The 72,089-nt window shown below is 38.4% G+C and overlaps 1 protein-coding gene across 1 annotated transcript; it reads right to left on the bottom strand.

The window, feature by feature from the left end:
* Nucleotides 1-13,116: 13,116 nt before the first annotated feature.
* ITM2B (integral membrane protein 2B) lies at nt 13,117-39,389 on the bottom strand. Its single transcript, XM_012465153.3, has 6 exons — nt 39,254-39,389; nt 20,093-20,221; nt 18,021-18,227; nt 16,191-16,301; nt 15,486-15,636; nt 13,117-13,835 (listed from the first exon to the last, which is right to left on the bottom strand). The coding sequence occupies exons 1-6, from the start codon at nt 39,368-39,370 to the stop codon at nt 13,750-13,752; spliced, it is 801 nt and encodes a 266-aa protein (XP_012320576.1). The 5' UTR covers nt 39,371-39,389; the 3' UTR covers nt 13,117-13,749.
* Nucleotides 39,390-72,089: the final 32,700 nt, after the last annotated feature.

The following is a 72,089-nucleotide window of genomic DNA, read 5'->3' as shown; positions in this document are numbered from 1 at the left end:
CAGAGAAAACCCATGAAGACGTGGGGAGAACATGCAAACTCCACCCAGATAATGGCCCTGGCCAGGAATCTTCTTTTTTCCCCTCATCAACATTATAAAGAGCAATGTCGAATGAACCAACATTATTCAAGGACCTGATGTACATCTAGAAATGGCTGGGTGGGTCAGCAACATTGAAAATTGTTTCAAAGTAATTGCGAAGAGATTCAAAAATTGTAACAGTCATTCCAGGAAGCCCAAGGCTTTAGGGTAATGTATGACTCACGGAAGAAAGGACCTTCCATTTTTTAGCTAAGGCTTGATTCTTTGAGAAAGAACAGGTTAACCAGTAGCAACTCATCTTCAGAGCATCATTTCAAGGGGATTGCATTGACAATCGTCATCAACACTGAGCCAAGGAAGTTTCTGCCTGTTACCTTGTGTCTTCATGTGGAGTTGTTTTTTATTGATTTGTCGGTCTAAACTCTTATCAGTGACTTTTCCATTCTAGTTTAAATTTTCCTGGTCTGCCATGCCCTGTGTGTGTAGATCTGTGATCAACCAGAGCCAGCCCTCCCCATCCTTGGCCAAACTCCCTGTGCCTAGAGTTGATCTATATTAGACTTTAATTGAGCAAAGGATTCACATGCATTTTTGACTTTGCAGATTCAGACCTTGTGTATACTTTGATACTTAAAAAGTGGGTTACTCTGTTGTCTCTATTTATTATTTCTGACTAGAATTTGGTGGAGGGAATGCCTTTGTGTTTGCAAGACTATAATAACCATCTTCCTGACCATGTTCTTTAAGTATCTGGGGAGGATGAGCTACATATTCAAGATTCACAACCCTTTCATGGCTCAGCCTCATGCATTACTCCAAAATGAGCAGACATTATATCAAATCTGATATTATGTCAATATCGTTTCTTCCACTGGAAGCAATAGATTTACAGAGAAAGGAGTTTGAATCATAATCCCAAAAGATGAAGTCCTGAATGCCATAATCCTGAATGCTGAAATCCCTTAAAATAAAAAAATCCCTAAAATCTAAAATCCCCAAAATCACAGTCACAGGGTAGGTATGTCGTGTTGGGTGTAACTATTACCTTGTCATTGTCTTTATTTGGGAATTAAATATGGTTGAAGGAGAGGTATAACGTGCCAGGTTGACACTTAATTTTAGGTGAACCTAATTTTAGGTGTCAACTTGACTGGATTAAGGAATACCAAGAGAGCTGGTAAAGCACTATTTTGAGTGTGTCTGTGAGGGTGTTTCCAGGGGAGGTTAGTGTGTGAATCTGAGTGGATTTAGTGGTGAAGATGTGCCCTCAACATTGGCTAGCACCATGCAATTGCCTGGGGCCCAGAGGGAACAAATATAGAAGGCAAATTGGTCTTCCTTTGAGAGAGGGGATAAATTTTTCTCCTGTTGCCTTGGACATCAGAATGACAGACAGGCTTGCTGGCTTTTTTTTTTTTTTTTTTTTTTTGAGACGGAGTTTCGCTCTTGTTACCCAGGCTGGAGTGCAATGGCACTATCTCGGCTCACCACAACCTCCGCCTCCTGGGTTCAGGCAATTCTCCTGCCTCAGCCTCCCGAGTAGCTGAGATTACAGGCACGCACCACCATGCCCAGTTAATTTTTTGTATTTTTAGTAGAGACAGGGTTTCACCATGTTGACCAGGATGGTCTCGATCTCTTGACCTGGTGATCCACCCGCCTCGGCCTCCCAAAGTGCTGGGATTACAGGCGTGAGCCACCGCGCCCGGCGCTTGCTGGCTTTTGAACTCCAGGACTTACACCAATGGCCCCCCGGGATCTGGAGCTTTCAGCCTTAGACTAAGAATTAACCATTAGCTTCCCTGGTCCTGAGGCCTTCAGACTTGGGCTGAGCCATGCTATTGGCATTCCAGGGTCTCCATCTTGCAGATAGCCTGTTGCGGGACTTCTCAGCCACCACAATTGTGTGAGCCAATTCCTCTAATACATCCTCTCTCATATATCCATATACATATCTTATTGGTTGTATCTCCCTGGAGAACCCTGACTAATATAGATTTGGTATTGGGGAACAGAATATCATCCTTTCTAACTGTATTCCTTACAACACAATGGAAGAGATCTGTGAAATTGCCCCCTCACAAAAATGCCGTGATAAATGTACTTAGCAATGGTAAAAGATGAAAGTTTAAAAGCTAATCATTATTGGTGCTGCAAAAGCAGAAAATCACGTAATTGCAATGTCCAGGCAGCAATCAGACTTTAAATGGACATCATATACCTACAAAATTTGTGTGACCGACCACAATCACTCTCCAAATACAAGGGCAGCAACTGTGTCAAAGATCATGGAAGTTAAAATGCAGGTGAAAAATACAAGGAATCTCTCCTGCCAAATTATTCAATCATGTACAACTTCTGCCCCTTCACACAATGCTTACCTTAAACAACATCCTTCATTGGAGAATAAAAAGTTTGACAAGCTCAGTGACTTTCTGAACCAAAGACACTTGCTAATATCGAGGTTATTCCAGTGTTAAAAATCATTTAAATGTTGAACCATACTTGATTAGGGATTTGACTGTCAAAGAAAATAGACTATATTTACCATTAAATCTAACATAGAAAAACTAGCTATGCTTCACTTTGGCTAATGGATGGCACTTTCAAAACTGTTTCTTATTAACTATATTCAACTCATGCCCCTATGAAATCTGAAAATTCTAGAACTTATTTGCTCATTTATGTATTAATGACTGGAAAAAGTGAAACACTTCATAAATGCTTATTTGAAGATTTGGTGTAGAGGAAAATAGATTTTAATTGAATCCCCAAACCATAATGATAGATTTGGAATTAGGTACAACCAAGGTTTCTAAAAGCAAATTTTGAGGTGTTGCTAACAAAGCTTGTTTCTTCCATTCAATCCAATGTGTTTACATTTGAAAATTCAGATGAGTGGATTGGTCATGCAATACAGCAGTGACGAAAACTTCAGTTTAAAAATGGGTCATTTGCCTGCGTTGACATTCCCTCTAACTGATGACATGCCAGAAGCGTTCAATAAACTAAAGCAGCATGTGCCTGAGAAAGTTGGCAAAGTTACTGACTGGTTAAAAAATAATTATGTGCATGATAGAGTAAGAAGACACATGATGGTGTGGCTGTTCAAGCACCAATATTATTTCTCCTAAATTTGTGGTCTGTATATGAGTGCATGCGAAATGGATTTCCATGTGTGCAAAATAACAAAGAAGCATGGCACAGAAAATGGAGAAATTTAATAGGGAATGCCCATGTCCATGTATGTTGAATTCTAAAATTTCAAAAAGGTAGTGCCACATAGAAAATGAATGTGAAAGAGAGCCATCCTTTAAAAGAAAAAAAAAAAAGCAGCTATTCAGAGGCCCAAGACTTCAAAATGATCATGAAAGTTGGCCAGCTCTGTGCAATTGCTCATATGCTATTCCTGTAATACACTTTTTCATATGTTGAATTTTCTTCTTATTTTGGTTTTGGGATTTTTTTTTAAGTTTTTTCCCCACTATTTTAAACTGTCAGCATTGGTTTTTACAATTTGCTATGCTCCGAATCATTTCCAATACTGGAGATATAAACTGTGTAAAGACTGGAGCTCTAATTCATTTTATGCTTTTCTTTTCTTTTCTTTTTTTTTTTTTTGCAAATTTGACTCCACAAAAATGTTCCCACAACATTGACTTTGTGTGTAAGCATTGTACTTTATATGCACATTTTTGTATGCATAAAGATATTGAAACTTCCTTAGTAAGTGAAGTCCTTTTTGAACATCTGCATTTGCAAAAGGCACAATCTCTTGAGATTTTGGTTCTTTGGACCACTGCATATGTGGTGATGACCCATCATGGATTTTGATTTATCTCCTCAAAAGACTTAGGTTGTCCATCATTGTATTTCAGATGACCACAGTTATATAAGCTATTTCTTTATGAATATGGTTCGTCTGCTCATAACTGTCAGACCTGTGTAACTGCTGTATGTCTGAGTGTTTGTTTGCAAAAATATGTTACTATTACCTATTTTAACATGTAAAGTGGCCTGTGAAGTATTGTCATATTTTTATGTTTCTCAAATAAATCCCCTTTGAAAAATGTAAACAAACAACTTTTGAATAAAGTTATTTTTCCAGAATTAAAATTTTGGGATTTTGCTCTTTTAGGATTTCAACATTTGGGATTATGGCCTCCAGGATTGTATTTTTGGGGATTATGATCAACTCCCCAGAGAAAGATAGCTAAGTTTATTATTCTCCTTTCAACCAATACTCCCAGGCAAATAAGACTTGCAACCTCCTTTAGAGCAGAGTTTAGTGCTGTAATCTGCACGTATGGGTGCTTACTATGTTACTAATTGACTACCTGGAAATTTAATTGTCTGGGTCATGTTGTAGAAAATATTTTACTATAATGACAATATTGACTGACAAAAAAATAGAATTACACATTTGAAGTCAGTATCTAATATACTAGATACTTGACAAAATTATTTGTTGGGTGGGTGTAGTGGCTCATGCCTGTAATCCGAGCATTTTGGGAGGCTGAGGTGGGAGAATCTCTTGAGACTAGGAGTTTGACAATAGCCTGAGCAACATAATGTAGGCAAGACCTCATTTCTACAAAAAATAAAAACATAAACAATTTTTAAAAATTTAAAAATTATGTTAGAACTAATCAATGAGGAGCAGCTACCATTTCTATTTTGTTTCTCTACTATTCAAACCCATTCAGACCCCAAAACATGCAGATTAAAAAAAAAAAAAAAAGCAGTCCCTGGCCAGGCATGGTGGCTCACACCTGTAATCCCAAAACTTTGGGAGGCCAAGGCAGGCAGATCACCTTGGGTCGGGAGTTCAAGACCAGCCTGACCAACATGGAGAAACCCTGTCTCTACTCAAAATATAAAATTAGCTGGGTGTGGTGGTGCATGCCTGTAATCTCAGCTACTCAGGAGGCTGAGGCAGGATAATCACTTTAACCTGGGAGGCGGAGGTTGCAGAGAGCTGAGATCATGCCATTGCACTCCAGCCTGAGCAACAAGAGGGAAACTCTGTCTCAGAAAAAACAACAACAACAACAGTCCCTTTCTCAGAGTCTTGTCTCCAAGAGAACTTCTACTTGTGAATCAGTCTGAATTTCAATATATTCTTTGCCATTTTTCTTCTTACTCAGGTGGTCCTAAGACTAACCTTTAATCTTATGCTCAAGGAACTACTGGGGGGTGGGGAGGTCCACAAAGTTAAGTACCACTAGTGGTGTTTACTCAAGACCTTTGTCATTTAATCCATACTAAATAAATGCCAACCTCGCTGGCTGGTCAGGGCGACTCTGCTAACTCTTAACTGGATCCTTCTTCTTATTGGGGAGTGGCCCAGATCCCTAAGCCCGCTCTTTCACTTGGTATCTGTGTCTGAGTGCATTTGTTCATCGGTCGCTGGGTTGGGGTCTGTGGGTCGGACTCCGGTAGTTGGTGCCCCATGTGAGGACCAGTTACAAAGGACCCAGATCCAGAGCATACCAGATTTGCTGATGGATTTGAGGTGAGGTTTATGAAATAGAGAGGAATCAAAAATGACTTCACATTTTTAGCCTGTGCAACTGGAAAAAAAGGAGTTGAGATGTTGTGATGAGGAAACCATGGGAGGGATAGATGTGGGGAGGAAAATCAAGTTTGCCTTTGAACACGTTGAATCTGATAATGACTATTGGACAAGCAAAATGGGAATCTGAAAAGAAAGCAACTTATGCCTTAAGGGGAATTTATATGAGAAGGTACCCAAATGATACTAGTTTACTTGAAGGGATACATTATATACTTGGTTAGACCTTCCATTCTAAAACAATGAAAAGCTGAAATTTATAAATGGTTCTTAGTGTTATATGACTGTAAACCTGTAATACTTGGACTGCTGCATTGTCATGTATTTATTATTTATATTTCACCAATCTACCGTCAAAAAGATATGTTTACAATAAAGATGATTTTGCAATGAAATCATCAAATACTTTTAAAAACATGAGCTGTCTATAAAGATTTGTACATGCATGTTCATAGCAACTTTATTCATACTTCCCAACTTGGAAACAATCAAAATACACAGAAAAAAATAGTAAATTGTGGTATATACAAAAAATGGAATACTGGCAGGGCACAGTGGCTCATGCTTGTAATCCTAGCACTTTGGGAGGCTAAGGAGGACAGATCGCTTTGAGCCCAGGAGTTTGAGACCAGCCTGGGCAACATGGCAAAACCCTGTCTCTAATTAAAAAAAAAAAAAATACAAAAACTAGCTGGGCATGGTGGTGTACGCCTGCAGTCTTAGCTACTCGGGAGGCTAAGGTCAGAGGATGACCTGAACCCAGAAGATAGAAGCTGCAGTGAGCCAAGATGATGCCACTGCACTCCAGTCTGTGTGGCAGAGCCAGACCTTGTCTCAAAACAATTTTAAAAATACAAGAAAACAAAAGAAATGAACTACTACACAGCAACTGAAAAGAACTGCTGACCCATGCAACAACATGGACCAATGTCAAAATGTTACATAGAGTTTTAAAAGCCAGACGAAAAGATTATATACTGTACTATTCCATTCAAATAAAGTTCAAGAATAGCCAAAAACTAAACTATGGTCATAGAAATGAAAAAGAAGTTTTAGCAGAGAGAAGGAATATTTGCTGGAAAGGGACACAACGGTATTTTCTGGGGCAATGAAAATGTTTTGATGATTGTTAACATGGACATACAAAACTGTCAAAACTCACCTAGTTGAACACTAAAGACATACATTTTGTTGCATGTAAATTATATCTAAAACTCACAACAAAATATGAGCAAACTGAAGAGTTACTTCAAGCCTAAGGAAAGGGTTATATACAGAAAAACCTAGGCTGAAAGTAATTAATTTAAGCACAGAGCTTGGCTCTGAGTTTCCCAGTAACCACAGCAAAAGGGAAGCAAATAAACTATTTAGATGTACTACCTAATATTAACATGTATCCAAAGTGAAAAAAATTTTCCTAACACTACATTTTTAAATACTTAGATAAGAAGCACTAGATATTACATAATGCTTTTAGCAGCACTTTTATAAAAGCTGAAGAAACATTTCTGGCTCATTTTTATTTCTATCAATCCTCAACAAAAGTCGAGAGAATAATGTGCTGTGGTTCTACAAAGACATTTCTTTTTTTTTTTTTTTTTTTTTGAGACAGTCTTTGTCGCCAGGTGCCAGGCTGGAGTGCAGTGGCACAATCTCAGCTCACTGCAACCTCTGCCTCCCAGGTTCAAGCAATTCCCCTGCCTCAGCCTCCCGAGCTGGGACTACAGGCACACGCCACCATGCCCAGCTAAATTTTGTATTTTTAGTAGAGATGGGGTTTCACCATGTTGGCCAGGATGGTCTCGATCTCTTGACCTCGTGATCCACCCACCTCGGCCTCCCAAAGTGCTGGGATTACAGGCTTGAGCCACCGCGCCCGGCCACAAAGACATTTGTATGGGGAGCTAAAGGAAGGCACTCATAGTAGTTTTCTAGAGTGTCAACTAGCTGCAAGGCTAGAATCTAGGAACTCATTCCAAAGACATGAAGGATTCTCAAATTTCACAGGCTCATCTTCTTGGATGCCTCAGCATGTTTTTGACAGAACTTGGGTATCAGATAATTAGGGATTAAATACAGTGTAATGTTCCCTGGAGCTGATTAAAACTAGGTATGTTAAGTTTTAGCTGTTAAACTAGTATTTGGCTAATTATATGTTTGAAATGTTCTAAGAACTTGCTGTATTCGTACCCAAATGGAAAACCATTCCTGCATCTTAGTCTGAAGGCTTAATGGATATATTTATCCCTGGCATTCTGAAAGCTCTTCTGTCTCCTCTCATGCGTCCCAGCAGGGGCATAATTGGCAAATCAGGAAGGGCAGTAATTTGTCATGCAGGACTCCTGGACTTTTAAGACACTTAGCATACTGCCTGGCTTCACCTATTAAATACAGATGGTATTCTCTAGTCCTGTGACAATCAAAAATTCCCCCTACATTTTAAAATGTAGTGTCAATCTCTTTTGATAATCACTGGGCCTTAAAAGAATGTTGGTATCTTTTAAATGTGGAAGACCATCTGGCCCAAAATACTATCCTGGAAGAAGGTGGCTTTACGGAAGAAGACATAATCTTGGCTTGAAACATTTGTGTGTATATATATACACACACACACACACACACACACACACACGTATTTGTCACATAAAAATCTTAATATGGCCCTGACAGAACATTTTACTTAAAATGAGGCTATGCCTTTGAACAAGGCTGCCAAGATGAAATAGCCTCCAAGTATAACTGCTATCATCTGAATGAGTTAATCCACGTAGCTCATTTATTCAACAAATATTAATTGTCTTTCTGAATAATGAAGATGGTCTGCCAAAAAAATAAATAAATAAGTAAACCTTTTGGTTTTAACGAAGTAGATACCATAATATTTTTTTCTAGCTACAGTTCACCAAGGTGTTTATTTCTTCCTTCAATGTCAAGAAGATCTATTATGTGCCAAGTACTGAAGACGTAGTGTTAGTATTTTGCTAATAGTCTAGAGGAGGATTGCATGAAGACAGGTGATAAAGTATCATGAAGGGTATGAGAAACAGCTATGATGGGCTCTCTGAGGAAACTTTTAATCTGAGATCTGAAAGACAAGTAGGCGTTAACTTTTCTTTGTGGAGAGCAGGGGGTGGAGTGGGGACAGAGACAACTGCTCAGGCAGGGCCGCAAGCTTATATGAGACCGAAACTGAAAAGGTTAAGATGCAAACAGAAAATTGGTGTGAGAAGTCTAGTGAGGGCAAGATTTTAGAGCTTGAAAAATGTAAGGATTTTCTCTTAAGTGCAGCAGGACGCCATCACTGAATTTTACAGAAGACATGATTAGATTTGTATTCAAGACATCTCACTCAGATCCACGAGGATGAGATCTGAGGAAAAAGCCAGACAACTGGTTGGGAAATATAATATCCAGAATAAAAATGACAGTGGGCAAGACAAGGATAGTGCAGGAAGGAATGATTTATTCATTCAATAAATAAGAGCTCCATGTGCCAGGCACCCTACTAAGGTACTGAGGAGTCTAATGGGGGAAATACATTAACCAAACCAGCAATAAGGACAAAACATAAAATATTAATTATATTCAAGTCACAAAAAAGAAACAGATGCTATGAGAATGAGAGACAAGAGAAGCCTTTCCTAATGGTTCAGGAAAGGTTTCTCTTGAGGAAGCGTCACCTGAACTAAATTCTGAAGGTTGAGTGGAAGCTAACTGAAGGGCATGGGAGGAACAGATGGAAATAATCTTCAGGAAGTAAGAATAGCATTTACCAAGAAACAGTAAGGCAGGCAATGTGGCAGGACACTAGGGGCAAAGGAGGATATGATTAAGATGAAGCTGGAGTGGGTTGGGACTGGACTGTGCAGCGTTAGTATTTTGGTCTTTATCCTAAGAACTAGGGGAAGCCAGGAAACTTTTAAGCGGGGGTGTGACAATGAAAGCATCAAATTTGTGTTTTGGAAAGACTGCTGTGGTACACTGGTAAGTGTGGGGAAGTAGGGAGAACTACCAGTGCAGAACAGCAGGAAGCTACAGGGAGGTGGACTGTGGAGAATGTGGTGGGGTTTCTGGCTTGGGTTTCTTAAATACACTCTGTGTGGATGGCGGTAAGACCATATCATCTCACCAGAAGGTGTTTGCATCTTCTTAGTCACTAGGGCAAGAACTAGGTCATTTTGTATCATACATCATTGTATCACACATTAAACTGTTGGGGAATTGGACTGAGGAAGGAGGATGGTATAAAGAGGGGGAACATTTATAGTTTTCACCTTCAACATTTCTGTATTTGGTATTTTTACAATGAAAACATAAATACAAATATAAGCTTAAACATCAAATATAGAAGTCCCATCAAATTATTTTAAGTGGGAGGAAGCTAGGATTATCTTGTTTTATACTACTAAGGGCTCAATTCTAACCCCTAAAGAGCCCACTCCCACTCATCCAGCTTTTCAGAACCAATCTGCAATATGCGGCTGGAAGATTAAAACTGTGGAATCTACGAACTGATAGGTGTGTGCTGTCAGCAAATATTTTAATTTATGGCTACAAAATGCAGTAAATATTTCAAAAAAATCTTAAAATTGCTCTTTTTTCAGTAAAAGCCTAAAATGATCAATAGAGAGCTGAGACTAAATCATGCTTCTTCCTCAAAAAAGTATTAACCAACCACAAAGACTCAGAAAGAAGCAAGCTAGCAATTACTTTGGACAAGACATTCAATGAACTGATGGCTGTGTAGCTTTGTGGAGATGAAGAACTGTTCTTTTTCTAAATAGATACACATGAAGTTCTTATCTAGGAACCTAAGTCTCAAAGAGTTAAATATGTAAGGAGTAGTGTCCAATAGCGTAGGATTTATATAACTCTGGGCAACAAACTCTTTGCTAGGTGGAAGAGAAAATGTCTAGAAAACTATCAAATGTGCACTTAGCAGAATCTTAAGAGATTCTGCCAGCATTAACTCATAACCACATTCAAACACGGAATCTAGACCTTTTCCATTCAATAACCATTTGTCTTTTCATTTGCATTATTAATCAGTCTTTAAGTTTTACAGTCCTTCTTCTATTATTTAAGATAACATTTAGAACACTGCATATTTTTTTTTCTTGACTCTCACTAATATGGGTGTGGAGTCTAAAAAGGGATACAGGAAAAGCAGAAATGAAAAATTACACATTACAAAACAAGATCAGTGCTTGCTTGCTAATATATAGCAGTGACAGGTTTCAAAATGGCACTGTCAGCAACTGTACAGAGCTGTACAAAGCACTTTCATGACCATTATTTCTCAGCCACCTTTTGAGCCAGATTCTCACTCCTGTGCTACAGATGATCATGGCCAGAGTCCTAACAACATGTCAAAATTTATATAGTCTTATCTTGACTTCTGTACTCTTTTTTCAACCAATGCAATAGGGACAGAATGTGTTGCAAAGCAGCAAACTAGAACTATTTTAGACAAATATATAAATACACACATATGATGGGGTACATTATGGAACTTTCTGTGGTCTGAATGTGTCTTCCCCCAAAATTCATGTTGAAATCCTCACCCCCAAGGTGACAGTATTAGAAAATGGGGCCTTTGAGAAGTGCTAGGTCTGGAGCCCTCATGAATGGTATTAGTTTCCTTATGAGAGAAACCCAGAGAAACCTGTGATGTAAGGTCACAGAGAGAAGAGAGCCGTCTGTGAGGAAGGAGGACATCATCAGACACTGAATCTGTAGGTGACTTGATCTTGAACTTTCAGCTTCCAGAACTGTGAGAAATAAGTTTCTGTTGTTTAAAGCCACTTGGTCCATGGTATTTTGCTATAGTAGCCCAAATGGACTAAGAACTCAAGAACAGGGAAGGATAGCCAAGTCTCCCTGGAGCCCACTGTGAGACCTGGCAGTCCCCTCTGCATGTCTGATTCTCTTTGTCATCTTCTTATCCACATCCTTCACCCTCTGGTTTTTCCATGCCACACCAAGACCACAGTTTCCAGCATGGCACAAAAGTTCAAAGGGCACATTATTCATTCAGCCCTAGAATGAATAATGAGCCTGAAATCTCAGTTGGAGTTCTAAAATTCCTGGGATACATCTCAACGACTAAGCTTGGGTGAGAGGGGTAACTCTACTCAACTGACTAAAGGAAATTATCAGAATCGTAATAGAAATGAATTAAAATCATGGGTACCATGTTAGACCAATCTGACCAAATCAATGATTGCAAATGTTGTGAAGAAGTATCAAATGTTTTACTAAGATGATTATACAAAAACCTTTAAAAATGCAAATGAAACCATTATATTTAGTAAAGTGTAAGTCTGGGTCCCTGGGAGTCTGGAGGCTGCCTGCCACACTGGACTGTGATGAAAGCACATTCCTACTACGTGAAGCCAGTGAGATGTTGGGATTATTACTGCAGTTCAGCTACCCTAATACTGCATTACTACTATAATCAATGAGAAAACAAACTAAGCTCCCCCCAAAATGCAAACCTTCAGTATAAGGTCTTCTACGACCTAATCCCATGCACCTCACATTCTAAAAGTTATCACTGACTCTCCTAAATGTTTTCCAAAGTACCTAGACCTGTTCTTATCCCTCACACTACTGATCCCAATGTAGTGCAATTGGTTGTCAGTCTCTTTTCCTAGATTGTGAGTCTCCACGATGGCAGTGGCCTTTTTTTTTCTTTGCAGATGTATCTTCAACACAGTATCATATGTTGGGCATATAAAAGATGCTGAATGAATAGTATGCTCCTAAATGTTCACGGCTCCCTGAAAATTCATGAAATTTTAGAGCCTGGAGAATAGGAAAAATCAATTCTCATTTTATTGACACATATTCTCTTCTAAAATTGTTAATTCCTGAATACCCAACTCACTGGCTTAAAGCTCTGACAATATTACCGAAATGAAATGAGGAGCGAAGAGCCATGAGTAAATAATATCCTTTTGATTAGAATTGGTTTCTAGACTAAATCCTTTAAGAGTTTGAAGATTTAAAAACCATGATCTGCTAAAGTCAGAATTGAAATTTTTTGTCTTAAGAATCTGAGGTGAAATGAATCATAGGTATTTAAATGCGGGTGGATTCAGAATTATTTCAGAGAGGAAGCAACCTTGGAAATATAAAAATCATCATCATTAACTCAAAATGTTCCATTTGTGACGGGGGCATTCTCAGAGAAGCACAGCATTTTATGTTTCTTGGAAACTTTAGGCTTTAATAGCCCTTCCATAAAAAATAAAAGCATTTTATATCAAATATCATTCAAGGTTGGGGCTTAAATGTTATTTTAATAGCATCCACAAAGAATCTGGTTTAGTTATTAAAATGACTTATTTTTATTTAAAGAAAAATCTATGCTTTTACTCATTGTATATATAGAAGTGAATTTTTAAAAAATAGTTTCTTCCTTTATGTGGATTCTCGTAAGACATGAAGAACCAAGCTATTCTTTGGTTTTATTATATGGGAAAAACAACACGCAGTCTAGTTAAACAACTTTGTGATATTTATATTCCATTGCACAGATATGGGTTATACAAATTAGTAACACAAGTTATTTCTTAAATTCCAAACATTTTCTAAAATATTATTACAGCAGATGCCTAGGATATTAAAACATAAAGGTGGAAATCATTCTCTAAATAGTTAAATGTGACACTGAAAATACTGAACATTTTAATTAGAGAAAAATTAAAATGTGTGCTCAAATGCTCTAACAAACTAGGTAGCAGGGCAACTAACAACTACAAATAAGTCACTGTGGTCCATTTTTATGTATGCATATATATGATTATTCTCTTAGATAATCCATCTTCTTGAAAATGCTAGTAAAACATAAAAATCCAGATAAATGATGTCTTCCTACTACCTAAGGTGACGTGTACTATTATCTATGACTTCATACAGTTACTAATTCAAATATAAAAGACACCACACTTAGAAAGAAAAAAATTTTAAGGTAATGGTTTTAATTGAATTAATGAGATGAAAAGATAGTAAAGCCCTGTTTGCTACTTACATGAAAGAAGATTTTAAAAAATAATCACTGCACAAAATGTAAAGGGTGGGGTTATGTTGTGGTATTAATTTTCCTCAATAATGTTTTTCTTGACGGTTCAAGAACAAATTAAAGTTTCCACGGCAAATTTGTTTTCAAAATGCCGAATTGTGAAACAATTGCTGGCTTCACGTTTCTGAATACCTGTTTGAGAAGAAAAAGGTTTTTTAAAATTTTGGTTCTCTAGTAATAAATATTCACATAATCTTTATAGTTTAGACATATAGAAGTATTTCACTCTATACTCCACAAAACTTGTAGTTTGAATTTGTTTACACTGAAGAAAAAGCTTTTCTCCCTTTCTGAACTAAGTATTAAACATCTTGACAGATCATAGCAACATTAATAATGCTATACAGATTGCTTACAAATTCATGAACTTGAAAGTACTGAAAATGTTCTGTGCAGGGATGGAGGCAGCAAACCACATTGCCATGTATGTACTGATGCAACAATCCTGCATGATCTGTACATGTACCCCAGAACCTAAAGTACAAAAAAAAAAGTGTGTATATATATATATATATATAAAAGAAAGAAAATGTTCTGTATGTTGACTATGGTGATGTTTGAAAGACCACGTGTATCTTTGTGGTATAACTCAGAATCGCACACTAAAAAGGGTAAATTTCATTGCATGTGTAAGTCTGACTTAAAAAAATTATAAATCGAGAGAATTTTAAAATGTAAGAAGTCAACACAGCCATAAAAAAGATAAAATCATGTCCTTTGTAGCAATATGGATGCAGCTGGAGGTAATTATCATAAGTGAATTAACACAAAAACAGAAAACCAAATACCTACCTTATAATGCTCTCACTTGTGAGTAGGACTGACATAAAGAAGGGAATAATAGATACTGGGGACTATAAGGAAAAGAGGGAGGGAGGAGATAAGGGTTGAAAAACTACCTACTGGATACTATGCTCACTACCTGAGTGATGGGATCATTTGAACACCAAACCTCAGCATCAGATAATATATCCTTTGTAACAAACCTGCACATGTACCCCCGAATCAAAAATAAAAGTTGGAAAAAAAAAAAAGAAATCAAGCTGGTTTCAGATGATTCAACAGCCGGAGATGAAAGAACAGTATTATTTAAAATGCTAGCAAAAAGCCAGGAAAGCACTTATACTGGGTGACACAATTCCAAAGAAATCACACCACAGTGTATGTGAATGGCATTTCTTACTTTCCACAGCTGCCACATGTACTTTATTTTTATTTTCACAGTGATCTTAAAAGGAAATGGGGAGATATTGTAATCCTTATATTTCAGGTGAGAAAATAAAGGTTAAAGGTTAAATGATTTGGCAAAGCTATATTAGTTGTTTCAATCCTCTTAATTCCTGATCCAAATTCCTTTCCAACTAACCTGACAGTGATTACTCCCAATGTGATCCAAAAGACAAACGGCCTGCTTAGAATCCAGATCCCTGAGAATACAGCTGAAGAGATGGTCCCAAGAGACCCTCTGGGTAACAAAAACCCTTTCAGTATGACTGAACCAAGGTGGTAGGATGGGAAGTTGGACAGGGTAACTAGATGGAAAGTGAGGTACCAGCATCTCAAGGCAATGACATTTCACATTGACCTTTTCTCTCCATCTGAAAAGAGTGAATTTATTAAATAGAATTAAGGTAATTCTATAAAACCTGGAAATATTATATGATGACACAATATTATCTCACTCATGGCAAGTACATTGGTAACAATGACTAGGCTTCACCTAAATCTAGTTTAATGCAATGAACTTTTCTGCCAAACACTTTAATATTTAGAAAGTATTACCTTTAACAGTTTCTCTGCGTTGCAGTTTGTAAGTTTCCTTGTCATGACACAGTCGATAAATAAAGAAACCCAGAGGATCAATGTTTTCAATGCGATCAGTAATAACCATGTGCTCATGAATCAGATAGGACTGAGGCAAATAAGTTCCAGCCTACATTCAGAAAAGAATACATGACATGACTATCTCAGAACATACACTGAGTAGACTAGAGTAACAAGACAAAGTTCTTACACATTACAATATGGAACAGGTTGCCAAACTACTACCCACTATCTGTTTGTTTTATGTTCTTACTATGTTGCCCAGACTGGTCTCAAATTCCTGGCCTCAAGTGATCCTCCCACCTTAGCCTACCAAAATCCTAGGATTATAGGCATGAGCCACTGCCCTCGACCTGTTTTTGTAAGTGGAGTTTTTTTGGAATATAGTCATGCTTATTTGTTAACATATTTTCTATGGCATCAGAATTAAGTAGTTGGCTAATATTTACTCTCTGGCTCTTTAGGAAAACTTAAAACATTATTTGATAAATTATATTTCAATTTTAAGATATAAAACGTAACAAAAACCACGAGTATTAGTTCCTCCTTGTAAATTCTTAACAAGTCTGATAAAAATGGGCTCCTACAGGGCTAATTTCTCAATAGGGAATTTCAAAACACTATAAAGGCATCATTCATCAAAAATAGTCAACATTCTTATACCTTGATGTTAATAAGTAACTCCAATAGATTTCTGGGTGGCATAACAATGGAAGTGTTCAGAGGGATCACATAGCACTTATCCAGGTTAAGATCTAAATAGGCTGTGAGTTTCTAAGGAGAAAAAGATACAGCATAGTTAGAGTAATACTTGTACAACAGGAAGCAACTAGATTTTTAAGAATAATTTATACCAATGAAGTGAATTGGCTTTAGAATGTATAAATCACTTACATTTCAACGAATTCAGAATTTGGCTGGATAAAGTTGGAAGTGGGAATGGGACAGGAAAAAATATTGCTACCAGTAAATAAAATATTTATCAAGCGTATATTTCTATAATAAGAATAATACCTATTCAAATTAACTGCAAATACTTATTATACAATTAAGCAATTTAACTTCCTCACTTAGAAGCTCAAGTGCCCTCTAAGGTATCTGTCCATTGTATGTAAAGATTGACTTTTTTCTGTATCTTGAATACTACTACCATCTTTAGAACATTGGAAAAAACAGTCATTTAAATGATTTTGTGTTCTGTGGTTCAAATGAGAAAGGCTGGTTGAGAAAGACTGTCTCATAGGATGGTTTTTAAGAATAAGGTAAACCAAACAATGTCAACATTTTGATTCCTAAGAGTTCAGTGTTAGCTATTATTATTTACTGTTTGCTTTGGATGTTTATTTCCTTGAAGTAAATTTTCAAACTGGTTTAGAAACATCCATCAGATGTATTTATCAGGCACGAAATGTTTGCAAAGCTAATTGAGTAATGTAATGGAGTGTTCAAAATGGCAAGCTTATAGAGAGACATAAAAATCACAGGTGACACATAAACTTCTGAATCTCTGAATCCTGATTTGAAAAAACAAAAAAAATTCTTGGGACAAAAATTGGGGAAATTTAAATATAAACATAAATTTAAACATATTAAATACAGTAGTCCCTCTCATCTGAGGTTGTATTTCCTGAGTTTCAGTTACCTTCAGTTAACTGCAGTCCACAAATACCTAGGTGAGTACAGTATAATAAAGTATTTTGAGAAACCACCTTCACATAACTTTTATTATAGAATTTTGTTATAACTGTTTTATTATTAATTATTGTTAATCTATTACTGTGGCTAATTTGTAAATTAAATTTTAACATATACATACATGGACACTAATAGGAAAAAACATAGTATTTAGGGTTTGGTACTATCTGTAGTTTCAGACATCCACTGGGGGTCTTAGCATATATCCCCCATGGATAAGAAAGGACTGCTGACCTACATGATCGTGTCAATTTTCTTAGATGTGATAATGATGTGGTTACGTAGGAGAACATCTCATTCTTGAGAGATAACAGCATAAGTAACTTATGTTAAATGACAGAAAAAGAGATGAAGCAAATACGGCAAATTTTGGAACAAAGTGGATGATTTCGGGTATTCAACTTTTCTGCATTACATAAAAATGCTCAGAAGCTAGGGGAAATGTAGAATGAGAAATTAAGAACAGATTAACAAAATTATTGACTTTGAAAATGCTACCAAAAGACAGGAACATAAATTACCTCTTATCTAAGAAAATGTAGGAGCATACAAGAAATATTAATTTGCCAGCAAAGGAGGAATAGTCATGAGGTGGGCTTTAAGAGTAGGTAAGGCAAGGAGAAGGAAAAGACAACATAAGAGAAGGCTGGGTCATCAAGGTCTGCTTCAGACAAAGCAGAGCTCACCAAATGCTGACAATTAAACTCTAAATATAATAAATTAGCAAATATTGAAATTAAAACTACGAAAAGCATAGAGAACCTGTATTCTTTCCATAATTCTGGACACTTGGCTCACCTTGTTAAAGTCATGAACAATGTTGGCAGGATCACTATCTGCAAATTCTGGGACAGGCACACTGATAAATTCAACTTCCTCTTCTTCAAAGATTTTAATATTTTCTTCAATTGTCTGGTAGCGAGCAGCTGGGGCATCGGCAGAGGGCTCATTTAAGATGACATCATCTTTGATGTACTTTATTCCACAGTAGTACACGTCATCTGGCTATAGAGAGTTTAAAGACTCATTTCAGCAATTCAGCATGAGACAGGTTTTTAAATACAAGTATTACTTAAGCTGCCACCTCTATCTAAATAGCATTTTGCTTGCAAACTCTTGCTATTAGATGACAAGTCAGACAGTTTAATTACAGTTAACATATTCTTTAAGATCAGGTTTTGAAGTACTGTAAAAGAACAGCTTCAGAAGAAGAAAAGCAGCTGGTTTTCCCTTTACTTTTCATGACAGATGAAAATAGAACACAAAAATAATTAGCCATCCAGTAACAAATAAATATAAAGAAACAACAGACCTACTCTACCTGTAAGCAGTTTTTATAAAAGAATGTATTTCAAAAGTAGCCATGTTTTTCTGAAAGAATATATTTAAAACTTTTGATATGGTCTACTGATGAAATCATTTTTTTCTTATTAGCCAAAAAAGGGATGAATTTTCTGAAATTTCTATATGCATACAAGTAGTTCAAATTTTCCCTTTATATCACAATTCAGTGGAAAATATTACATTACAGCAAATCTTTATGCTACTGTCTCACTTTTGAAAACAGAAAAAACAGTATGTAAGTTCGGGTGCAGTAATTCATGCCTGTAATCCTAGTACTTCGGGGTGGTGGGGGCAAAGGCTTGAGGCAGGTGGACTGTGTGAGCCCAGGAGTTCAAGACCAGCGTGGGCAACATGATGAGACCCTGTCTCCACAAAAAAATAAAAAATTAGCTGGGCATGGTGGCACACACCTATAGTCCCAGCTACTGGAGAGGCTGAGGTGGGAGGATTCCTTGAGCCCAGGAGGATGAGGCTGCAGTGAGCTGTGATCACACCACTGCACTCCAGCCTAGGTGACAGAATGAGACCCCATCTCAAAAAAAAACAATACATGTACACACACACACACACACACACACACACACACTCTACACACACAATAAAGACTAAGGGTATATAAAATGTTAATGCACCAAATGTTATCTTTGGAAAATGGAATTGCACTAATTTTTTGTATATCATATGTCTTTCTCGAAAAAAAAAGTGTTAAAAAAGATGACTAGTATTTTAGTAATGTCCATCAACATGCGATTATCTTGAACAATACAGAAAATGAGCATGAAATTTAGAATGCTTCAAAATTAGTTATTTAAATTATTTTAAAAAGTCTAGTTGCTAAACCTTGAAAGTAATTTTTCCTTCAAAACTCTTTAAAAAAAAAAAACTTCTGAATTATTGCCAAGAAAAATATATCACAAAACGGATTGTAAATCATAATTAATCAGTAGGAAAACCTTTGTCTTAGCCCACTGGGATTACTATTAAATATTCAAAGTTATAAACAACTTTCATCCTATGTTATATTTCAATATCACTGCTGAAGTCACCCAGTTCTTTAGAGAAACCAATGACTGGAAAAGAAGCAGAGACATGGTTTTACTATACTCTGGGCCCAAGAGTACAGTAGGACCATGGGGAAGCCCAAGCTGACTATCAAATTATGGCCTATCAACGTGACAACATTTATGGCTGATGTATTTATTCAATTGGCAATTGATAAAACTATGCCTCTCAACCCTTAATTACAGTAGGAAAATAAAGTTTAGTAAAATCACCCAACAACCTAAATAAATCCTTTAGTCAGCAACATTTCAAAACAAGTTACTCTGCTTTTAGTAACCTGTGTCTGATGGGCTCAGCAAACATATCATGGAGATATGTTTAAACACAGCTTTAAAACAGAACTACCACTCTGGCTGAAGGCCACAGACAAAAAGTACAAGCTTAAAGCAAGTTATAAACAATTTTGTAATGCACATCAGGAAAGGCAAAAATAAAAAAGAGACACAAATAATTTTTCCACTTACTTGAAGTGCAAAATATTTGTAAAGGTATGCTCCTCCTAGAATAACACCTGCAAGCATAAATGCTAGTCCAAAGCACATGCACCAACACCAGGCTCTTCTCTGGCCAACTGGTACCACATCATCTGGGTCCTAAAATACGAAAAAGACAGTTAAATATTTTATCTCCAGACAGAAAAACAGAAGGCTTAGGATTGGAAAAACCTTAAGGATTATCATTTTAATAAATGAAGACATAAAGACCAAAGTAGTTGGGTCTGTCATCAAAATCAACCCAAGAATGATTAAGTGGTAGCTCCAGGACTCATGGTTCTTGGGCTGGGACATTGGTCTCTAGGAGAGTTGTCTACTTCTAATCTCAACACTCCACCTGCTAACCCTGCCTCAAGCAATGATACACTCCATAATTTTTATTTTCCATGCATAACTTTTGGCAATATCTTCTAACATTTAATAATTTAGAAGAGGTTATTCTACAACTTAGTCATACAACATGATGATGAGCCTTGTAAATTATAAATCCAAGGAATCTAACTGATCATTTATGAAATTATGTGTTAGCCCTGCTACAAGTGGTTTATACTTCATACCAGGTATAAGACTATTCTAAACAATCCACAAGAAAAAATTACAGCAAAGTAAGGAACAAAACAAATAATGATACTAAAATTATTTAAACAATTGGAATTTAAAAAAATAGAACAAAATTACATACATAGAAATAATCCTATTATCCCACTGCTCTACCCTAAACCATGGTCTGATAGAATTCTTCAATTTATTTTAAAGATAGGAGCCATAGAAAAAAATGAGAAAATGTTCAATGATAAAAAGTTACTTATAAATTCAAGAAACAAAACTAGCACACAATAGAATTTTTATTTTTATCCACTTAAGAAAACAATTTAGCATTAGAACATTATTTGGGGTCATGATGTTCATAATTCCTAGATACTCCCTCCCTGTGCCCTTCTAACCTGATCCCTCTATCCTGTCCCTTTAGAATTACAGCGAATTTCTGATTCGTACTAAAGTTCATGTGCAAAGCACTAAGAAAAAAAAGATACAAATAAATAATCACTCAACAAATAGTAAAGACTGCAAAAATTCATGGTATACATGAACAGCCTCTTGAAGTACATGACTGTCCTTTACTTGGAAAACCCAATATGGGTAGCTTAAGGGAGAAAGTAAGACTTCAGCTGGCCAGACACCGTGGCTCACACCTGTAATCCCAGCACTTTGGGAGGCTGAGGCAGGTGGATCACCTGAGGTAAGGAGTTCGAGACCAGCCTGACCAACATAAAGAAACGCTTTCTCTACTAAAAATACAAAATTAGCTGGGTGTGATGAGGCATGCCTGTAATCCCAGCTACTCGGGAGGCTGAGGCAGGAGAATCACTTGAATCCGAAAGGTGTAGGTTCCGGTGAGCCAAGATCATGCCATTGCACTCCAGCCTGGGCAATAATAGCAAAACTCCATCTCAAAAAAAAAAAAAAATTAATTAATTAAAAAAAAAAAAAAGAAAGTAGACTTCACCTAAACCTACATAAAAAAGAAAGTAGACTTCACCTAAACCTACATAATAGGATATAAAATTAGGAAGAAAAACTAAGAATGATGTACAAAAACAGAATGGGTCTATTGGAACAGTGGTCCACAACCTTTTTTGGCAGCAGGGACCAGTTTCATGGAAGACAATTTTTCCATGGACAGAGTGTGGGGGTTGGGATATGACTTCGGGGTGAAATCGGTCCACCTCAGAAGATCATCAGGCATTAGATTTTCATAAGGAGTGCACAACCTAGATCCCTAACATGCACAGTTCACAACAGCGTTCACAAATGTTGAAGCAACCAAGAACAATGTAATTTGATATTCCTAGGTTGAGGTTTCAAACATAAAATTTAACATTGACCAACAAATACTGTTTAATCTAAGAATCAGTCCATTGCTATGAAATGTCACTCTTTCTGTAGCATGTCAATATACTATGTGTGTAAGACAATGAGTGTACTGCAACCAAGAAAAGTATGTAATAAGTCTGAAGAATTTATCAAGCCATGTAAGATATTTCAGCTATGAAAAGAAAGTTACAAGAATTCCATGGAGTCATAAGGTATTATGAAACTTTAATGATAAAGTATACATCTTTTGCTTGAGCCCTTGTCTGACATAAATATCTAAGGAGGTAAGAAACTGTTCCTAACATAATTTTAGGGTGGAGGGAGAGTTGGGGGAGACAAAAATGACAGATGGAAATAGTTATTTCCAACATTTGGTATCAGCTGCTGAGACAGCCAAATGTGCACACACACCCACCCCATTTGGCAGGCTTTCTCTTCCAATAATATATAACTGAATAGCCAAACAGCACAGGCAGACATCTGTAAACGAATATGCAGCCCCAACTGGCAAATTGATGACAAGTTTCAAGGCACTGTCATATATCATTTTTAACTGTTCAACAATCATTTTGAGAATAAATTATAAATGTCTACTATGTGCCAAGAGCTGTGCTAGGCACTGGAAAGATATCCTCCACCAAGAAAGAGACCAGTTGGATCAGTCTGGAAAATAGATAAATATACAAAAAGAAAATAAATATGATACAAGCTCTAATAGGAAAATGCACAGAGAGCACTTAAGAGGGGATGAGTTTCAAGAAGACTTCCCAGGGGAGAAAGTACTTAAGTGGAATGTTAAAGGACAAATACTCATTACCTCAGCAGAAGATAAGAGTTAAAGGAAATTATATATATGGCAAAGATTTTTAAAAAGTTATGTAGCTAGAATGCATGACATTTCCAAGAGCCACATGTAGTTTGGCTGGAGTATCCAATATATGGAGAGGGGTAAGAGAGATGATGAACAAGAAATTGGGGCAGGTCACAAAAGACCTTTGTAAACCATGCTAGAGTTGGACTTCTCATGTTCATTCAAAAGTCACTTCTAGACACTATTATAAGCTTTTTAAAATTCAATTTCTTGAGGCATTTCACTTACAAAATACTTCACTTATCCACAGGTCAATTTATTCAGCACCTCAACAATGTGAAATGTGGCTTAAGAATCAGGAAATAAACAAAGAGTCTTTGGTCAGCCAAATTATAGACCCCACACCCATGCACCATCATCATGTACTTCATAAAAGAGCTGTTAAATTTCCAAAGCCTATCTAATCTTTTTTCTCTAAATTTCTAGTGATCATTTTTCTTTCATTAGAATAATTCACATAAAGATCTTATCTCTCTGCTAGGCTCTAAGATTCTTTTGAGTATCTATTCATGTTCATTTTGCATTACTGGCAGCTCCAAGCCAAGCTTGGCATTAGTTGGTGCTCATAAATTTGATGAATGAATAAAACTTAGATATATATATTTTTAAAAGCTTGGAAATTTTTTATGATTCATAAAAGTTATATCAGCAGCCAGCATAATGAGGGAAGGGAGAGATGCAACCTAATTCATGATGTAAAACAAACTGGCTATTTAGCAAGAGTAGTAGCCTAGTTCAGCATTTATTAAGGCCTGCTATTTGCAATATGCTGTGCTAGATACTGTAGAAAATTCAAACATGATTAAGATATGGCTCATATCTTGAGCAATTTATGGTCAAGAACTAACATCATATATGATAGATAAATGATGTCCCATAATACAATCCAAGTCATAGAGAAGGTATTAAAGTATGCTCAAGATTAAAAAGTCATTAATCTAAGAGATTAAAAGTGTTTTTAGAGTGATTAAATTTTAACACTTCAAAGAGTAAGCTTTACTTAAAGAAAAAGCCACATAAGATTTAAGAAAAAAAAAAAAAAAAAACTCCGTGATTATCTTAAAATATACAGAAAATGTATTTAACAAAATTCAACTTCCATTAAAAAAAAAATCTTGACAAACTAGCAAAAGATGAAATTCTTTAACATCAGTAAGGCTAATAATCAAAAGCCAGAAAGCTTCATACTTAATGGTGAAACTTTATACTTGCATCATATGCTTTTAGTTCAGGAATATAAGAATGCCCACTATTGTACCTAAAAAGTAGAATTAAAAAAAAAAAAAGAATGCCCACTAAAATTGACTGTTTCTATTCAACACTGCTCTAGAGATCCTAGCAAGTACGCAAACGATAACAAAAGGTATTAGAAAAAAGAAAACAAAACTGTTATTATTTGTAAATAATCTATGTAGAAAATCTAAGAAAGTCAAATTATTCAAACTAATTAGAGGCTAGCAAGATTTCTAAAGATCAATAATAAAAAATTAACTGAGTCAAAAATTTGTACATAAATATTTACAGCATCATTTATATACTAGCCCCAAACTAGAAATAACCCAAATATCTACCAACTAAAGAATGAATTGTGGTATATGAAATATACCATGAAATAGCAATAAAAAGGAACAAAATAACACACACCACCAGCAGGACTGAATCTCAAAAACATGTTAAATGAAAGAAGTCTAGCACAAAAGATTATTCACTGTATGACATCTATAAAATACAAGAGTTTTATTCCATGTAAATTATATTTTGATATGGAGAGTGGGGAAGAAATCAACTGAGTTCCTATCTACCAGGCAATAAAAAAATGTCTGATACAAAGCGCTAGAAAAAGTGTGTAACAAAGGGAACTTGGGAACTTCTACTCAATTGACAGAAATTTAGGTACAATTGCTTTGGAGAACAATTTGGCAGTATCTAATAAACATACATCAAGCTTGTCTAACTCATGGCCCACGGGCTGCGTGCGGTCCAGGACAGCTCTGAATGTGGCCCAAGAGAAATTGATAAATTTTCAGCCGGGTGCAGTGGCTCACACCTGTAATCCTAGCATTTTGCGAGGCCGAGGCAGGTAGATCATGAGGTCAAGAGATAGAGACCATCCTGGCCAACATGGTGAAACCCTGTCTCTACTAAAAATACAAAAATTGATTGGGTGTGGTGGCACATGCCTGTAATCCCAGCTACTTGGGAGGCTGAGGCATGAGAATTGCTTGAACCCAGGAGGTGGAGGTTGCAGTGAGCCAAGATTGTGCCACTGCACTCCAGTTAGTGACAGAGCAAGACTCCATCTCAAAAACAAAAAAGGAAAAAAAGAAATTCATAAACTTTCTTAAACCATTATGACATTTTTTTGCGATTTTTTTTTTCCAGCTCATCAGCTATTGTTAGTGTTAGTGTATTTTATGTGTGGCTCAAGACAATTCTTCTTCCAATGTGGCGCAGGGAAGCCAAAAGATTGGACACCCCTGATATACATGAATCTTATGACCTAGCAATTCCATTCCTGGGTATAAATCCTAGATAAACTTTTGAAAATGTAAAGAAATATGTCCAAGAATGTATAATGCATTATCAGTAACAAAAAAAAATTCAAAATAAATTATTATGAATTCATATAATACTGCTAAAAAGATTCAACCAGTGACCAGGCCTAGTGGCTCAAACCTATACTCTCAGCACTTCGGGAGGCAGAGGCAGGAGGATTGCTTGAGCTCAGGAGTTTGAGATCAGCCTGGGCAACATAGTAATACCCTATCTCTATTAAAAAAATAAAAATTAAAACAACAAAAAAAGAAATGTACTAGCCCTGTTGATTTTAGATAAGCCTAAGAAATATAACTGCTGATCCCCTAGAAAGGCAAGTTGCACAATATATAATACTACATATGTAAGTGTTATATGTGATATTTAAGACTTTCAAAATATAAAATATACTACAAGTTCTCTATATTTTGTGTGCTTGAAATGTTTCATAATTAAAAGAAAAACCACTAATAAGAGCTTCCTCACTGGGGTATATAACTTTACCTGGCCTAATTTAAAACAAGTCACCAAGATATTTCCTCCCTTCTACTGCAATAAAACTGGTACACCTTGCATAGTGCTTAAAAGGTAAGAGAACTCCCACAGGTGCTGTACAATTATCATCTAATTAATCTTCCTAAACCTCAAGTTTTTTAGCCCAGTTTATAAATGAAGACACTGCAGCACACGTTGGCCTATAACCATCTTGCAACAGTAGATACAGAAAGACCTGGCTTTCAGAAGCACTCTCACTCTGGCACAGTAATAATTTCTGGTTCAAATAAATCTCAGCATTAGATGATAAAATTACTTAAGAAGCTATATCTTAAACAAAATGAAGGACAAATTCTTTTCTAGTACTTCAATTAGTTAAGAATTAGGTCACCTCAATCAGTTCCCTAAGAGGCTTTAGTAAATGTGCTTCAATTATAAACTTAAATAAAATGTATATTTTTCATATAATTATAATTCTGTTCTCAAACTAACAAATCACTTCACATTCTTAGGCATTTCTATTTGAACTTTTTTTACAGGATGACTGAAGCTTTTAAAATATATTTTTCGAAGTGCTCAGATATACTATTTTACATCTCTATATGAAATGCAACAACGCCGCTTTAGGAATCAGGATACTAAACAGGAAAACATGTCTTAGGGTTAAAAATTATGTTATCAAACATATATGTAGAAACAATTTATTCAACTCAAAATATACTGAACCTTCAGAAACAGATTTACTTAGAAACATGCTGGGTAACATAGGTAAATATGGGGGTGCATAGGCCAGCTGCCCAGAGATGTGTTGTTTGGCTGGGTATAATACTTTCCAAAACAGAAACAGCTGGGACATTAAAAGAATTCAGTGATTTGCACTTTTAAAAGCTAGATTTCCCATCAATATTCTAGTATTTTCAACTCCTTTCTTACCTTTTTTTTCTCCCTACTTGGAGGCCAAATATACCTAGTTCTTTTCTATCATGTTGCTAGGTTTTGAACCCTGATCTTCATTTCCAGCTATGACTGGGTATACTTCCTTCTGAAATCCTATTTATATTAAATAATCAATCTAAACTACTTCCCCATATAAAGGGTTTCGAGTTCTGGGTTTTGTAGACTGGTACATATTCCCTTGGTTTCCACATTAGGTTTCTTTCCTCAGTATGGAAGCATCAAAAGGACATGCTCTAGTGATCTGCTAATTATTAATTGCATTGATTACCAAATATATCTGCTATACGTAAAACACAAAATCTCTGGCTGATAAGCTCACAATCCATGAAGACATGAAACATTTCTTTGCCTTTTTTCTTATTCACTTAAATCAGTATTTGAATTTGATTTTATAATTTGCCTTTTGAGATGAGATTGCTACTGTCTCAACCATAGTGAAGAAGTCTATATGATAAATGTTATGTTTGACACATAAAAAGGAAGCAGTTTTCCAAATAGCTGGCATTATACAGAAAGCTGCTCTTTATAGTTGTAGGTACTATGATATATTTCACAAAGGCCTCTAACCTTTTGTCAATATTAGATTTCATTAAGTTAAATTAGTGTTTAGAGTCAAAATCGGGACTTATACCAACATGTTATGATTAATAAACTTATGGCACTGTTCTGTACTGGAATTAGAACAAGAGAAAGCTTTAAAAAGGAGAACTTAATCTCAAATTACAAGGTCTACAAAACAAATTTCTCGCTAATATAATTTTTTGTTAACAAAACCTGCAATATAAAAGCAGCAATACAGAATGAAAAAACAAATTTAAAATGTAAAGCCATTGCATAATAATGTAACTATTGTGAGAAATCTATGAAACTTGAACCAAATTATTAGCATCACATAAAATTAGCACAGTCCTAGGTTAAATAAAAATAGGTTGGAACTGAAAAAAAAAAACAAAAAAACAGGCAGACTGTCAATGCAATGCATTTGGAGCTGGATCATAACTTAATCACTTTTGTATCAGAGACAAGCAGAGTATCTAGTGCAAAGTAGAATATTAAAATATATTCATAAGTTTAAAATCTCCTATTCTTTTTTCAATATAGTTTAAAAGATGACCATCATTTCTATACAGTGTTTATTCAATCTATGCTCAACAGAACTGTATACCTTTTTTTAAGTGAAATTTTAGCAGAATTTCCAATTCATATTGGTGAGTGAAAGGCACTGGGATAGTAAAAAGCCTAGACTAGCACAAACAGGCAAATGTTTGTAAACAATAGCATTATATACAAATGTTATTTATTATTAATAATATCCTTTACCAGGGATAGATAAATTGGTAAAGACAGATTTTCTCTACCACTGGCTGAATAAAACTCGAGTCCACATTGTTACCAATAGCAACTGTTTCCCTAAAAATTTTAAGCACAATACAAATGCTCTAAATTTATATAATTCATTATAAAATTTAGTGTCAAGATTAGAGAAAAAAAGAAGAAACCTTATCTAGACTCACTTTTATACAAATGCTGGCTTTTAATGTCTTTCAACAAGATAATTACTACACATTCATATTCAAATATGGGTAATTTCATTTAAAATGCAGAACTTCCAGTAAGAAAATTCCAAGTATATCCGTCTGAAAGTACAATATAGTTTAAATGTGGTTAAGAGAAAATTTCTGTCCAAGTTTGGAATTTTAAATGTTAAACAAGATGACTACTAGAAAAAATAATTCTAGTTCTTGAGATCAAGAATATTTGTCTCTATATATAAGTGCTTTGACCCTATGAGCTCTACTGCCTAGCACTGAATGCATGTGCAGTTAAAACTCAGTGGTAATATTTAATGTTGCTCCCTTATTCCACCATTCTCCTGGCTCTTGGATCCAGGGGTGTGATTTTCTTGATAGATAAAACATAGGCATTTAAATAGGTTTTAACTAATTTGTTTTTCATAGTTGGTTGTTGGTCTTTCCTAGCTACACAATATTTCTTGATAGTTGAGGTGCTTAGCAATTTTTAAATTTCAGGTATGGTACCTGGCTATGCAGTAGGTGCTTCTGAATATATGATCAATACAGTTCTCAGAAACAGATCCCCTATGGAAGTATCATGAACATAGTTTAATCCAACACATCATTTACAGATAAATATATTGAGGCCCAGAGAAGTAAAATTATTTGCCTAATATTACAGAGCTAGTAAGGCCCGAATATTATCTTGACTCCAAGTGCTTCTTAAGGAAATGGACTAAACAGCTTAGACAAATTAACTCTGGTAATAAATGAAGTGACAGACACCATGTCACATTTGGATAACACTCTTCTAACCAGAAACCACATAGCCCGAATTTTTTATTATTTTTATTTTATTAAATATATATATATATATTTTTTTTTTAAACAGGATCTTGCTCTGTCACCAGCTAGACCAGCTAGATTGTAATAGTGCAATCATGGCTCATTGCAGCCTCAACCTTCTGGGCTCAAGTGATCCTCCCATCTCAGCTTCCAGAGTAGCTGGAACTACAGATGTACACCACCACGCCTGGCTAATTTTTAAATTTTTTTGTGGAAGTGAGGGTCTTACCATGTTGCCCAGGCTGGTCTCAAGCAATTCTCCTGTCTCAGCTTCCCAAAGTGCTGGAATTGTGAGCCACCATGCCTGGCCCACAGCGTGAATTTCTGCTGTTGTAAAAGGTTTACTTAAATTGACCCACACTAATAAGCCCTACATGTGTTAACTATTACAAAGGCAATAATATTATTTTTGATACATTGACAAAATTAATAGGGCTTTTCTCTATTGTTCATCAAATTACAAAGGATGGTAGCAAAAAGTATTAAAATCATATATATGTGAACCTAAAACAATAAAGGGAAATAACTAAGGCACACTGGCATGTAAGCATTTCAACATAAATGTAAAAGGCAAAATACTAATTACAAAAATGAAACTTAAATAAAGTTAGTTGGAGTAATAATGCCACAAAGCAAAACCACAAAGTTGGTAATGAGTTGCCTCTTATATTCCTCATGAAGGAGACAATCTTGGAACTTTGAAGAGGAAGATTAGAGGATGCCTCATCAATCTTTCTAGACCATCCTGTCTGATCTTAAATTAGTGCTAATAGTAATTCAGATGGTTTTCATTATTATCCGTTTTTAATTATCATTAAGTCCATTTTTAATGTAAAAGGAAATATTCTAACAAATCTTTAAAAAGCTATCAAGATAGCTGAGTTGAAGTTCTAATATTGATTTCCAGTTAAATGTTTGTTTTACTTCCTCCTGAAAGCGCAATAAAGTTAAAGTAAAAGGATAAAACAAATAAACCTTAAGTCACAGAGAATGAAAATGAATGACAGCAGGCAAGTCATGTCAATAAATATTCTGAAAGCTGAAAACAAAAAAGAAAAAAAAAATCAAGGTATAAGGAGAAAATCTCCAGCCTGTAGACAACCAAAGAGGGGAAAAAAAAGTCATGCACAAATGCAGAGTCAGAATGGTATCACATTAGAAGATAATGGAGCACCGCCATCAAAATGCTGAAGAGAAAAATGAATGCTAACCTAGAATTTTACACCCAGATAAATTATCAATATGAAGATGAAATAATGATTCTCAGACACATACGATTTTTTAAAAATTTAACGAACTTTTTGTTCAGATTTATAAAACTGCAGATCTAGCATGTGATGAAGACAAAGGTAATTCTTCCAAGATGATTATGACTCTCATGACGTTTGTACGGCAACACAACTAGAGTGCAAACAGTCTGGACTAGAAAACTAAAGAATGATGGGCAAGAAATCATCAAAAAAAAAAAAAAAAAAAAAAAAAAAGAAAGAAAATCTTGGTAAGTTACCTGGTGAGTTTGAAGATACAGAAAGACAATTACACTGCTGTCACAGTCTGAATTAGCAATAAGTATATGGAAAATTAAGGAACCCTCTCTCCTGCCCCAAGAAGCATGATCAAATCCTGGGAAAATAAGTTGTTATACAAGAAAGGAAGTAAAAGTACACTACAATACTCAAATGTAAATAATGTTTACATTAATTATAACAAAAAACACAAAATATCAATTTAACCAGAAACTGCTAAAACAGGAGAAAAGATCATGTGTACAATGTGTAAATACACAGAAAAAAACTAAATATTCACCTTCCATGTAGATATTACCAATAGGTATGATCTAAAACTGCAAAAAATAAACAAATGAAAACAAACCATAAAACAGCAGTATAAGCAAGTATTTAGAGTAGAGGTTCTCCAAATGTGGTCCAGGAACACACCCTTTCAGGGGGTCCACAAGATCAAACTTTTTTCATAATAAAACTAAGCCTGTGTTAGTTTAATAAACTAAATAATAAAACTGCCTTTTTCACTTTCATTCTCTCGCAACGTTCATATACAATAAAAATTGTACAGTGCAATTTTCCAGAAGCTAAGCACCATGTCACAACAGACTGAATGCAGAAGCTGATAGGAAAATCCAGTTGTCTTGTTGAGGTCAGGAGTTCAAGACCAGTCTGGTCAACATGGTGAAACCCTGTCTCTACTTAAAATACAAAAATTAGCCAGGAGTGGTAGCAGGCGCCTGTAATCCCAACGACTTGGGAGTCTGAGGCAGGAGAATCACTTGAACCTAGGAGGCAGAGGTTGCAATGAGCCGAGATCACGCCACTGCACTTAAATGAGGCAGACTCTATTCTTCCCTCGAACCACCCCCAAACCCCACCAAAAAGAAACATGGAGTTAAGATCATCACCACCTATGGTTGGGCTGGTTGTTTACAGTACAAGGACACCAGGACAATGGGATCAGTAGGGCTAGAATCCAGCTCATGTTCTATCCTCCAAAACACCAGAGAGGGCAACTTTTTCTAAATTGCACAAAGGCAGAAGAGGGTCTAGTGGTCACCATGGTAATAAAAGACCAGAAGAAGCTAATGAGTGAATGTGATTGCTTTGAATTAATATATGGGGAGAGAAATTAGAATAGTGGTTACCTTTAAGGAGAACAAATTGTAAAAGGACATGAGATAACTTTCTGAATTGATGACAATGTTCGAGCTTGATTGAGAGTTAGAGCTTAGGTATATATACTTAAAATTATCTAACTACACACTCAAGATCTGTGCATTTTATTGTATACAATGATGCTACAATTTTTAAAAAGTGTGTTCTTCTGACATAGGGCAGGACTATGTATTTGCATATTAAAATTCAGCATTACTTTGGTAAAACTCAAATTCTATTAACACCTATTATGTAATGAATAAATAACATTTTTAAACGAAAATGAGTATAGCTACTGAATCCTAAGAGTTTTTATGTTGCAGGAATGAATCTTTACCAGAATACCTTGCTGGGAGAAAAGTACCAACAATATTGTTATTGACATGTGAGGTAGGGATAAACAGCAACAGCAATATAAGAAGCAATATTACAAAACAAGAATGAGAAGAGAGAAAACTGGGACTTTAATAATGGTACCTGAAATCTACTGATTTTTAACTCTGTTCCAGGCATTGTGCTATTACTGTTACAGATTTGCCCCATTTTGCTGATGAATAAACTGAGAGACACAGAGAACTAAAGTAACTTACGCAAAGTATCACAGTAAGTGGTAGAGACAAAATTTAAACCTTGAAGAATGACTGTGTAGCCTGAATTCTCAATCACTACACAGCACTGCTTCCTGAATAGCAGCAGCCCCTCCCCACCAATTCAGTAAGGGTACTGGGCAAAAAGGAGAAATATCATTCTATTGATATTTTTCTCAAAAATATAAAAATCATTCTTACCCCATGGGCCAGAGAAAAACAGGAGGGAGGCAGTATTTGAAGACATAGGCTATAATTTGCCATTTCTGCTTTCTACTTTAAAGAAGATTACAAAACAGTGGCCCATGCCTTAAGTGTTCTGGGCTAAAATTCTTTCATGAATTAAAATAGAAGTACTTGCCTTTGAAAACTGGAGGATCAAGCAACACTGGACTCATGTTTAAAAATGAAAACCAAAAACATGTTTTTTTTTTTTTGAAATGGAGTCTTGTTCTATCACCCAGGCTGGAGTGCTGTGGTGTGATCTCAGCTCACTGCAACCTCCACCTCCTGGGTTCAAGCAATTCTCCTGTCTTAAACTCCTGAAAAACTGGGATTACAGGCACATGCCACCAAGCCCAGCTAAATTTTTTGTATTTTTAGTAGAGATGGGTTTTGTCATGTGGGCCAGGCTGACCTCAAACTCCTGACCTCAGGTTATCCACTGGCCTCAGCCTCCCAAAGTACTGGGATTACAGGTGTGAACACTGAGCCCAGCAGAAAAACCAAGAATATTTTTACTTGTTTCATATGCAAAAAGCCCAGCTTCATCAATTCATCTGCTTCAGCCCAGGAGGCACTGAATTTGCCTTCTCTGCTTAACATGCCTAGCATTGCCCTAGGTAAAACTAACAGATGGGAAATTTTATGTTCCAGCATTAAATAAAAAAAGGAAAAAATGAATTGGAGAAAGTTACATAAAGTGAAAAATTGAAAACTGATAATGCAAAGCTAATAGACTGACTCTCAAAAATCATTTTTCCCAGCATAAAAATGAGTCTGCTTTTGGATGTTGCAGAGATTCAAGTGATTTCATTAACAATGCATTTTTAAACATTTTTATATAAAATAATTTAAAACATTATAATCATATATAAGCAGAGAAAATAGTTAAGACTTAAGCTTTATCCTTAACTCATTCTGAAAACAAACAATTTTAAAAAATAATTTGAGCCTTGGCTGCTCTGCCTATGAAGTAGCCATTCTTTTCTTCCTTTACTTTCTTAATAAACTTGCTTTCACTAATAATAATAATAATAATTTGAGCCTTAAAGTTAAACATTCAAAGAAATACAAACACCCACCAAACTTGTTTTTTAAAGTATGAAATTCCACTATGCCAAAAACGCTTTATGCAAATATTTCAAAATTTCAACATATAAAATATCCAATACCATACTTAGTATCACTTTCCCAAATAAATGTCCAGGATATTTAACTTAGAAGTGATATTATATATAAGCTGTGCAAAATTTATTTCTCTTTTGTTATATTTCTATTAGAGCTACATCATAAAATTATTGCTGGTAACTTACTAGCAGTACTGAAAGATAAAACATTAAGTGAAAAATTAGAATATCCCTCTACCATAAAAACAAGGGTGACTTTCTCATCTCTACAACTCAAGATTCAAACTTCTCTGTTTAAGAATAAAAAGTCAGGGAGGGATAACATGGGAAGAAATGACGGATAGAGGTGATGGGGATGGAGGCAGCAAACCACATTGCCGTGTATGTATCTATGCAACAACTCTGCATGTTCTTCACATGTACCCCAGAACCTAAAATGCTATAAAAAATATATATATAAAAGGAATAAAAGGTCTATGTTCACTCTTATCTGATTTTTCCCCAAACAGTACAATTATAGAAATACTGCAAAAAGTTCTTTTTTTCTCTAATAAAACAGCTTAAAAAATGCACAATAATTTCAAATAATCTTGTTCATTCAGTTATTGGTAACACTTATAAAATGAGGTTGTATTGTAGATTTCCTTAAAGCTATTAAAAATATGTATTGTAAGTACTAATTAAAAGGGATAATCACAATTAAGTGGAGATTTTTCAAAAATTATGTCCTTAGGGTTATAATTTCCAATTTTCAACTTTCATCTGTCTCCTTTGTAAGAGACTTTCATTGTGAAGCACAGCTCCAGTGTTAATATTTCTATATCATTTAAGCAAAAATAACCTCATTCAGAAATTCAGAATTGTCAAATCCTGCAACAGTTACGGTCTAAAGTCCTTAATTTATTTTCCTTTAGTCTTTAAGCTCTAATAAAATGCCACATTTGCCAAAAAATTTAAGAGGATGATTTCACAGGTAACCCAAAACGATATAATTTTTTTTTGCTGGATCTTCCTTTACTGATACTATGATATACAAAGCAGTTTGAGAAGCTTTAGTTAAAACAGTAATTCAGAAAGTAATGTTTCCTTTTGGAAAAAGAATGTGGCTTTTGAATAGACACTCCAGGCATTTAAGTTATGGTATGATAAAGAGAAATAAAATCTCCCTCAATGACTACTTAGTACATTTTTCTATGTACATTTACATGCAAGTCAAGCTTTGGTAATGCATACTAAAAATCTTGTAAGTCAAATTTTAAATTAATTTAAATAGGTCTGTACCATAAATGTATTTGAGATATTTCTGCTTAAAAAATACTTCCATTCACATAAACCTTTTATGTGTCAGAGTTGAATTCCATGAGGTCTTACAGGCTTATTATGCCAAGTATATTATACTCATTTCTGTCTAGTTGGGAAGACTACAATCCCAGCAGGTAAACTGTCCTTCAACTGCACAATATGTAACCTTGCACACCCAATATGCAACAGCAGTCTCCTGTCAGGGATGTGTACACAGGAGGTCCTGCCATGGCACCAGGATGCACAGAGGCAATTCATTTATTTCCCAGCACTAAACCCTCACTTCAGATATTAATGTCCTCATGGAGAACCAAAATGTAATGACCGTGAAAGTCTCACTGGCCAATATTTGCAAAAACGAAATTACGTAACTATGCAATAAGATGCACTTTGGTTAAAGAGAACCAAGCTCTCAACCCCTGGGAGCATTATATCAACGTTACAGTAAAAATGGCCAGCCATGAATTTTATGTCCCTTCTCACTCCCCAAAAAACACAAAAACAAAAACCATGACCACAAATGAAAAGCTTAATTACCAAACCTTTCAGTCCTGATTGTGCAAATAGGGAAAACAAGAAAAGTGTAAGAACCAGGGTCTAAATAGCCATTTGCCATGGGTGACGCAGAACTTACTGGGTTAGTCGGCCTTCACTTTCTCTCATGCTCTCATCCTGCAACCATTTTCTCTCCTATATCAGCACTTTACTTTACTCCCTCCTTTTAAAGAACATCTACAAAGTGGGGTAGAGAGAAAGCAACACTATTTGTCAGCAAAACAACATACATACGAGGCAAGCTTAAGCTATTCTGAGGCCTGATACTGGGAAAGGGGTTTCATAAGCCGGCATTGCAACAAAGAGGTGCCGACAACTTCACTGTTCTACAGTGGGGTAAACAGAAATGACAATGTGCTTTATTACATAATACCTCTACCCATCTCTTTTCTCTTTGAACCACTGCTACTTGATATGACAGAAGAATGTAACATGTTAAACATGGAAAGGAAGTAAGGAAATACTCTGGTTAGAGTGAGGAAGTAGTTGTTATTTTTCACAATTAAAATTTAATTTCTGCCAAATAGACTTATGTAATCCTAGCATCTTCATAAAATTTTGAAACTGGAAGAATCCTTACAGGCCATCTGGTCCTACTCTCTCATCTTACAGACAGAAAAACTAAAAATTTAAGCCCAAGATCAAGCAGTTATATAAGGACAAAGCTGGGACTTCTGATACAGTACATTAAGTATTCTGATATTTGCAAACATACAACAAACACTTTCCCAAGGTTCAAAGTATCAACACAAAAATAAATGAATGAATTGTTGCCTACAGCATAAAACATGTATATAATTTCAAATTCACTTTTGCTACCAAAAATACATCCCACTCTTTGCTGTCTCTATAGCTCCAACAGCTATATGCACACTAGGACAGGAGGGAGGTGAAAACAATTAAGGGGAAAATGCAGGAAAAGAATAAACAGCAAGCTAGTTAAGATAAAACAATCACTAGAAATGGCTGTTAGGATTAATAGCTACTGAAAAAATAAGACTGAAAAATGGGATTATGGAACTGTTTCTGGAGAGTTCTCACCCTGCAGAGGAAAAAAATAGCAAGACAGGAGCAACTTAAAAGTACTGGAATGCATGTTATATAAGTCAGCTGATTACAGTGATCAGAATTCTTGTGGCATAAGGTAGTAGAATCTGCATTTTAAAACCAGAATTCCAGATGATACCAGAGCAGGTGGTCCCTAAGAGCACATTTTGGAAAACACTGGTCTCTGGGATATTGTGGTTTAGGAGGGTTAAAGATAAGATAAATTCTTGTTCAGGAGTTCTGGGCCATTAACTAGCTTGGTTTGATCCTTTCAACTACCCAGGCAAAGGAAATGCCCTCGGCAAAACACATTAAGGCTGATTCTGTTCCCAGCCCAGGCAGTCAGACAAGGTGGCTGCCACACAGTCACCCCCAAGGAGCCAGAGAACATTATGTAATCACTGCCCAAGCTCTGAAATGAAGAGATCAGAACTTCTTTCACTAAAGTCTGTCATTAAGGTTTTCCTTTATCCATTGAGCAACTGACTGGATTATAAGGATTCCACTTTTAACGTAAAGAAATATTTTGTCTTCCACTAAAGAAGTCTTTCAGCTTATAGCTGGAAAAAAAATTAGTCATCTTGTATCTACCAACTCATCCGTGACTGCTGGGTGGTTTAAAAAGAAGACTCTGGCCCTGTGTAGTCCCAGTAGTGTTTTTCTTTGGATATGGGGGATCTGAGAAAATAAAAAATGGAAAACAAAGCACAGAGCTACCAATGATTATTTATAGCTGCAATGACCACAAAATTTAAATATGGTGAACTCGTGAGAAATTTTGAGAATCTGAAATCAGTCACTATTTCAGAAATGACAAAAATTGTCAGAAGTCAGATTTAAAGGTGCTCAGCAAATTTAATTTTGATGTTTGTCCAGAGTTTCAAATCTCCACTACAGAAGAAAGAGAAAAGCTGTCTGAAGTGACATCATCAAATGCTTGCGCTCTCTCTTTCTCTTTCTAAAAGGGAGCAATTATATTTGTTAATAGGATTTAAAATATATATATATGTGATAGCATTAAGACTACGTATATTTGAGATTGTTGTGACTGGGTCCTTGACTCTCAGTCTATTTTAGGTACAATAAATGTTAGATAAACAGAGAGCTAAGATAATAATTTGCTACTGGCTGTGCATTCCAAACATTTTATTTAAAGACCAAGACTGCAATGGCTTCAGGAAAACAATACCAATACGAAAACCAAAACCTTTAATCCTTTTAGGGAATCAGTTCACTGTTCCTATTTCAAGGCAAGGCAAGTCATTTAGAAATCAACCCCTGACGTTGTCGGTTTTTACCAAAACATTTCCAGAAAGTAAGATTACCATTATATTCTGAAGGTAGATTATATTCAGAATATAACAATATAATGATGTCTAGATTACATTTATATTCTGAATTTTTTACAGCATATTAGTGGCCTATTTTTCAGTAATTTTCATTCGCTCATTTAAAAACTCCTATTACTCATACTTGGCACACCAATTTTTTTTTTAAGTTAAAACTAAATTTACCCGACTGATAACAGGTCTTTAAAAATGCTAACGACAAAAAAATAAGCTAAGCAACATAACTTTACAGTTAATTTCTAATTTTTGCAGCCTAAAGAGGATCTGGGTAAGAGGCTGTGGGCTTTCTTTTTTAACTTACGAGACAATTACACTCATATTTAAGTAAATATGATCGTAACCTACTAAAAGTCAACACAATAACAGTCCCACTTCGTGAATTTTCCTAGGATTAAAAGGAGATTTTGTAAAATGAAGGAGAATTTTATTAGGAACCTGGGGGCAAATTTATGTTTAGTTTCACTCAGCAGGAGTCCTCACAAAGACGCTGATATAATTTAAATGCCATCTATTGGTTTTTCACTAACATCCACATAGTCATTACTCGCCTTTACCAGGGATATTTGTTTTAATAAGAGACAGCCCAAACCTTCTTCGGGCGGACTGTCACTTTGTCCAGGTGAAGTTCACCTGTCACTACCGAAGGGCGGTGGAAAAAGAAGGTAAAGAAGGAAACGCTTTTAAAATTAAGACGCTTACAGTTGCTGGAGTTAGTCCAAGTGCTGTTCAGCTTAGAAACGAAAGTAGGAAACAACAGAGGTTTAGGCTTGTAATGATGTCAGCCATTTTAGGTACATTATTTATACTGGGAAGGAAGTGCCAAACTCCGTGGTTGTTGTTGTTGTGCCTGTCGCTGCCGGTCGAACGAATCAAGTCCTGGCCGCACACACACTCCCCGGACTGTAAAAACGACTGGGACCTCGGCACAATTCGTCAATCGTCCCCTCTCCTAGCCTCCCAAGCCCCCGACTCCGCGTCAGACACCGCTTCCAGCACACGCACTTCCTTACAAAGAAGGAGCTGCAGCCCCACAGGAAAGAAAGGGGAGCGCAGGGCTCTCTCGGGGACCTGTCCCCGCTGCGCCGGCCCTCTGCCCGCCACCTCGGGGCGCACGACCGCTCCCGCCCGCGCAGCCCTCCCCGGCTGGGCCCAGCACCCCTCTTCCCCGACCTCCCCGGGCTCGGACCTTGCAGTCCACGGCAACGGCGTCGGGGGGAATGATGAGCGCCTCCTCGCCGTTCTTGGGATCGTCCTTCTTGGCCTCCTTCTGGGCCAGAGCGGAGTTGAACGTCACCTTCACCATGGCGCGGCCTGGGGCGCCCTCGGAGGACGGAGGCGGGCTCGGGGCGCGGACTACGGGCTCCCGGCTGCAACTGCAGCCTCTACGGCCGGGATCCGGGTGGCTAAGGATCGAACGGCTCCGAGGCGACAGAGGAAGCTACTGCGGCAGGGCTCTCGCAGCCTCCCAGCTCCCGCGCGAGGGCGGAGACGGCTCGCGCACCCCCTGGGGGGCGGGGCCGGAGGACGGGGGCGGGGCCAGAGGACGGGGGCGGGGCGCTGCGCGGGACCCTGCCCTCGCCCCCGGGCTGGGCCGCGGGATCCTGTCTCGCCCACGATAGGGATGGTCGTCCCTCCGGGCCGCCTGGAATTTCCAGTTCTGAATTCGCCCCCAACCAGTTTACCTCCAACCCCAGTGTTGCAAGTTTGTAGCAAAAATCGAGTGAACTTTACTGAGTTCTCTGGGTACAAGGGACTAACCTTTAGCAGCAGACCGCCTCTTCTCTGCCCCCTGCCCCCACCGCGAGCCTAAAGGCCGTGGAATTTTTGTACATCCACATCTTCATTTTCTCACTTGTTAGGGAAACGACTCGGTGGAGCACAGAAATGTTTAAAGCTCTCTGTCCTTGAGATCTGACTTTATCTTTTACGGACCTCACCCAAGGGTGTTTACCTGGCTCAGACCTGCCTGGTCTTCCTTCCCTCCCTCGGAAGGTCAGCGCCTGTTCTGCCTAGTCCCAGACCAATGTGGAGGAAGCCTCTTGGCAGATTTGTATTTATTTCAAACATCTCACACTCGTAAAACAAAATGTTCCACTCTTGTGCAGACTTGGAAGAAAACCACATGTACACTTGGCTGATTTGTGACTCAAGGCAAAGTACTCGATGACGAGTCCCTTTATTTTTCTGCAAAATGAAAAGATAATTAAGGATAAAGCAAAATTCTTATGCTTTGAAGACGTTTCATTTACAACTAATGCGAGGGAGGATACTGGCTCCCGCCGTTACTGCGTTTATAATGTGTCAACAGACGGCCCCCTTGGAAAAATGGGTGATCTTGTATCCTTCTTTCCACCCCATTCTGTCCTGGTTCATCCAGAGTTGTGGGTGTGCTCTAGAATGTTACAGCTGTGTAAGCTCTGCCCTGGGCCAACCCTGAAAAAAGTGGGTTGTGTCTGAGATCCTTGGGGATTTGGCTCTGCTCAAGGAGAGAGTTGGGTATCTCCATAGAATGTCAGATTATAAATCCCTGGGAAACAGCACAAGGTCTCCGAATCCTTCTGTTCATGTATTTCAGAAACATCCTGGGCTGAGATAGGAGACTTTGAGTCTGCTTTGGGTATTCAGAAATTCCTGTCAAAATGAAATGTGTTCAACTGAGAGGAGGGTGAGTTGGGTTCCAGTTCTGGTGAGTTTTAATAGTAGCTAACCATACTTTCAGCAACTTGTTTAAACTCCCTGGGTCTCCCTTGTCCAGGCATCAGCTCTGTGAGTTTGACTCTATGGAGTCGCATTTCATGGTAAAAATGTTATTTAATTCCTCAAAGTTAACGACTGCTCCCAGCTCCCTACTTCAATAGGTTTCCTGAGACATTACAATTGAAGACCAAGTATTTCTGGAAGCAAGATCTGGAGGACGATACATGGTTATATGTATATCCTTCCTACTTCTTTCTGTGTTAAGATAAGATGGTAGAAAAATACTCAAGGCATTTTGCAGTAGATGATAGAAAAGAATCTGGCTGTTGTTATACTCTGAGGATAAAAGGAATTACAGAAGAAAAGAAAACAAAATTCTTCTTGAACAACGCTACGGAACAGACTAGGAAGATGAGGCAAAGGATGAACAAATGAGGTTGACAGAACTAGAAATCCTCCCCTGCCCCAGGATTTCTATTTTAAAAGACTCATGAATAAAAGACCATTCATTATGTTGTGTACTTGCAGTTAGCAACAGTTTCAAATCGGTTGGCAACAGGTCTGGGACTAATCTCCTGGTTTTGTTTCTCCATTTTATCTCATGTGTCTACAGAACTGTGTAGTGCACAACAGCAGGGATAATAAAGACGCTGGAGCAAGACCAAGCATAGCAAATCCAGTCTTGTGATTTAGAAAAGGTTGCCCGTTGACCCTGAAAACTTAGGAGTGGGGGAGGAGGAGAATCCATGACTCAACAAAAGAAAGTTAAAAACAGTCATAAGTTACCATTAACTACCAAATGTAAAGGGAGTCTTAGAAGACCTTTGTTTTCTTTATTCATGTTCATCTTGAGAGAGCAAGATAAATCTGACCCAGCTCTGCATATCACCAGGAACCAAGTTTGTTTTTATACTTACCAAAGGAGGCAGAAAAAAATGGAAGTGGGGAACTGAATTCTAAAATCTTTTATTAATAGATTTGTGTGATGTGCTTCAACATGGATTTTTTTTTTCTTTTTGAGTTCTTTACATCCCTATTCTGTCTGTTCTTTCTTAAGGAAATAATTCTTTCTTCAGAGAAATTTCTTGTGGTTTTACAGAATGATTCGAAAACACTTCTTTTTTTTTTTTTTTTTTTTACAAATATAGGGTCCTTGGTGAAACAACATCACTGAATATGCCCTTTGAAATGTGCTCTTGTTGCCTTTTCTCTTAACTCAATATGTGAGTTAGCTGGGCATCTTGCAGCTTTGTCTAAACTTTCATTAAAGAAGTGTTTCTTCTAGGCCAGAGGTGAAGGCTTCGACTTGCCTCTTCAGAGACTTAAGCACTATTTATATTTCTTACCGACTTCCTACCTCAATATTATATATGCTCTTCAATTATTTTCATTTATTTCATATAAATTATTTTAATATAATTTAAAAATAATTTATCATTATTTTCCTTGAACTGGCAGATGCATTTTATTTTTCTTTCTCAAATCTCGGTCTCTATAATATCCCAAGACCCTTTCGAAATTGTCCTAATAACAAATGTAGCTCTCTTTTGATTTGACTGACTGTGGCACTTGGGATTTTTGTTTTGTTTTGTGAAAAGACTGGATATGTTCTACACTATGAAAGAGAGGGAGAAGCCAGGCATGGTGGCTCACACCTGTAATCCCAGCTCTTTGGGAGGCCAGGGTGGGTGAATAACCTCAGGTCAGGAGTTTGAGAACAGCCTGACCAACATGGAGAAACTCTGTCTCTACTAAAAGTACAAAAAATTAGCCGGGTGTGGTGGCACATGCTTGTAATCCCAGCTACTCGGGAAGCTGAGGTAGGAGAATGGCTTGAATCTGGGAGGCGGAGGTTGCAGTGAGCCAAGATCTCGCCATTGTACTCCAGCCTGGGAAACAAAATCGACACTCCATCTCAAAAAAGAAAGGGAGAACAAAGAAGGAAAAGATGAGAAACACATACCCAAAAAAAATAGTGAAATCAAAAGAATGGGAAGACAAGCCACAGACTGGCAGAAAATATTTACAAAAGCCCTATCTGATGGAAGACTTGAATCCAAAGAACGCTTTAAACTCAACAATAAGTAAACAAACCAACTTATTGAAAAAATAGGCCACCAAGCCAAGTGCAGTGGCACAAGCCTATAGTCCCAGCTACTCAGGAAGCTGAGGCAGGAGGATTGCTTGAATCCAGGAGTTCAAGGTTGCAATACATTATGATAGTACCTATGAGTAGCCACTGCACTCCAGCCTGGGCAACATAGCAAGACCCTGTGTTTATTTTTAAAAATTATTTTTCTTATCAGGGTATAGTGGTACATGCTATAGTCCCAGCTACTCGGGAGGCTGAAGCAGGAAGATCACTTTGAACACAGGAGTCCCTAAAAATAAACAAACAAATAAATACATACAAATCAAAAATAAAACAAAAAATTCAGTTCCTTAGTTGCAATAACCACATTTTTAAAAAAAATGAGCAAACAAGGCTGGCCACAGTGGCTCACGCCTGGAATCCTAGCACTTTGGGAGGCCAAGGTGGGAGGATCACCTGAGGTCAGGAGTTCGAGACCAGCCTGGCCAACATGGTGAAACCCTGTCTCTGCTAAAAATACAAAAATTAGCCAGGTGTGGTGGTGGGAGCCTGTAATCCCAGCTATTCGGGAGAATGAGGCACAAGAATGGCTTGAACCCGGGAGGTGGAGGTTTCGGTGAGCCGAGACAGTGCCACTGCACTCCAACCTGGGCAACAAGAGGGAGACTTCATCTCAAAAAGAAAAAAAGGGGCAAACAATCTGAAGAGACACCTTACCAAAGAACATACACAGATGGTAATTAAAACATATGAAAAGATACTCCACATCTATCTTTACATGTATTATTAGGGAATTGCAGATTAAAACTACAATGAAATACCCCTGAACACCTATTAAAATGGCCAAAATCCGGAACAGTGACTACACCAATTACTGATGAGGATGCTGAGCAATGGGAACGCTCATTCATCGCTGATGGAAATGGAAAATGGTATAGCCACAGTTTCTTACAAAACTAAACACACTCTTAACCATACAATCCAACAATCACACTCCTTGGTATTTACCCCAAGGAGTTGAAAACTTATGTCCACCAAAATACCCTGAGTATGTATGTTTACAGCTGCTTTACTCATAATTACCAAAATGTTAAAGCAAACAAGATGTCCTTCTGTAAATAAACTGTGATAAATAACTGGGATAAATAAACTGTGGTACATCCAGATAATGAAATGTTATTCAGCACTGAAAAGAAATGAACCATCAAACCATAAAGATGTGGAGGAAATTTAAAGGGATACTATTAAGTCAAAGAAGCCAGTTTGAAAAGGCTACATAGTGTGTGATTCCAACTATATGACATTTTGGAAAATGCATAACTATGGAAACACTAAAAAGATCACTGGGTATTACTGATCAGTAAAACGATCAGGGTTAGTGGCAAGGGAGGAAGGGATGAATAGGAGGAGCAGAGAGGGTTTTTAGGACAGTGAAACTGTTTTGCATGATACCACAATGGTGAATACATGTCATTATCCATTTGTCAAAAACCATGGAATGTACAATGTTAAGAATAAACCTTAAACTGTGGGCTTTGGGTAATAATGATGTATCAATGTGAGTTCACTGATGTATCAAGTATATGAGCCTGGTGAGGGCTGTAGACAGTGGAGGAGGTTGTATGTGTGTGCAGACTGCGTGGATATGGAAACTCTCTGTACTTTCTTGCTCAGTTTTGCTGGAGAACTAAAAGTGCTCAAAACATAATGTTTATTAAAATGAAAGAGAGAGGCCGGGTGCAGTGGCTTATGCCTGTAATCCCAGCACTTTGGGAGGCTGAGGCGGGCAGATCACAAGGTCAGGAGTTCGAGACCACCCTGGCAAACATGGTAAAACTTCATGTCTACTAAAAATACAAAAATTAGCTAAGCGTGGTGGCACATGCCTGTAATCCCAGCTACTCAGGAGGCTGAGGCAGGAGAATTGCTTGAACCCAGGAGGCGAAGGTTGCAGTGAGCCAAGATTGCACCACTTCACTCCAGCCTGGGCGACAGAGTGAGACTCTGTCCCAAAAAAAAGAAGAAAGAAAGAGAAGTGGCACAATGGTTGGTGATCGAATGGATAGAACCCACTCAGAGACCCAAACCCTTGTCTTGCCTGAACCACACCATGCTTCATGTTTTCATTGGTAATACTCTGCAAATAAACCAACTGTTCACACTGGAGTCTAGAATGAGCTGGAGCAGCCTGGTAAGGTTTCACAGAGAAGACAAAATTTTAGTTGGAGAAATTGAAAAGGCTTTGGTGAAGGCAAAGGAAGAGGAAGAAGAGCCTGAGTGGAGGAAAGAGCATGAAGAAGAGAACCAAGACCAGGAAAGAGGACTGAAGCAAGAGGAGAGAAGCCCCACTCAGGCTGAGGGTGTATGCTGAGTAATTGTGGGAAACACAGCTGGATGGGTGATGGAGTAATAAAGCTGCATGTCCTGTTAGAATTAGTAGTATGGACTTTCTCCTCAAGGGACTGTGGAAAGTTTCTCCAAATATAAGTTGTTGTTTTTAATTTTATTTATTTATGTTTTGAGACAGAGTCTTGCTCTGTTACCCAGGCTGGAGTGCACTGGCACAATCTCAGCTCACTGCAGCCTCTGCTTCCAGGGTTCAAGCAATTCTCCAGCCTCAGCCTCCCAAGTAGCTGGGATTACGGGCATGTGCCACCACGGCCAGCTTATTTTTGTGTTTTCAGTAGAGATGGGGTTTCACCATATTGGCCAGGCTGGTCTGGAACTCCTGACCTCAAGTGATCTGCCCACCTCAGCCTCCCAAAGTGCTAGATTACAGTCGTAAGCCACTGCACCCAGCCATGAAAATATCAGTTTTTAAAATAAAAGGCTGCTCTATAAAGATTGATCTGGAATTCTGGGTGAGTGGGAAAGGAGGAAACATCAGAGGCAGAAAGGGAAGTTCAAATAGCTTCTCTCCTTTTTTATGAAGATAAATGAGATAAGACTCTAGTGCTCTTTTATTTGTGATGGAAGAAAGAATACCAAATAAATCCAGCATTACTAATAACAATGCCTAATAGACAGTATTTGTGTTTATAAGTCAGGCGAGGTAAATGACATGCACCAAGGCTGGCAGAACATTGTAAAAGTCTGTTCTCCAGTTGAATCTTACCAAGCTTCATGAACTTCCAGGCAAATGGCATAAAGGAATTGATGTTGTCATAGCCATTGCTTTGACAACTGGATTGTAGGAGGAGGCACTAATATTTATTGCTACTGCCTTTATAATAAGCATGTGTGTGTGTATGTGTGTGTGTGATCTAAACTCCTCTATATGTTTCCTAAGGCCCTCCATAACCTGCCTGGTGACATCCCACCAAGTCAACCTTTTATCTCCCATGTACTGTCTCCACTCTGTTCTGTTCAGCATTTAGTGTAGCAATTTGCCTTACTTACTATCTTTATCAAAATCATTATTCTAGTTAAGATAAAGTGTGTAGCAAATTTTGTTATAACAAAAGAGGAATATGATGTTAGTATGAAGAAATTTCTTTCAGTGGGTTTCTTAGATGCTTGACCAAATTTTCCAAGTACCATTTTCTTTTTTCTCCATTTTTCTAAAATGAGACAATCCTGACACATATATAGTAGGACACATAAAGTTACCTGAAGGCAGACTCCATCTAACCTTGATTTTTAAAGATGTATGAATTACCCCAAGATCTAATTTAAAGTCCTCATGTGATCCCTAATTTTTTTTTCTTTCTTATTTTTTTTAACCTTTTCCCCAGAGCTGGGACAAAAGGAATGGTAACTTTATGTGAGTTCCTATGAATTATTTAACATTATGGCACTTTAATGAAAAGAGAAAAGGAAACTCAGACTCTGAAAATATCTTTTAAAATGTGGATGCTTTCATAAGTGGAACTTATGAAAATATACATTATTTCCTGGAAATATTTGATAAAGCTAATTGTTAACTTACTTTAAAAACTTGCCCAGAACCTTTATGAGAATGACTGACATAGTCTAACCATGGTTTGATATACCACATCTCTATATATTTTTGTATATTATAACTTCTACAGTTGGCACTCTGTATCTACGTGTTCTGTATCTACGGGTTTTGCATCCACGAATTCAACCAACCGTGGGTCAAAAGTATTTGAAAAACAAAAGAGGATGGTTGTGCCTGTACTGAACATGTACGCACCTTTATTCTTGTCACAATTTTCTAAACAATACCATATAATAATTTATATAACACTTACATTGTATTTTGTATTATAAGTAATCTAGAGATAATTTAAAGCATATGGGAGGATGTGCGTAGGTTATATGCAAATACTATACCATTTTATATAAGGGACTTGAGCATCTGTAGATTTTGGTATCTGAGGGGAGTCCTGGAAGCAGTCCCTCATGGATACTGAGGGATGAGTGTATTTCATAAATACTTATTATGTCTAAGGCAACTGTGAAATTTAAATCTAACTCAAAATAGGAAAAAAAAAGTGCTGGGCACGAAATCAAAAAGCAAACTTAGCTGGCATGGGAAACTCAAATTTCTGAAATTTTTCATAAATTTGAGGTCTCATCTTCTCATACTTAATAGCCAGAAGACTTTGCCTTGTGTTCAAACAATGTTCTAGCTAATAGAATCAGAGAACTGGAAGACACACACACACACACACACCCCTTTAAGATGATTTCTGATAGTTCTTTTTCTGCCTAGTCAAGAACAGATTGCAGTCCAGTATAATGGGAAGGTCATGCTTATTTAGACAGACTTAGTTTTTTTAAACCACAACAAAATGACTTTTCTTTTGATCATTGAAAAAAAAAACCCCAAAATCAAGCAAGACTTGGACTATTTAGAAGAACTGTAGTCAATGGCAGCAATAGGTGGTCAGGCACTAAAGTGATCTTTCCAACTTGGGCCCTCAAGACACATTGCATCTGGCAATAGTTATTAAGCAGGAAAAACATTCATAAAGCAACATAATTAATGGGATTGAAACAGTGAGAGCTTTATCCCACACTTAGTCTTTGTGGCGTCTGGATGGTATGCAACCTAGCCGTAGACATGGTTGAGGAGACTGTTTTCTACTAACTCTGGGATCATTTCCTAGACCAGCATGATAGTCTTTCCTAGCTAAACCCATCCCCCATATTCCCAGCCCTTAGTAGACACATAGACAGGGAAAGCCCTCACAATAAGTTATTGAAAAACCTTTAGAAGTGACTGGCATAATGAGTCTGTGTTGTCCAGACCCCTTGAACCACTTCCTAAGAAATGTAGGGATAGTGCCTATACTTGAAAGGTGTGTCTCTCAAACTTGGTGAAAACTGCAAGATCTGTGGGTTGATACAATGAATTGCTTTTTCCTGGGTTCTGCCCCAATACTCCCCTTTTTAAAATTTCTAAAGATTTGTTTTGAAGTTGAAGAAAAGACTATTTTAAAAATGTCTCCCCTTAGTGAAGTGGTAGCTGTAAAGCAAACTGGGAGGTTATAACCAAAAGAGCTCCAGATGGGATGAAAGTATATGAAATGAACTGTGCTGGGTGACCCATGCCTGGGACCAAATGAGGCCTGAAAGAACTGTGTTTGAGAGCCCTCCCGTTACAGGTGGTTTCTTACAGTATACTTTGATACAAAGGGGGTTATTTTATTCCCAAATCTGCCTGGGGTCCATGCCAATTTAACCAACTTGTGAAAGAATATGAGAAATGCAAAGAAGTCCACCAAAACAAGAGAAATCTACTTGGGTTTTTACTTTGGTTGTTTTTTTTCCTTTTTGTTTTTGTTTTTTGAGACAGAGTGTCACTCTTGTTGCCCAGGTTGGAGTGCAGTGGCGTGATCTCAGCTCATTGAAACCTCTGCCTCCCAGGTTCAAATGATTCTCCTGCCTCAGCCTCCCAAGTAGCTGGGATTACAGGCACGCGCCACCATGCCCAGCTAATTTTTTGTAATTTTAGTAGAGACAGGGTTTCACCATGTTGTCCAGGCTGGTCTCAAACTCCTGACCTCAGGTGATCAACCCGCCTCAGCCTCCCAAAGTGCTGGGAGGATTTTTATTTTGAATCTGATATAATCAACTTCTTTGTGCTTGGACTCATTGAATAATAGTGAGAACTTATACCCAAGAGAATATTGTACTTTGAGTCAGAAAGCATCTAGAAAGACTGTTTCTGTATAATCTCTCATCTACTTTTCCTCTGGCTTATTTTCAGAAAAGGCAGGAAAGGTTTGATTTGCTAAAATTCCACAGAACAAAGATACAAATATTTACATAAAACTCCCTTTTGAATTTTTAAATTTTTCCTTAGAGGATGTTTCAGACAGATAAAAATAAGAACACAGTCAAGATATACCTTTGGAAGACCGAGGGAAATTCAACATATTAAGTATATTATATGTAACATAGTATATCATATACTTATATATATAAATGTAGTATATTTATATGTAGGGAGAAACATGGAAATTTCTTCTTAGGATACCCTTGGGTTTAGTTGATCACACAGCATAAAAGGCCCGTAAATTCCGTCTTAGAGAAAGTGCATGACCTAAAGCAGAAATAGCATGTTTAACTGCCATTTGCTTTAAGAGAGCACGCACAGACGGGGGAAAATTATAAAAGAGAATCTGGCCAGGTGCAGTGGCTCACGCCTTAATCCCAGCACTTTGGGAGGCGGAGGCAGGTGGATTACCTCAGATCAGGAGTTTGAGACCAGTCTGGCGAACATGGCGAAAAACCGTCTCTACTAGAAGTATAAAAATTAGCTGGGTGTGGTGGCGGGTGCCTGTAATCCCAGCTACTCAGGAGGCTGAGGCAGGAGAATTGCTTGAACCCGGGAGGTGGATGTTGCAGTGAGCTGAGATCGTGCCACTGCACTCCAGCCTGGGTGACAAGAGTGATACCCTGTCTCAACAAGCAAACAAACAAACCGGAGAATCTGATCAGATACTAAAAGATACACTAAGGATGTATCTTTATATATCAGCTTTTGGTTTCATCAGTGAAAACAACAAAGGAATAGAAGTCAGTACTTCCATTCCCTTTCTAAATGCCCAAGGGGCCATTTTTAGGAATAAAAGGATTAGAGGAACAAACACAGTAAGACATTCCCTAAGAGGCTAAAATTACATGGAACTTCAAATAAACTTCTACTCAGTAGAAAAGAAACAAAAATTGCTAGTGGTTCAAGAAATACCCATACACTCAGGAACTTCTTAAAGCAGTTTAGTCTCAGTTAAAGTCCAATGAGTCACCAAATGGGGAGAACAATACGTCAGTGTAGCTATGGGCTATTAGCATTTGCTCCACTTGACTCTTTTAATGCCCTTGTCTTTAGTACTGTGGGTAATACTATTGATGAAGCCTGCTGTTTCATATATAGCTTAACTAGTTTTTCCTTTTTTTTGGTTTGATCTGTTTTCAAACTTTGATATTCATTTATTTCTGAAAGTGAACTAATTACATTTTGCAAGGAAAAAGATGATACTCTTGGAGGCATAATAAAACATTGCATTATAGTCATTATCAGGAAATTGCACAGCTATCATCCCGAGATACCAGCGTTAATTTTGTTTTTGTTTTTTGTTTTGAGGCAGATGGAGCCTTACTCTATTGCCCAGGCTGGAGTACAGTGGCATGATCTCAGCTCACTGCAACTTCCACCTCCCAGGTTCAAGCAATTCTCCTGCCTCGGCCTCTGGAGTAGCTGAGATCACAGGCACTTGCCACCACACCTGGCTAATTTTTATATTTTTAGCAGAGACGAGGTTTCACCATGTTGGCCATGCTGGTCTCAAACTCCTGACCTCAGGTGATCCACCCGCCTCGGCCTCCCACAGTGCTGGGATTACAGGTGTAAGCCACCACTCCCAGGCCCCAGCATTAGTTTTATGAATAATTGGACTGTGTATAACAGAAACAAACACATATATACTGCAAACAAGGAGTCTCAATGGCATTTAATCAAAAGCAATTCAATTCAGTATTAAAAACCTTTTGCCACATTACCTATGCACTTTATAAAAATCATATTCATCATCATGGAGATGAAAAAGATTCCTTGTTAATGGCAAGTGAGTGGGTGGTTGCAGAAGACTGTGCAAAGATACAGACATAAAGGAAGAGAGAACTTGGGCAGAGAGGGCGTGGGGTATGGGAAGTAGAAGAAAAGACACATGTCATTAAGAACAAGTCATTCTGTGAAACAGGAATTTGAACTAATAAATCCTGTTGTCTAATGGAATGCACCCAAGAAGAAAATAACCAGCTCAGTTGGTTGAAGACAGATTTCTAAGAAGTTTTTCTCATAGAGTACCCAAGGGAAAGCTGGTATTTCAGAAACTCTGGTATCCGTGATCAAATGGTATTTTCAAACAACTGTGGAGAGAAGTCAAGTTGAATACACTTGGAGTCGTGAAATAATGAGGAAGATAAGGTAGTGAGAAATCATTGCTAAACTGCAGTTCACCCCGTGCCAACAGATACAGAGCAGACAAGGTTGTTGTGTTCCTAAGGTGACGCTGCTCTCATTTAGGGCACCACTAAGCCGAACGAAGAGCATGACTTATATATAGCAGGTTCTCCCTCAGGTAGGAACCCGGGGAAAGTCACAAAAAAAGAAGAGGAAGCCAATAGAGTGTTTTTAGTCTCACACATCCTGTACTTTTTTTTTTTCAGCTGCTATTTTGAAAGATAAACATTACATTTGTGGTTGAGTTGTCTTCCAGGTTTGAGAAAACAAAACAATATGGTTGTGAAAAGAAGAGACCTGTGATGGAGCTAATGACCTTGGAAATGCAGGCTGCTTTCCTGGTTTTAAAAACAAAACAAAACAAAACAAATAAACCATTTTTTAAAAAGTGATTGAAAAACAGTGAAGCCCTTGCATCTATCTCCAGTGCCCCCAGGCCCCCAGCTGGTTCTAGAGTGACCTGGACACAAAGATGCTCTGTCCAGTATGGGCAGAGGAATGGCATGCCATCCCTGTACAGCCACATTCCACCTTCAGCTTTCATTCGACTGGCATTTTGTAGGCCAGAGTTGTGTTCAACTCAGGTTTTATTGAAACTAGAGCATTTCTATATTTTCTTAATTTGAAAATGAAAACAAATTCTATTTAGGAAGCCAACAGAGTTTTCTTGTGGGTTTGAAGGCAATCCACTTTACCAATGGGTCAGTTCCATAGATCCTTTGATTTCCTATTAGATACCAAAGGTGGGTCTTACTTACTATATCCAGAGCCTTGCTGTCATCACACAGGGCACTGCTATAGCCTATAGTCAGCTGATAGATCAGAAAATTTGAGAGGAAGAAACCAACCTATATGGCATTAGTAGAGCAGTGGGTGGAAATACCTGCTGGTCCCAGGCTCCGGTTATCCTCCTGCCTCAGCCTTGTGAGTAGCTGGAACTACAAGCACACACCACCATGCCCAGCTAATTTTTTATAACTTTTTTTTGTAAAGACGGGGTTTTGCCATGTTGTCCAGGCTGGTCTTGAGCTCCTGGGCTCAAGCCATCCACCTGTCTTGGCCTTCCAAAGTGATAGGCTTAAAAGTGTGAACCACTGCACCTGGCCAGAATCAGAACTATTGATAAATGGGGCATATTACCAGAAACAAGATGTATACACTTAAAAATGTTCAGTGGGCATTGTGGTGGATGTTCCATCATTCGTTCGACTCCATTCATCTTGCCAGATATTTGTTTCTGTATTGGGTGCCTACAAGGAGTAGATAGTCCCTTCTTCCTCTAGACTTTGCCATATCTGGATAAGATGCTTGGGATTACTTAATCATGTTGCCACCAACATTTGCAAATCTAAGAGCTGGATAGAACTTGGTGTATGATGGCATAACTGAAAGGATACACTAACCAACTACAGATCTTGCCCTGTTCAGACCTTTTATTAAGTTAGTTAAAACAATTCCTTCTTCTTTAAATCAGTCTTTATTGGGTTTCCTAATATTGTACTAGACAGAATCTTGGCTGATACAAAGTATAAAAATAAAGAAACCATATATGTCTTAATGCAATTTTAAAAATAGAAAGCAACAAAATACAGAATGTATATGAAAATAAGTGGTTGCTGGCTGGGCGCAGTGGCTCATGCCTGTAATCCCAGCACATTGGGAAGCCAAGGCTGGCGGATCACAAGGTCAGGAGTTCGAGACCAGCCTGATCAGTGTGGTAAAACCCCGTCGCTACTAAAAATACAAAACTTAGCTGGGCGTAGTGGTGCGCATCTATAATCCCAGCTACTCAGGAGGCTGAGGCAGGAGAATCGCTTGAACCTGGGAGGCGGAGGTTGCAGTGAACCAAGATTGTGCCATTGCACTCCAGCCTGGGTGACAGAGCAAGACTCCATCTCAAAAAGAAGAAGTAATTGCCAGGAATGGCGAACACTTAAACAGGATTTATTCAGGATTTATTATGGGCTAGACATTGAACTAAATTCTTTATATATACTAACTAATTTAATCTTTACAATACTTCTAATTAGCAGTTACCATTATCATCCCCATTTAGGAGATGACAAAGTATCTGTTGTTAATTTGCTAGTAGTTAGCAGAGCCAAGATTAGACCCCAGGCAGTCAAATGCCAGACTCTAATTCCAGGCACTCTAATACATTATGCTAGACTGCCTCTTGCTTCTCTATATTCCTCTCTGATCTATTAAAAAAAAAAAAAGTGGCTATATCAAATAATTAAACAAATATATGTCAACATCCCAAATTGCTCTCAATAGGTGGTTAAAAGACATATATACACTGTATCAGTTATCTATTGCTGAGTGTATTAATCTGTTCTCACACTGCTAATAAAGACATACCCAAGACTAGGTACTTTCTAAAGGAAAGAGGTTTAATAAACTCACAGCTCAGCATGGCTGGGAGGCCTCAGGAAACTTACAATCATGGCAGAAGGGGAAGCAAACACATCCTTCTTCACATGGTGACAGGAAAGAGAAGTGTCGAGCAAAGGGGGAAAAGCCTCTTATAAAACCACCAGATCTCACAAGAACTCACTCACTATCACAAGAACAGCATGGAGGTAACCACCCCATGATACAATTACCTCCTACAGTACCTCCCATGACACATGGGGATTATGGGAATTACAATTCAAGGTGAGATTTGGGTGGGGACAGCCAAACCATGTCATTCTGTCGCTGCCCAAATCTCATTTCCTCACATTTCAAAACACAATCATACCTTTCCAACGGTCCCCCAAACTCTCAACTTATTCCAGCATTAACCCAAAAGTACAAGTCCAACATCTCATCTAACACAAGGCAAGTCCTTTCTTCCTACTGGCCTTCAAAATCAAAAGCAAGTTATTTATTTCCTAGATATAATGGGGGTACAGGCATTGGGCAAATACACCCACTCCAAATGGGAGAAATTGAGCAAAACAAAGGGGCCACAGAGCCCATGCAAGTCCAAAGTCCAGTAGGGTTTAAACCTTATATTATACTTTCAACTCTGGCCAAATGCTGTGTTCAAAATTTTTAATTATTTTGGAGGTTTTTAAATTAGCATTTTTTTTTAAACATTGTGACTGTGTTTTCCCACCTCACATCTGACTTCCTATCTGTATTGTCTCATGTATGAGAGTGTCGGTAGGCCAGAAGCAGTGATTCATGCCTGTAATCTCTGCACTTTGGGAGTCTGAGGTGGGCAGATCATGAGGTCAGGAGTTCCAGACCAGTCTGACCAATATGGTGAAACCTCGTCTCTACTAAAAATACAAAAATTAGCTGGGCATGGTGGTGCACACCTGTAATCCCAGCTACTCAGGAGGCTGAGACAGGAGAATTGCTTGAACCCAGGAGGCAGAGGCTGCAGTCAGCTGAGATTGCACCACTGCACTCCAGCCTGGCCAACAGAGCAAGACTCCATCTAAAAAAAATAAATAAAGTATTAAAACTTAACCAGTCATTAAACCTTAAAGTTGCAAAGTTATCTCTTTTGACTCCATTTCTCACATCCAGGTCATGCTGATGCAAGAGTGATGCAAGAGGTGGGTTCCCATGGCCTTGAGCAGCTTTTCCTCTGTGGCTTTGCAGGGTACAGCCCTCCACCTGGTTGCTTTCACAGGCTGGCATAGAGTGTCTGTGACTTTTCCAGGTGCATGGTACAAGCTGTCAGTGGCTTTACCATTCTTGGGTCTGGAGGACAGTGGCCCTCTTCTCACAGATCCACTGGCAGCGTTCCAGTGAAGACTCTGTGTGGAGGCTCTGACCCCACATTTTCCTTCCACACTGCCCTAGCAGAGGTTCTCCACAAGGTCTCTGTCCCTGTAGCAACTTCTGCCTGGATATTTGGGCATTTCCATACATCCTCCGAAATCTAGGCAGAGGTTCCCAAATCTCAATTCTTGACTTCTGTGCACCCACAGGCTCAATACCACCTGGAAGCTGCCAAGGCTTGGGGCTTGGAGCTTCTGAAGCAAAAGCCTGAGCTGTACCTTGGCCCCTTTTAGCCACAGGTGGAGCAACTGGGATGCAGGGCACCAAGTCCTGAGGCTACACACAGCAGGGAGGCCCTGGACCCTGCCCAGGAAACCATTTTCCCTCCTAAGCCTCTGGGCCTATGATGGGAGGGGCTGCCACAAAGGTCTCTGACAAGCCTTGGAGGCATTTTCCCCACTGTCTCAGTGATTGGCATTTGGCTTCATGTTACTTAGGTAAATTTCTGCAGCTGGCTTGAATTTCTCCCCAGAAAATGTATTTTTTTCCTGCATTGTCAGGCTGCAAATTTTCCAAACTTTTATGCTCAGTCACTTCTTGAATGCCTTGCTGCTTAGAAATTTCTTCTACCAGATAGCCTAAATCATCTCTCTTTGAATCATCAAAGTTCAAAGTTCCACAGATCTCTAGGACAAGGGCAAAATGCTGCCAATCTCTTTGCTAAAGCATACCAAGAGTCACCTTTGCTCCAATTCCCAAGAAGTTCCTCATCTCCATCTGAGACCACCTCAGCCTGGACTTTATTGTCCATATCTCTATTAGTGTGTTGGTCAAAACCAACAAGTCTCTAGGAAGTTCCAAACTTAACCATATCTTCCTGTCTTCTGAGTCTTCCAAGTCTCTAGGAAGTTCCAAACTTTCCCACATTTTCCTGTCTTCTTCTGAGTCCTCCAAACTGTTCCAACCTCTGCCTCTTAACCCAGTTCCAAAGTTGCTTCCACATTTTTGGATATCTTTACAGTAGCACTCCACTCTCCATGGTATCAATTTTACTGTATTAGTACGTTCTCATGTTTCTAATAAAGACATACCCAAGGCTGGGCATGGTGGCTCATGCCTGTAATCCTAGCACTTTGGGAGGCCAAGGTGGGCAGATCATGCAGTCAGGAGTTCAAGGCTAGCCTGAACAACATGGTGAAACCCCATCTATACTAAAAAAAAATATATATATATATATATATACACACATATATATGTATATAATTAGCTGGGCATGGTGGCATGCACCTGTAATTCCAGCTACTTGGGAGGTTAAGGCAGGAGATTCATTTGAACCCAGGAGGCAGAGGTTGCAGTGAACCAAGATCATGCCACTGCACTCCAGCCTGGGTGACAGAGCAAGACTCTGTCTCAAAAAAATAAAATAAAATAAAGTTAAATTTTGCCCACTCTTCTCTGTACTTGTTTTGTTATCATGGTGGAACTATCCTTCTAGGAGATTAAATTGAGATGTAGGACTGTGCAGAAGGGTCTTTCTACCCACCTGCTCCAATGCCTTAAGTGTGTAAAAAGTTATAAAGAGAGAGAAGAATTCATACTATTGCTTGAAAATAATAAAATGTACTATCAGTAGATTGAAATTTTTTTTTAATTTCATAAATATTGAAAGCATATATTATCAGATTAACAGAGCAAACCTCGTTTAAAATGTAACACAAAGCCTAGTGCAGATTGTAACAAATGTACCACACTGATGCTGGATGTTGGTGGCAGAGGCTGTGTGTGAGAGTGGGTGGATTATATAGGAACTCTCTGTACTTTCGGCTCAATTTGCTTTAAACTTAAAACTGTTCTAAAAAAATAAAGTCTATTAATTTAAAAAATAAAACAACAAAAAACCTAGTGTGCCAGAGACTTTACAGGTAGGAGTTGTTCCGAGAATGTTCACATGTTCTAAGCTTTGGATTTAGCTTATGTTATATTATAGGTATTGGATCAAGGAAGAGGAGAGTTTTTTGGTCAACTGCGTTGGAAGCAGAAGGCAAAAAGAACATTTACCTTTAGGACAGTTAATGGAGAAAAACAGGGACATTATCAGAACATGATTTTTTAGCTGGAGGTGATATTACTCCCACCAGGGCAAAATGGTTCTTGGGTGGGAGCTTTTGGGGAAAGAAGACAAAAAAACTTAAATATTGCTATAGTCTGTGGCTCTAATGGGCCACGGTATGTAGGTAGCCTATCGGTGGTACTAACATTTCATGAGGGAGAGAGAGTGATTAGGGGAAAAGTGTCTAAAATTTCCTTAGAAGGGTGATAATGAAAAAAAGATTGAGAAGCATTGCTCCAGGGCATAGCAGCCCATCCCTTCTTCCACTCCTCCTCCAGATTTCCCTTTTCCACTCCTCCAGAAGGGGAGTGGAAGAAGGGATGGGCTGCTAGGTTTGACATCTCTGCTTGGCTCATCCACAATGACCCAGGGCAGCCTCCTGGATTCACAAGCAGCTCCCACATACAGGTCTGTGCAATCACAAAGACCAGCAGGGAGCCAAGAATCACCAGACTTTTAAGGAAAACCAACACTGTGAAAGACAGTCACCAAACCCAGTAAGTAGAATGCCCAAGGAAACAGTTGTTAATAGAGCAAACACGATTTTAAATTGGACTATAATTAAAAACCTCAGCGCTATAAAAGGATACCGCAACCACAATAACAGGTAGTTTTTAAAGAATCAGTTATTGATTTTGAAAATAAAAAATATGGGCCAGGTATGGCGGTTCACGCCTGTAATCCTAGCACTTGGGGAGGCCAAGGTAGGCAGGTCACTTGAGGTCAGGAGTGAGACCAACCTGTTCAATACAGTGAAACCCCATCTCTACTAAAATACAAAAATTAGCCGAGTGTGGTGGTGCATGCCTGTAATTCCAGCTTCTTGGGAGGCTGAGGCAGGAGAATCGCTAGGACCCTGGAGACAGAGGTTGCAGTGATCCAGGATGGCACCATTTCACCCCAGCCTGGGCGGCAGAGTGAGACTTTGTCAAGAAAGAAAGAAAGAGAGACAGAGAGACAGAGAGAGAGAGGCAGAGGGAGAGAAGGAGAGAGGGAGGGAGGGTGGAAGGAAGGAAGGAGAGAGAGGTAAAGAAGAAAGAAAGGAAAGAAGGAAGGAAGGAAGGAAGGAAAAAATATGATCACTAGGCAGAAAAAAAAGACAAAATATGATCACTGAAATAAGAGGCCTACTAGATAAACCAAATAGCAAAATAAATACAGCAAAGAATAAAATGGTGAACTGTAAGAAATGAGCACAAGAATTCAGCCCGAATAGAGTATACTAGACAGAGATGGAAAGCATAGCAAAGAAAAAGGAGTAAGACAATAAGTTAAGGCATTTTAGTTGCACAGCTGTATTTTTTGGGAGGTGATGGAAAAACTTATACCGACATATAGATATGATAGGTAGTCTTCTAAAATGACTACTTTTGATTTTCCTTTTTATAGGAGGGGAACTTCCTAGGACAACTTTATAAAGTTCTTACTGGCCGGTGCAGTGGCTCACGCCTGTAATCCCAGCTCTTTGGGAGGCTGAGGCAGGCAGATCACGAGGTCAGGAGTTAGAGACCAGCCTGGCAAACATAGCGAAACCCTGTCTCTACTAAAAAATACAAAAAATTAGCAGGGCATGGTGGCAGACGCCTGTAATCCTACCTACTCGGGAGGCTGAGGCAGGAGAATCACTTGAACCTGGGAGGCAGAGGTTGCAGTGAGCCGAGATCGCACCATTGCACTCCAGCCCGGGCTACAGTGTGAGAATCCAACTCAAAAAATAAATAAATAAATAAAATTCTTGCTTCATAGAGTTATTGTGAGAATTATTATTCCAAAATGAACCTCAGTTGTGCAGCTCACAAAGTAAGACACTTTACTTTAGTCTCAACTGAGCTACCGTTACCTTACTGTGCGACTAAGATCTTTTTTGCCATTGCGCAGTGGGATCTTAGCGTCGATAAGCAGGTTTCAAATGATTCAGTACTTCCTCTAACTTTATTGCACAATAGTAGTCGGTAGAGCACTGAGTCAGTTGGAGAAAAAACAGCCTGTCTTAAGTCAAGTGAGTAAGAACCACGAATAATAGAAGCCCTCAAGCTGCATCTTAACCGCACTTTACAATGAGTTGTTAACTGTAATAGGAAACTAATCATCCACATGTTATAGGCTCAGGAAAACAGAAAGGCAGAGTTTGCATGATTTTTCAATCCTGTCAAACAACTGCAAAATTGAGACATCACATAACTCCTTTCTGCTCTTCCACTGGACTTCTGCAATGGACTTGTGGCTCATGTAGACTTAACTATTCTCTGTTCAAGATAATAGCTAATATTGATTGAACACTATTATATTTCAGGCATGTAGGTGCTTTACATGTATTAACTCAGATAATTAATCCACAGGACATCCATAGAAGGTAAGTATTACTATTATCCCCATTTTACAGGTGAGCAAATTGAGGCTCAGAGATGTTCAAGCAATGTGCCTAACAGCTGGTAAGTAACAGAATCCAGTGTGAACCAGGTAGTCTGTCTCCACAGTCTATGATCTTAACTTTGTGTGCAATGGAGACACTTTGGGGCTATGGACTGGGACTGGAAGTACTGGGGGCTTTGAAGGGTTTCCTGGGGTGGAAGTAGAGAAATGTATTGTACTAACCTGCAGCTCAGGGGTTTTCTGCATCTGACAAAACAAAACATTTTTCTTTCTTTCTTTTTTTTTTTTTTTTTAGGCAGAGTCTCACTCTGTCACCCAGGCTGGAGTGCAACGGTGTGATCTCAGCTCACTGCAACCTCTGCCTCCTGGGTTCAAGTGATTCTCATGCCTCAGCCTCCTGAGTAGCTGGGATTACAGGCCTGTGCCACCACACCTGGCTAAATTTTGTATGATTAGTAGAGAGAGGGTTTCACCATACTCTTAGTGAAAGTAGAAACTGATATAACCTTTTAGAAGGTAACATAGCAGTATTTATGAACATTTTAAATTCTCACTTTTTGACTAGGGAATTCCACTAGAAATTCAGGCATTTCAGAAAGAGTTGTTACTGACTGGCAGTAAATGCTGATTCTGCTTCCAGCAGTTTATTTGTATCTCACTTTGTTACTCTTTCTCTTGACTTCTTTTCTTCCTTTGTTTCTATGGCTTTAGATCAGTCCTGACTAAGGAGGGGGATGGCCAAAAGTACCAGGCTGGCAGGCCCCTCATACTGAACAGTGTGTACACACGAGAGAACAGTTTGGAGGTACCAGGGGGAGGCACACATATGGTGATCTTTCAAATTGCAAAGTAAAATGTGGGAAGCCTAGTTTCATTCTTACACCATATTGATGTTTTTCAAACTACATCTGTTATTGGTTTTGTTTTTGTCAAGATTTTCATAGAAAGACATATCTGTACTAGCTTGTGACCACGTTTTTTATTTTTATTTATTTATTTATTTATTTATTTTTGAGACAGAGTTTTGCTCTTGTTACTCAGGCTGGAGTGCAATGGCGCAATCTCGGCTCACCGCAACCTCCGTCTCCTGGGTTCAAGCAATTCTCCTGCCTCAGCCTCCCGAGTAGCTGGGACTACAGGCGTGCGCCACCATGCCCAGCTAATTTTTGTATTTTTAGTAGAGATGGGGTTTCACCATGTTGACCAGGATGGTCTCGATCTCTTGACCTCGTGATCCACCCATCTCGGCCTCCCAAAGTGCTGGGATTATAGGCGTGAGCCACCGCGTCCGGCATGACCACTTTTTTTAAAGTATAATAGTAATATATGCTCATCATAACAAAAAATTGAAGAGTACAGATTTACACAGGGCAAAAAACCTTCCTTTGGGGCAGAGATCTAAATGTAAATATGAATCTATAAATTACTAGAAGAAAATATTGCTGAATTTAAATAATTATCTTAGAATGAGGGAAGGACTCTAGGCATAAAATAATACGCTGTAAGAATAAAGGACAACATCAGCACATTAACTTGCAGAAACTTTCTCATGAAAAATGTACCATAAAAAACTAAAAAGATAACAAGAGCAGAGAGACAAAATTTTTAACACTATGAGAAATAGCTATTTTTAAAACCCATACAAAGAGCTACTTTAAATCAATAAGAAAATTATATTTAATTAGAAAATTAGGCAAAAGGCATGAAGAGTTTACCAAAAAAGCATATAAAATGCTTTGACCTCAGTCATAAATGAAAAAATTAATACACTAATGGATGTAATGGATGTATTTTTCATATGATTACTAAAGATTTGAACTTTTTTTTTTGGAGACAGAGTTTTACTCTTGTCGCCCAGGCTGGAGTGCAATGGCGCAATCTTGGCTCACTGCAACCTCCGCCTCCCGGGTTCAAGCAATTCTCCTGCCTCAGCCTTCTGAGTAGCTGGTATTACAGACGTGTGCCACCACACCCGGAAAATCTTTATATTATTAGTAGAGCCAGGTTTCACCATGTTGGCCAGACTGGTAAACACCTGACCTCATGTGATTCACCCGCCTAGGCCTCCCAAAGTCCTGGGATTACAGGAGTGAGCCACCGTTCCCAGCTGATTTAAACTTTTTATAGTACCTAGCGTTGGCAAGGATGTAAAGAAGTAAGTAGGCTCACATACTCTTAGTGGAAGTAGAAATTGATATAACCTTTTGGAAGGCAATATAGCAGTATTTATGAACATTTTAAATTCTCAGACTTTTTGACCAAGCAATTCCACTAGAAATTCATTTTATGCACATATTTATACGGACATACCATAATATGTGTCACTGTGCCACGTTTGTAATGGGGAAAAACTGCAAACAACCTAAATATTCTTCAGTAGGAGAAGGGTAAATAAGCTATGTTGTGTCCCTTCCACAAAATAGTATCCAGTGTTTAAATAATGAAATAATGAAGCAAGACTAAATATGCTTACTTGGAAAAATGTTCACAATATAGCATTTAGTGAAAAAGGCAATTGCAGTAGAACATATATAAAATGATCCCAATGATCCCATTTGGGTATGTGTATTTTATTGTGTGTGTGTGTGTGTGTGTGTGTGTGTGTGTGTATCAGCTAGGATGCTTTTGTTGCAAGTAAATGGAAAACCATGAAATGTGTTAGGTTCCGTAGTTGGAAGTACAGAGGCTGGTTAGGTTTAGGGTTGATATTAGTAGCTTAATCCAGTGGCCTGACTTATGTTTCTGTGATTCCCATGGCTCAGCCTCCTCTGCTGACTTTTCCTCAAACTGGTTCCACATTTGGGGCTCCCCTCCAACCTTGGCTCTCTGAAAAGAAAACCCCCAGCAAATTTCTCCGTGAATCTCATTACCCTGAACTGGGCTACGCCAGCGACTCGTGCCCATTCTCAACCCAGTCCCTAGGACAGGAAAATATCCTTTGCCAATGGCTTAGGCCTGGGTTTCTGAACCAGTTACTGGTAAGGGAGAAGGTTGTAACATAATTATCTAAGATTAATTAGGGCTTACCCAAGAATTGGCACTCACCAAACGAAACGGCGATTACGCATGGAATGGAATGGAGTCAAGGGCTATGGGGGTAAACACAGATTTTTATTTTTCTCTTCTTAGACTTCTACACTGTTAATTTTTTTTGTTTTTAATAGTTGCATGTGTCTGACTCAGGATCTTAGTAGGAAGCATATGAACAGATGGCATACTCAAAAGGGCTTAATAAAGATACTTTAATGAAGGGACTATTTACCTAGGTGTGGGCAAGGTCAAAGGAACAAAAAAATGGGTAGTGAAGCATGCAGGAACTAACGACAGTAGGAAGTTATTTCTACTTCTAGGCCTGAAGGGGAAAGGGGGCAGGGGTGGGGCAAAATGGTGGTGAGGAAGCCTAGAGTGAGCCTGCCCTAAGAAGACGAATGAAGAGCAGCTACTGCCTGCACAGTAGTGAGCCAGGAAGCAGGTGCTTATGTGGGGCAATAAAGACCTCTTGCCAGGCGCAGTAGCTCATGCCTGAAATCTCAGCACTTTGGGAGGCCGAGGCAGGCAGATCATGAGGTCAGGAGTTCTATACCAGCCTAGCTAACATGGTGAAACCCCATCTCTACTGAAAATACAAAAATTAGCTGGGCGTGGTGGCACGCGCCTATAATCCCAGCTACTCAGGAGGCTGAGGCAGGAGAATCACTTGAACCCAGGAGGCAGAGGTTGCAGTGAGCCGATATTGTGCCACTGCACTCCAGCCTGGGCAACAGAATGAAACTCTGTCTTATAAACAAATAAATAAATAAATAAATACCTTTTGCTCTCTGTCCCCTGATGGTGCTTCCCATTAGCCACCCAACCAGAAACCAGAGAACATGGGTGAGGCAATCTGTAGAGGTCAGCTCCTGGGTTTCAGAGCAGGGGGAGAAGGATGGAGAATTGATGATCATGGGGGAGAACACACAGGTGAGACAATCAGCCAGTATCGACTATTTTACCTAATTGAACACGTGAATGCTTCTTCCTCTTTCTTTCCTTCTTTCTCTTTCTTTCTTCTTTCCTTCTTTTCTTTCTTTCTCTCATTCTCTTTCTCTCTCTCTTTCTCTTTTCTTTCTTTCTTTCTGAGGTGGAGTTTCGCTCTTTTGCCCAGGCTGGAGTGAAGTGGCACTATCTCAGCTCACTGCAACCTCTGACCCCCTGGGTTCAGGTGGTTCTCCTGCCTCAGACTCTGAGTAGCTGGGATTACAGCCATACACCACCACGTCTGGCTAATTTTTGTATTTTTAGTAGAGACAGAGTTTTGCCATGTTGGTCAGGCTGGTCTTAAACTTCTGACCTCAGGTGATCCACCCACTTCAACCTCCCAAAGTGCTAGGATTACAGGCATGAGCCACCATGACAGCCTACATGAATGCTTTTTTAAAATTACAAAATGTAGGGAATTCAACCTTGAGGACATTATGGCAAATGAAATAAGCCAGTCACAAAAAGATAAGTACTGTATAATACCAGTTACTTGAGGTAACAAAAGTAGTTAAATTTACAGAGACAAAGTAATAGTGCAATACTATTTAGTGATAAAAAGAAATGAAATGAGATATCAAGCCATGAAAAGACATGGAGGAATCTTAAATGCCTATTATTAAGTGAAAGAAGCCACTCTGAAAAGGCTACATACTGTATGATTCCAACTATGTGACATTCTGGAAAAAGGCAAAACTATGAAGGTAGTAAAAAGATCAGTGGAAGCTGAGTGTGCTGTGACTCATGCCTGCAATCCCAGGACTTTGGAAGGCCTGAATGGGAGGATAACTTGAGGCCAGGAGTTTGAGACCAGCCTGGGCAATACAGTGAGACCCTGTCTCTACAAAAAAAAAATTTTTTTAATAAGCTGGGCATGATGGCATGCACCTGTAGGTTCAGCTACTCAAGAGGCAGGGACAGGAGGATTGCTGGAGCCCAGGAGTTCAAGGTTGCAGTGAGCCATGATCACACCACTGCATTCCAGCCTGGCCAACAGAGCAAGATCCTATTTCAGAATTTAAAAATCAGTGGTTGCCAGAGTTTTGGGAATAGGGAGTGACAGGTTGGCAGAGCATGTAGGGTTTTTAAGGCAGTGAAATGACTATGTATGTACCATAAAGTAGAAACATGTCATTATACATTTGTCAAAACCTGTAGAATGTACAACAAATGACAGCAACATTGATAATGATTTGTCAATTTGGGTTCATTGATTGTAATAAATAAAATTTAAATTAGGTCATTGATTTGGACTGAGTTCCTGCACTAGCTCCAACAGACCAAACCAAAATGGGATCATTCATGCTAAAGTTCTATACCACCAAACCAAAATTAAGTTGTTTATCTGACTTTCCAAGAAATCAGGAGAGAGAGATAATATCCAAATCCTTGAATAGGCCAGTTTTAGCCAACGTTCTCAAGAAGTTCCCTCGGTTTTAACCTTTACTGGGAAAGTAGCTTTGAAATGATCAATCTGCTTTTTCATCCTTACTTCTGCTTTCTTCAGCCATTTTCTGTCTGTAAATACCCATCAACCATATTGCAGAGCACAGTTTTCTGAACCTCTCTGGTTCTGACGGCTTCCCAACTGAAGAATTGTTCTTTACTCAAACAAACTCTGCTGCATTTATTTTGTGTAAAGCTTTTTTTTATCATAACAAATGTACTACACTGGTTCGGAATTTTGGTGATGGAGGAGGTTGTACACATGTAGGGACACGGGATATATGGGAACCCTCCATACCTTCTACTCAGTTTTGCTGTGAATCTCAAGTTACTGTTGAAAAATAAGGTCTATTTTTTAAAAAAAATGGTTACCATGGTAAATTTTATGTTCTGTGCATTTTTTAAAAAACCACAGTATTAAAAATTGCAGAAGTCTTTTCTTTATTCCCCATTCCCTAATCCCATTTGCCAGCAACAAAGACCATTAACAGTGTTCATATTTTTAATCAGATTTTAAACTTCATACTCTTTATTTCCAATGATTATTTGAAGACAAATACTGTGCTCAGAGTGTTTGAAGGCAAACACTATGCTCAGAAAGAAGTCCGGACTTGGAAAATACAAATTTGAGGGTTCCTGGCATGGGTGTGATACTTCTGTCATGGGACTCTTAGGGACTATGTGCACAGAAAGTAGAAGCAGCTAAGGAGAAACCCAGGGAAACCCAGAGTAAAGACTCAGGGGAAGTCTGCAAGAATGAGAAATGAACTAGTAGGAAAGGCATCAACTAAGGGCAGATAACATTTTTTTTTTTGAGACGGATTTTTTTCTCTTGTTGCTCAGGCTGGAGAGCAATGGCACCATCTCGCTCACCGCAACCTCTGCCTCCCGAGTTCAAGCGATTCTCCTGCCTTAGCCTCCCAGGTAGCTGGGATTACAGGCATACACTATCATGCCCAGCTAATTTTTTGTAGTTTTAGTAGAGACGATGCTTCACCATGTTGGCCAGGCTGGTCTCAAACTCCTGACCTCGTGATTCGCCCATCTTGGCCTTCTAAAGTGCTGGGATCACAGGCGTGAGCCACCGCACCTGGCCCAGCAGATAACATTTTAAGAATAAATGTGGCCAGGCGTGGTGGCTCACACCTGTGATCCCAGCACTTTGGGAGGCCGAGGTGAGTGGATCACTTAAGCCCAGGAGTTTGAGACCAGCCTGGCCAACATGGCAAAAACTTGACTGTACAAAAAATGCAAAAAATAGCTCAGCGTGGTGGTGTGTTCCTGTAGTCCCAGCTTCTCAGGAAGCTGAGGTGGGAGGATCACTTGACCCCAGGAGACAGAGGTTGCAGTGAGTGGAGGTTGTGCCACTGCACTCCTGCCTGCGTGACAAAGTGCAACCCTGTCTCAAAAACAAACAAACAAAACTATTATGCTAAGTAAAATAAGCCAACCACACACACACAAATATTGCATAATTCTGCACCTATGAGGCACTTAGAATAGGCAGAGTCATAGAGATGGAGAGTAGAATTGATGTTACCAGGAGCTGGGGGAGGGGCAATGAGGAGTTATTGTTTAATCAGTTCAGAGTTTCAATTTGGGAAGTTAAATAAGTTCTAGAGATGGATAGTGATGTTGGTTGCACCACAATTTGAATGTACTTAATGTCACTGAACTGTATATTTAAAATGGCTAAAATAATAAATTTTATGCTATGGGTAGTTTATCACAACAAAAAGAGGAATAAATGCATAAAGAAGCCAGACACAAAAGAGTACATACTGTTTGAGTTTATTTATATGAAGTTCAAGAACAGGCAAACCTAACTGGAGGTGGAGATGGAGCCAGAACAGCAGTTACCTTCATATAGGCACGTGGGAAGGAAATTGGAGAAAAGAAGAAACAAACTGTACATTTCAAGGAGTTTGAAAAGGGGACAAATATTATTATAAATGAAGGGTAATGTTGGCTAGGGAGCCTAGCTTTTTTTTAGAAAGGGGAAAATTGAATGTATTTTTAGTTCGAGGAACAGATGGAGAGAGAGGGAAGGATGACAGTGCAAGGGAGGGAAAAGACAGATGACATCCGGAGGTGTGAGGGGAGGGGACAAAGAAGGGAGGGTCGGATTGGCCTTGAAGAGGCATAGGGACGCATCTTCCGCTGTGCCTATGAGAAAAGGTAGGAAGAATGGGTGAGGATTGACTAAACAAGGAAGTGGAAGGGAAGCACATCAAAGGAGTCAGAGTTGCATAGTCTTTCTCTTTTTTCTTTTCTTTTTTTTCGGACAAAGTCTTGCTCTTGTCACCCAGGCTGGAGTGCAATGGCACGATCTCAACACACACCTCCTGGGTTCAAGCAATTCTCTTGCCTTAACCTCCTGAATAGCTGGGATTACAGACCCATGCCACCACACCAGGCTACTTTTTGTATTTTTAGTAGAGACGAGGTTTCACTATGTTGGTCAGGCTAGTCTCAAACTCCTGAACTGGTGATCCGCCCAGCTCAGCCTCCCAAAGTGCTGGGATTACAGGTGGGAGCCACTGCACCCGACTCTTTTCTTTTGCTTTTCTGTTATTTTTTTTGAGACAGGGTCTTGCTGTATCAAGGATGCACTTCCAGGCTGGTGTGCAGTGGCACTATCTGTATTCACTGCAACCTCCATCTTCTGGGCTCAAGTGATCCTCCCATCTCAGCTTCCTGCGTTGCTGGGACTACAGGTGCACTCCACCACTCACAGCTAAATATTGTATTTTTTACAGGGAGAGGGTTTTGCCATATTGCCCAGGCTGGTCTCCAACCCCTGGGCTCAAGCGATCCACCCACTTTGGCCTCCCAAAGTGCTGGGATTATAAGTGTGAGCCTCAGTGCCTGGCCGTCTTTGTTCACTATACTGAGCTGCCTCCCCCTACCTACTCAATATCACCAATATCTCGGCAGATTTCAACCCCCCCTCTGATCAATTTTTTTTTTTTTTTTTTGAGATAGAGTTTCACTCTTGTTGCCCAGACTGGAGTGCAGTGGCTCGATCTTGGCTCACTGCAACCTCCACCTCCCAGGTTCAAGCAATTCTGCCTCAGCCTCTCAAGTAGCTGGGATTACAGGCACCTGCCATCATGTCCAGCTAATTTTTTACATTTCTAGTAGAGATGGGGTTTCATAATGTTGGCCAGGCTGGTCTCAAACTTCTGACCTCAGGTGATCCACCTGCCTCTGCCTCCCCAAGTTCTGGGATTACAGGCGTGAGCCACCATACCCGGCCCCTTTGATCGATTTCTTACTCTAAAACTAAACTATGCCACTAATTACCATTACCAAAATCATTTCTGTTGACACTTTTTCTGTCTGAACATACAGGTATTTGATCAGAAGACCTCTATGGTTTATGCAAGCTACCACATTTTGTTTTGCTACAGATGTGAAATTTAGAATAAATCAGTTGGAAAATATATATATTTTTAATTTCCTCTGTGTCCTGAATTTAGTAAGTGCAGCTGGGAAATAGACGTACTTTCAAAATTATGTTGGTAATACAGAGCTATCTGCCTTTCTCACAAAAATTCTGGATTTTTTTTGAACTGAGAATTGTCTTTTCATTCTACAAGGAAAACTTATTTCAGACTTAGATAGCTAAATTAAATATATCCACATGCAATTGATATATCAAAATTTTGTTAGGAGGAGGTAAATAATTGGAACAGGTTTCTCTCTCTGTCAATTCAGAACAGTGAAAACTTCATTACTGTGTATCAGCCCATGATAAGATTCTGGGACAGCTGTAGGGTGTATAGTCTCATTCCCTCAGAAGTAGAGGCCTTTGCTGAAGAGCAGGCAATATTGCAGTAGGAGCCTGGCTAGAAAACTACTTCATCAAAGGTGTTCAGAAAAATCTCCTTTCAAAATACATACAGGCAATTCAAAAGGCAAAATTATGGGTAGTTAATGCATGTGGAAGAATGGAAAGTGTGGAAAGTAGAAAAGTTCCTTTTTAAAGTTTCCTTTCTTGTTAAAGAATAAGTGTGCTACTAACTTTGTTAAGCCCTATCCTATGTAGCTGTTAAACATGCATGCTTACAGGCACGTAGTACATTCTATGTCCTTATACTTTAACCAAGATATCTGTGCTGAACTTGCTCACAGGCATGTCCCAGCTCTCCATTGCTTTTACCTGTTTAGAAAAGTTTTAAGTTGTTGCATTAATTTGCTAGGGATAAAAAAAAAAGAACAGTTTTAAGTTGTTAGCCAATCTGGTTTCAGTTTAGATTGTGAGGTCTGACTCCAGCCAATGGAGATCAGACACAGCAGTAAGGATGACCCCAAATGCATAAGGGATAAATTTATGTGTTTTCCTTTGTTCGCTGTACTCTTGTGGCACAATGGTACCCTTCCTGCAGTCCAGGGAGTAAAAAATTGCGTTGCTGAAAAATCCTTTGTCTCAGTGCTAATTTTTCTTTGCGGCACTAAGCATCTATTTCCAACAGAAAGCTTCATTAATATTCAAAAGATGCAAATTAAAATAACACTCAGATGCCATTTCAACTTATCCAATTAGCAAGATGTGTAGAAGTAATGCTTAAGGGTAAAATGTAATGGGAAATCTCATGGACTGCTTGTAGAGTATAAATCAGTTTAATTTCTTAAAAAGTGATGGAAGAATGTGTACCAAAAGCCTTACCAATGGCCATACCTTTTGAATCAATAGTGGTAATGCTAGGATGTCATCCTTTAAATAATTCAGAAAAGTGGATAAACAGTTTCTCATACAAAGATACTCATTGCCGTGCTAATTATAATAGAAAGAGTTAGAAACACCTGAATGTCTAACTACAAGGAGTTCAGTGTGTGTGTGTATGTGTGTGTGTGTGTATTGAGACAGGGTCTCTCCATGTTGCCTAGGCTGGTCTTGAACTCCTGGGCTCAAACAGTTCTCCCGTCTCAGCCTCCCAAAGTGTTGGGATTACAGGTGTGAGCCACTGTGCTCAGCCAAGCATTTCAATTATGAAAGATACATATGATATTATACATTTTATAGCCATTCAAATGCTTATGAATAATTTTTAATGATGTAGGGGAAATGTGACATAATGATCAGTGATACACTATTATTTCCTCTGTGTTAAAATATGTATATGTATAGAAAAAGATTGGAAAGTGTCAAAATGTAAAGTAGTTACATCTAAGTGGCAAGATTTTATAAATTCTTTATACTGCTCTCTATTTTTCACAATGTCTGATCACTATTTAAAAAATCTGAATCTAAAGTTATTTTTTGACAAAGAAAGAAAACGTTCTTTGATCATTTTTGGTAATGATTAAATCCTTGTACTCCAGAGAAATGGGCCAAAATGTTCAGCTAAGTTCAGCTATTCATTCAACAACATGCATTAAGTATCTACTATGTACCGGGCTCCACAATACGTACTGGGAATTCAAGCGTAAAGAAGACACCCAGACTCATGCTGGTCCTCAGTGAGCTTAGTCTAGTGGAGGGTGCAGTAGATTAGTTTGCTAGGGGTGCCATAACAAAGTACCTCAGACTAAATGGCTTCACCCAACAATACTTTTCAAAATTCAGAAGAATAGTTTTTTTATGGAACCATGTATAAAATCTAACTCAATTCATAATCTGCTTCCTATACACCTGTCATTTGGCATTGAATTCTTTATGGCATGTGGCAGACTACAAGTAAATTCATTAAAAATGAAATGGTTCTTTAGGCTGCATAGATCACGGTTGAAAAATACTTGTTATATTACATTCATATAGACAAGTAATTGCCCCTCCATTTCAAGAGACAGAATTTTGCATAATCACTTGAGAAGCAGTAGAAAGGTGAGGTAGTCTGATGATTAAGGGCCTGGGCTTCCTGGGAGCAGCTCCACCTCTCCCCACCTCCAGGAGGATGGTGAAAATGAAATGAGCAAATCCTCCAGGAGCCCTTCACAAAAGTTCCTGGGGCATAGTGACATGTGCAATATTCAAAAACTGCTCTTATTAGACATTGCAGAGTTGATTTCCTGTCTTTGATGCACTATTTGTCTCTTGCCTTTTTCCCTACACTTCATTCAGATTTAGCTCAGTTACCCAAGGGCTAGTTCAGAATCACCAGTGAATGCTCTATGACAACTTTGAGCCCTCTTGTTGATGACATTTTTTTTTTTTTTTTTTCTTATAGGTATCCTCTTGAGAAGCCAGAGGTGGAAAAGAGAAAGTTCTGTTTTCTTTTTTTTTTTTTTTTAATTTTATTTTTTTTATTGCATTTTAGGTTTTGGGGTACATGTGAAAAACATGCAAGATTGTTGCATAGGTGCATACGTGGCAGTATGATTTGCTGCCTCCCTCCCCTTCACCTATATCTGGCATTTCTCCCCATGCTATCCCTCCCCAACTCCCCACCCCCCCGCTATCCCCCCCTCCCCCCAACAGACCCCCATGTATAGTGCTCCCCTCCCTGTGTCCATGTGTTCTCCTTGTTCAACACCCGCCTATGAGTGAGAACATGTGGTGTTTGATTTTGTGTTCTTGTGTCAGTTTGCTGAGAATGATATTTTCCAGGTTCAGTTGATGACATTTTAATATGGTCAACACTTGACCCCTTCACTATTTGAAGTTCACCTTTTGGCTTGTTGGATCCATACAATCGCAATGATTCCCTTTCTAGCAAAATTAAAATTTGTGCAAGTTTGGAAGTATATATTTTGGTGTTTTTTCATTAATGTGTGAGCACTTCTCATTCTCCTGAATTTCCCCAGGTCATCTATGAATTCTTCCCTATAGCACAGTCCCACTCACTGCTTGCTTCCTCTTAAAGTCATTGTGCTAGGCTTATAGGGCTTTGTTTGTTCCAGTCTCCGTGGCTACATGGTTGCTCTTCCTAGTTTGCAATGCCTTGCTCCTCTTCACCAGCAGAACTCCTCCTTTATTTCAAAATTGGACCCCAACACCCTAGGATCTTGTTGTTTTTATTCCTTTGCCTTGATTGTACTTACTGTCTACATTATTTTAATTTGCCCTTATGAATTACTGCTTGAAACATATGTTTCTGATTTGTGCCTTTTTTCTTATGTGTGCCTGTTAGATTGTATGCTCCTTGGCAAAACAGCATAAGTCCTTGAATTATTTTGTAGGTTAT

The sequence above is a fragment of the Aotus nancymaae genome, unplaced genomic scaffold (assembly GCF_030222135.1).
Source record: "Aotus nancymaae isolate 86718 unplaced genomic scaffold, 86718_ANA_hifiasm-v0.15.2.pri h1tg000009l, whole genome shotgun sequence".
Classification (NCBI taxonomy): Eukaryota; Metazoa; Chordata; class Mammalia; order Primates; family Aotidae; genus Aotus; species Aotus nancymaae.
Note: the sequence above shows the minus strand (reverse complement) of the source record. Positions and strands in the feature narration are given on the sequence as shown.

What these genes read in the sequence shown, in the direction of transcription:
- ITM2B (XM_012465153.3), bottom strand. Translation starts at nt 39,370, where the DNA reads ATGGTGAAGGTGACGTTCAACTCCGCTCTGGCCCAGAAGGAGGCCAAG. An exon ending in ACAAATATTTTGCACTTCAA is followed by an intron (nt 18,228 to 20,092) that starts GTAAGTGGAAAA and finishes AACTCTCTATAG; the next exon opens with CCAGATGACGTGTACTACTG. An exon ending in TTGTTCATGACTTTAACAAG is followed by an intron (nt 16,302 to 18,020) that starts GTGAGCCAAGTG and finishes TTTTCTCCTTAG; the next exon opens with AAACTCACAGCCTATTTAGA.